We start from the raw sequence: 70,360 nt of genomic DNA, 5'->3' as shown, positions 1-70,360 counted from the left end.
GCAACGATGGAAACATGCAGAGACCCACAGTCAAACAGCAGGTGGAGCTAGGGGAGTCTTAGGCAAGTGGCTGAGGGAGCTGAAGGGATCATCTCAGACCTAAAGTAAACTAACCTGGGCCCATGGGGACTCAGAGAGACTGAACCACCAACCAGAGCATGTGTGGGCTGGACCTAGGCCCCTTACACATATGTAACAATTGCTAACAATTGCGTATCTTGGGTCTTCATGTGAATTCCCTAACAATTGGAGGGGGGATTGAGTCTTGTCTGCCCTTGGATCACTATCCCCTAGCTGGGCTGCTTTGTCCGGCCAGTGGGAGATGTGCTTAGTCCTGACTCTATGTAGCAGGGAGGGTTGGTGCTTAAGGGGGTGGGGGGCCTTCACCTTCTCTGACGTGAGAGGAAGTGAGGGTTTCAATCAGGTTATAAACTGATTAAAAACAAAAAAATGGGGGCTAGAGATAGCTCAACTGATAAGTGCACTGACTGCTCTTCTAGAGTTCAATTCCCAGCAACCACATGGTGGCTCATAACCATCTGTAATAGGATCAGATGCCCTCTTCTGGTGTGTCTGAAGACAGCTAGTGTATCCTATACATAAAAAAAATTTTTTTAAATCCAAAGCCCACAGAATAAAGCTGTTTCTCAAATGCCAGACCCCAGCTTCTCTGTTGGTGACACTGCTTCAATCAGCCATAACTGCTGGGTAATAAATGATTAGTAAGGAGCCATCTATTCAAGGATGCTTTTTTAAGGGAGGGGGGAGATTTCCCCTACTTGTAAAAACTGGAGAGAACTCGCTATTTGGCAGATCAAACTTCAAATCTTAAAAAAAAAATGTTATTCACAACTCCTACAGCAAATACTAGAGATGACTCAGAAAACTGAGGCAAAGCAGAAATGATATATATTTAAGTTCTTCCAATAAATAATGTAAATCTCTGCACTCTGGTTAAACACACGTAAGCAGCTCCCACATTTAACTGTTACAAAAATCAGAAAGTCATAAAGGTTCTACATTCTATACCAGGTTTACACACAATGTATTAATTCAAGACATCTAAATGAGGTTTCATCCCAGTCAGGGGAGAGGGTCTTCACCTGATCATAGCATAGCACATACATCAAATTTGAGTCTTGCAATCAGTCTGCTGAAGCTAGAATGCACAGTATGAGTTCCTTCCACCTTCCCCACTGTATTTAAGTCATCTACCTTCTTTGGGGAGAAAAAAACAAAACAAAACAAACACCAACAACTATGTGAAGGTATCCACCCTTCTAGGAACTTTGGTAGACTGGACCAGCAGAGCACACGGAATGGCTTGCTGTAAATACATCTGAGCAACACAGTTGTGCCGGGATCACACACCTAAGTCTCAACTAACACTATCACATCAGAGAAGCCCACCCTACTCCTCAGTGGCAGTAGCCCTAGCATTTCCTCTCCTGCACAACCTATATAAACCCCGTGGGAGAAAAAAAAGATCAGCTGCTGTAATACTGTAACAGCCTACCATGAATTTTTTGAGACAGGTCTCTCAGTCCTGGAACTTGCTCTGTAGACTAAGGTTGGGGGCAAACTCAAGAGATCCTCCTGCCTCTACCTCCTGAGACTACCACTCAATATAGGAGCCAATATTTGAAAGCAGAGGACATCTTAGAGAACCAACATTAGACATGGAAATGAAGAAATGTAGTCCATCTCAGAAAACCCTCAAGCTTCCGTCCGTCAACTGCAGTTCTAACTTCTGAAGGCCTAGGTTACAGAAATTGTCAACTGCAATCCTTAAACATCTGATGCGTACATACTTAAATCTTTAGTTTTACACAAGGTCTTCTCTTAGGTTAAACTACCTGGCTAAATGCAGGTAGGGCAGATATCATCCTAGCTGAGTCACAGACAATCTAAATGTTTATGAAGGTAGGCACAAGGAGAACATAACTGAATAGACCTCAGGTAATAGCAGAAGCATTTTAAACTATAATATGGCACAAGCTCCCTCGTGTTAGTGGCTTTAATAAGCAAGGGATGATTCACTTGTTTAGATTATTTGAAATACAACTTTATTCTGATTCTAAACGAAAAGAATGGGAATGACAGTAACAAACAAGATTTCCCCACTGGATATTGCGATGGGACTGCAGCAGTCTTATCTTTGAAATTCAGAAAGGAAACAACTCTGTTCCAAACAGCTAAATATGCAAGTCCAAAAAATGAAGGTATGTTTAACTGCCACATTCACTCGAAGCCCATTCATCTCCTTCAGCATCCCAATGAAGTACACGATCTGCTTAGCTAAATAAGGTGGCACACGCGCTGCACCGCTGACATCACAGGACAGTTGCCTATAAAACTAGACTTCTGACGCAGGGCTCCAGCTTCACTTTCTCACAGGTCATCATCCTCATCTGGGAGAGCAGTCGTCTGAGCAACCTGGAGCAACAAACAAAAACAAAACAGTGCAGATCAGAACTACCATTACCAAGTCAGGCCGAGCACCACCAGGACTGGTTAAGTGCGCACAGCCAGCTCTTCTAATGACCGGAGCTTGATTCCTAGCACCCCACATGTCTGGGCAGATCCAATGCCAACCTCTGCAGAAACTAGGCAAAGTGCACACACACACACGAAAACAAAACACTGTAAAAAAAGAACAAATACCTCTAAATCATGCTCGTACTGTGCTGCCAAAGCTGGGTCCATGACCACCTCAGGTGGGGCAAGAGCAGGCATGGCAACAAACTCCAAGTTAGGATCTCCAATGAGCTTTCTGGCAAGCCAGAGGAAAGGCTTTTCAAAGTTGTAGTTACTTTTGGCAGAAATGTCATAGTACTGTTTTAAAAGAAAAAGGAATGTATGCTTAATGATTCTATTAATAATCTCCATTCCAGGACATTCTAAACAAAGACATTTTATAATCCACATTAAAACCCTCTGACCAATTTTTAATATAGAACATATACGGGTACCTTATATACAATCTTCTCTAAGAATGAACCGAGAAATTAGAACGTACCTGAAGATTCTTCTTCCGGTGGAAGACAATAGATTTTGCCTTCACTTTCCTGTCTTTAATATCCACTTTGTTGCCACACAATACAATGGGGATGTTTTCACACACTCGTACCAGATCTCTATGCCAGTTAGGTACATTCTTGTAAGTAACTCTTGAGGTTACATCAAACATTATAATGGCACACTGGGCTGAAAAACATTGGAGACAGTAGAGTGTCTTAGTCTACTGCAGGACTCAGTCATCATCTTGGGCCTGACTCTGGATCACCCATCAACCCACTCCATTCAAAAGTCCTCCCTGTCCCCCACTAAAAAGTTAGATGGTAAAACATGGCACACTGACTCCAATTCCTCTTCAAATGAAAACTCCAAAAGTCAAGACCAATTCACTCTATCAACTACCTTCTTCTCCTCAAGGCACCTAATCACTAACTACCAACTGCTGGCCCATCAAAGTTCATCAAAGTTCAAACACCAGTCTTCTAAAATCTGAGCCCAGGTTTCTATAACCTACCCTGCAGGGATGGTGAGGATACAGTTTAAGAGGAAGCACGTGAGCATCCCCATTTTTTTGGTTAAAAAGTTAACCCCGGTTATAAACACCCCTTTGCCTTTACATGCGAAGAAGCCAAAGAACGAATTTTCTCATCATGCTAGTAAGATCACAAGGATATTCATTCGTCTTTAAACACCAACAGACTCTTTCCCCACTAAGCTTTTTCGATTACTTTCAAGGAGAAAAGTAAAAGTACAGTTTCCATGAGGCGGCAGGTTTCACGTGTGAGAGAGGGCCTGGCTCCAGGAGGGGCTAGAGGTTTAGTATCTTGGGGCAAATGCTCACTACTTATTTTAATGATGGGAATAATCACGGGTAAGCTACTGCGTGTAGCCCTTAATTCAAGTTTCGAAAACCAAAAAGTGACCCGGGAGCTTTCCCAATAGCTTAGTCTCCTACTAAGTTCTGAAGCCACACAGTTTGCCCCAAATCAATGCCTAGCATGACACAGCATATGATCAAACGACACCACGGACGATTCTTATAAAAGAAAAAAAAAATCTCCTATCCACTCCAACCAGGTCGCCTCCCTCCAAGAGATTTCTGTCCCCTCTCCTTAGTCACCCGGCAACGGCTGGCTCTCCGGCTCATACCCCAAGCACATGTCCGAGGGCCTGGGCCCACTTCCGCAAGGCCCCCCTCACCTTGGATGTAGTAGCCATCGCGCAGGCCCCCGAACTTCTCCTGGCCGGCCGTGTCCCACACGTTGAACTTGATGGGTCCTCTGTTGGTATGGAAGACGAGCGGGTGCACCTCCACGCCCAGGGTGGCTGCGGGGAACAGGGCGGCAGAAGGGGTCAGCCGTGCACTGCCCGCCGCCTTCCCCCGGAGGCCTCGCTGCCGTGAAGCACCCCCGGCCGCACCTACCTACATACTTCTTCTCAAACTCGCCCGTCAAGTGGCGCTTCACGAAGGTTGTCTTCCCGGTGCCGCCGTCGCCCACCAGGACGAGCTAGATTCAAGAGACGAGGCGGCGGCGTGAGCGGTCCCCGCCATGCCGTCCCCTCCCGACCTCCCCGCTCGCTCGCCCTCCGAGGGCCCCCGTGCGGCCGCACACGCACCTTGAACTGGACCTGCGGCTCTCCCTGGGCGGCCATCGCGGCGGATCCTGCGGGGAGAGAGAGCGGCTGCGGCACGTGCGCCCCACAAAGGCCGCGGCCGGGAAGAGCGCGCGGGAAGGCGGGGACGCGGCGTGAGACGGTGGGGGGAAGGGAAGCGGGCTGAAAAAGCCCAGGGCGCTGCCCGTCCGCCTCGCCTCGCCTCGTCGCCAGCGCCGCCCCGCGCCCACCCGAAGGACACCCAAACCCTCCGGTCACCGCCCGCGCCCGCGCCCGCACCCTCCCGGCCTCGACGCTACCTTCCAGAAGAGTCTCCGCGCCTGTCCGACTGGAGCTGGAAAGATGGCGGAAGCGCGATTCAAATGCCGGAGACGCAGCGGACGCCGGCGCGCGGAGGGGGGGAGGAGCCGGGAGAGGGCGGAGCAACGGCGCCGCGCCCAACCACGCGGCGCGCGTGCACGCGCACGTCCGCTGGAGCCGTCCGACTCGGCCGGGGGCCCTCGGAGCGCCCAGGGCGGGAGAGGGGCGGCGGGTCACGTGGGCCGGCCGAGCGGGGACGCGCACGCACGCGGACCGTGAAGGGCCCGCGGGAGCCGGCGCTGAGCGCGGGCTGCCACGCGCATGCGCTGGCTGCGGGAGGCCGCGCGTTACGCGGGCGGCGGCCTAGCCAGGGGCCTCGTGGGCGGGAAAGGCGGGTGCTGCTTCTCGGTCGCTCGCTGCCGCTCAGCGGGCACCGCCCGACCTTCGTCCCCAAGTCCTGTGTCCACAGGCACCGGGGATCTCGCGGGCGGGCGATCGCTAAGTGTGCGCGGCCGCCGTCTGCAGAATGAATGGAGGGAATGAATGAGGGTGCGCGCGCCCGAGGCCCGGCTTGCGTCAGCCATGCGTGCCCGGCATGGACACGGCCTGGCCTTCCTGGGAGGATGGGACCGGATGCAGTTAGTCCAGGCGTTCAGCATCCCAGGGCCCTTCCTCTGTTGCGTGGTCTGAGTAATCTGTCTCGCAGAAGATACCCTACCCTGGCTCCCTCCTGAGCAGCAATTGACCAGCAAATACAGATGCTGCTGGGGAAATGGAAAATGTATCTCTGATGACCAGAGCTTGGGGGCCCTGCTGTTACTTTGTACTATGCAATCTAAAAGGAGCCAGCACAGGCCTTAGGGTTCCAAGGCTAGCCTGGGCAACTTAGGTAGAAGACAGGTGGGAAAGTGTGCACAAAAACTATAACATAACGTTAACATAGTATGTTTAATGGAACGTCAGTTACATATTTATATAAATACAAAGTTACTATATTTTGGAGTATATGTAACAAGTCGGCTACAAGGGGCTATGCTGTGAGCTGTATTCAATAGAGGATATAACAGGAGGTGGAGATCAAACAGAGTTTAGGAGAAAAACGGTCAACCCGCCTAGTTCCAGTTTGGTAGATTGTTGATACAATGTAGCACCTGGTGCTGGGTGGTGACATCACCAGTGACCCTCTCCCCGAGAAAACTTATCATGAACTTACTTGTCCTGGCAACCAGCCTGCCGAACCGCATCATCTGGTGGCCTGGTTTGTGTTACTAACTGGCCCACGCTTAGAACTTACAAAGAACCTCATCCTAAGAAGCCGAGGGAAACAAGAGAATACACTCAAGCGGGCATAGGCGCAGCTCTCCCTGCAAGCACTGTCTGGACTGCCCACTGCTGCCTGGTTTACAGCATTTTCTTTGCCATCCAACGTGAACTGCAAACCTATTCTTAGCCTGAACTTTAAAACTTAACATGTATGAGTACTGGGGGTGTGGGTGTTGGTCGGGAGACAGCTATAGACAGGCTATTTGTACAGCCTTGGGGGGAAAGTTGCTGTTGCGGAAGGGATTGTAGCTTGTGATGGTTAGTCTACTGGATTTAGGGTTGTGAAGGGTGTGTCTCTTGTACTCACAGAGAGGTTTAACTGAACCTGGGCAGTACCCTAGACTGAACAAAATGGAGACCAGCATCGGTCTCTCTGCTTCCTGACTGTGGATACAATGTAACCAGCCACCTCACACTCTCACCATTATGCCTTCCATCTTCTGCAGATGTAATAAATTGTACCATTGGAATTGTGAGCCAAAAAGAAACTAGCCAAAAGTTGCTTTTTATCAAGTATTTTTGTCTAGCGATGAGAAAAATAGCTAATTGTATTTTCTTCTAAAACCCCAAATCTTTAGTATAATTTGAATTTGAGATCTCTCCTGTGTTGGATATTTCATCCCCCACCAACCATGCTGTTTTAGACTTGTGACCTAGTGAGTGACTGGGGGGTGGGGGGTGGGGTGTCAGCCTTAAAGAGTATATCCTGTAGTGTGAGCTCCCACCACCATGGAATGAGACCGAAGCCATACCATCCTACTATGATAAACTGTATCCGCCATGAACCAAGGTAAGTCCTTTCTCCACACTTGATTCTTTCCAGTATTTTTGGTCACAGGGGCAAGAGGAGTTGCTAACACGCCTGCTCTTTCATATGTCTTATTGTCCACTTTCTTCCTCTTAAGGTATACATGTATATCTGGTTGGTTAATATCTGTGGTCAACTTGATTGAAGGTAGAATTAACTAAGGGACATGCCTCTCTATAGGTCATCAGGGCATTTCCAGGAGGCCATTAAATGAGGTAGGAGGACTCTCCTCCAGGGTAGGCAACATCTTCCCTAAGTGGTCCAGATAGAGAGGTCCTAGGAGAAAGCAACCCTGCTTCCCCTTCCTTCCTGCTGCTGAGTATGTCTCTCTCATTGCTGCAGCTGTTGTACTCAGCTGGCATCAAACTCAACATCTTCAGCTTCCACCATGGACCATTGGGATTCCTAAGGCATTCAGCCTTATGGACCGAACAGTTCCTGGTTCCTCAGGCTCTCCAACATTTAGGTAACCATTGTTGGGCCACCTAACCCATATTCTGTAGTCCATTTGAAAACACACACACACACACACACACACACACACACACACACACACACACATTTTATTGGTTCTGTTCCTCTAGAGAACCCTGACTAGTGCATTGTTTTAAGCATCTGTTTATTTGCACTGCGTGAATAGGTCAGAGGACAACACTGAGATCAGTTCTCTCCTTCCATCATATGGGTCCTGAGGATTGAACTCAGGGAGTCAGGCATGGCAGTTTTACCCCCTAAGCCACCCAAAGGTCCTAATACAATGCTACACACACACACAAATAAATAAATACAAATACATACCTGTGTATTTTAAGAAATCAATTTAAGAAAATTTTTTAAGAATCAAGACCTGTTGTTTATGTATGATACTTCCTCTGTAATGTTTGAGGGTGTAGGGTACACAATGTTTGTGTGTATTTCTTTTTTTCTAAATGATTTATTTTTATTTCCTATGTACTAGTAGTTTTGCCTGAATGTCTGTATGATGGTGTTGGATCCCATGGAACTGGAATTACAGAATAGTTGTGAGCTGTCTTGTAGGTGCTGGGAATTGAACCCAGGTCCTCTGGAAGAGCAGGTAGTACTCTTAACGACCGAGTCACCTCTACAGTCCCAAATGTATTTTTTAAAACTAAGGTCATTTGGCTACACAACTTTGGAATCCTGACCAATACCTTGAGTTTAACATTTTTTATTTTGTTTCCTAATCTTTAGAACTTAATCCCATTTGTGACATCAACACCATGTCTGGGACCCATCCCAGAGTTCCCTGTTGCTTTGGTCCTCAGGTCCCCTTGTGTCTTTGAATCTAAGCAGTCCCTTGACACCTGCAGGGTATATGTTGGATCACTCATTTTGCAGGACATCCCTGCTGTTGCTTGAATATAGAGTGTCCCTCATAGGCCCTGTGTTAAAGGCTTCACCTCGGCCTGGCAATAAGGAGATGTGGTGGAGATATTAAGATACTATGTTGCCTAGAGAGGGGCTTGAGGTTGTGGGAGTTACACACTTCACAGGAACTATGGGGCCCTAGTCTCTTTCTCTTTCTCTCTTTCTCTTCCTCTTTCTCTTTCTCTTTCTCTTTCTCTTTCTCTTTCTCTTTCTCTTTCTCTTTCTCGCCATGAGCTAAGGTTTTTTTTTTTTAGTTCTGCTTGTTCTGTTTTTTGTTTGTTTGTTTGTTTGGTTGGTTGGTTTTTTTTTCTATCCTATGTTCCTGCCATGATTTGTTGCCTGCCCACAGGCCCAACGCAATGGACTAGCTAACTGACCCCAGGCTGAATCCTTTAAACCCGTGAGTGTCAAAGCTTCAAAGCTTTCTTACCACAGGGTGATATCTCCAGGCATAGGTTGGATGGCAGCCGAAAGCTGACAGAACCTCCATCTGGATGGTGTCCAATATGTCCTTGTAATTAACTTCTGGACGTGCAGCTTGAATAGTAATACCATAGGAGTACTGGTGTGACCACCATCAAAACTTCAAAGGCAGGCTGGATGGCTCAGCGGGTAAGAGCACTGACTGCTCTTCCAAAGGTCCTGAGTTCAAATCCCAGCAACCACATGGTGGCTCACAACCATCCACAGTGAGATCTGATGCCCTCTTCTGGGGTATCTGAAGACAGCTACAGTGTACTTACATATAATAAATAAATAAATAAATAAATAAATAAATAAATAAATAAAATAAAAGACTTTAAAGGCACAGGACAACCTTTATAAACCCACCCCACACCCTCCTCCAGCCATTCCTTCTCACTCTAGGTACCCTACCTCATGTCTCTCCCTCCTCCCTCCTCCCCTGTTCCTCTTCTCTCCCCGTTACTCTTTGGAGGCCTTCATGACCTTTCTGAGTCTTATTGCAGCCAAGCTTGCTCTTGTTCCAAGGCCTTTGCACTTACTCTCTGTCTAAAGGCTGCCCCCAACCCCCACCCCCTGGCCTAACAGGCTCCTCTCCTTGAATGGCCCAGCCTGAATATACTGCCCAGTTACAGTCTCACACCCAGGCTTTCCCCGATCATCAAAGCACCTACTCGTCTTCCCAAAGCACATAACTGGAAATACCGGGACCAGTCTTTCATAGTCAGCACATTGTTGCCGTGATTATTTATTTATTTATTTATTTTTATTTTGTTGGTTTTTTGAGATAGGGTTTCTCTGTGTAGCCCTAGCTGTCCTAGAACTCACTCTGTAGACTAGGCTGGCCTCGAACTCAAAAATCTGCCTGCCTCTGCCTCTCGAGTCCTGGGATTAAAGGCATGCACCACCACTGCCTGGCTTGGTGTGATTTTTTTTAAAGCTATTTTATTAGATTATTATATCTCTACCTTCTTTCTAAACTTATTACACCCTAGTCCCTCCCAACCTTCCTAACACTAGGTAGGAGAGAAAGGAGGTTAGAAGGGAAAGTGGGTATAGATATCTTTCAGCCAACAAAAAAGACTACTTCCTGCTGATTAGGAGTGATTCTTTGAGGTAAATCCAATCGTCAAACAGCAACAACAGAAACCAGGAGCAGCAGGGACCTAACAGCCTCCTCAGACCTTCCCAGGGCTCTCCCATTAAACTATCTTCAGAATTAAACTATCTGCAGCCGGCAAAAAATAAATAAATTAATTAATTAATTAAAATAAAATAAAATAAAATAAAAAAATCACTCCCCTGCAAGTGCACGAGTCAGATCATAACCACCTGCTGTGAAGCAGCCTCTTTTCTCACATCTGGGATTAAAACAAAAATATTTTCACATAACCTAACTGGATTTTTTTAAGGACCCCAAATTCTCACTGCACAGCATGGTCCACAGAGCCCTGAACACAACGCACACTCACTCAGTAGTCTTTGAACCACCAACTGTACCTTCAGCTCCTTCTGAATGTACAGTGAGCACTCAGAAATAGCAGAGCCGTGGTCTAGTAGGAAGCATGGTGATTCAAAGCTAGGAGGGTGCTTCATGGATAAGTACTTGGTCAGCATCCATGGGGATCAAAATAAAAGATGATGGTGATCTAAATGCACACACGATTGGAACTTTTACAAATCAGAGATGATATCATTACGAAGTTATCAAATGCAGGACCAGTATTTTCTGTTTGTGCAGTCTCTGTCAAATTTGTTGCCTTTGCAAAGGAGTAAGAAGCTGGGCGGTGGTGGCGCACGCCTTTAATCCCAGCACTTGGGAGGCAGAGGCAGTCGGATTTCTGAGTTCGAGGCCTGCCTGGTCTACAGAGTGAGTTCCAGGACAGCCAGGGCTATACAGAGAAACCCTGTCTCAAAAGTACTTGCTGGCCTCTAAAGACTAGATCCTCAGTTGGCCTTGATAGTACAAAACAAAAAAGCAAAGGAGTAAGAAACTGTAAGACATTTCCCATTTTATTCTCGTGGGGATGAGTATCAGTAACTTCTCAGATGCTTGGCTTTTTCTAAAGGGAAAGTGTGGCCCTACACAACACGTGACCACTTGGCCTTGTCACGAAACTTTTCCCAAAAAGCAAAACGAAGAGATATATCAGTGTACCCTGGCTTCATCTCTTCAGTGATTTAGGCTTGTGCAGAGGCAAAATGTGCCCCAAACTGTATCTAACCTGCATGCTGTGTGGCTTCAACTGTACTGGATCCCAGCTGACTTTAGACCTGAGCTAGCCCCTGATATTGTCTCTGATACTCCTTTTTACTTTTTTGAGTGGCTGTTACCTCCAAACTGGCCCTCTCTGCAGTCATGCAAGTATTAAACACTTGCTAACAGAGAGAACACTCTTTAGTGGAGCTGCCTGCAAATTGGGCAGGGAGCTCAAGGGATGGTTGTCTCAAAGTAAGCAAGCAAACAAAACCAGACCAGAAATGAACTAGATATGTAAGTAAACACAGGCCGCTATCTTCGCACAGGATGGTTTCGCATCTGTGGGTTTAGCCAACTGCATGTTGAAAGTATGAGGGGACATTGCATCCTTATTGAATGTGTACAGGGCTTCTCTTATTTCCATTTCCTAAACAGTACAGTTACTATGTAACTATTTCCATACGCTGTACCTTGTGAGAGCTATAATAAGTAACCTAAGGATTTAAAGAACTTGGGATCTGCACGGGTTATATGCAAATGTGACATTGTTTTTATTATATAAAAGCTCTAACCATCTTCAGATCTAAGTACCTATAGGATTGCAAGTGGCTCCTAGACCAAGTCCCTATGGATAAAAATTGATAGCTGTCTTAAGGATGATGGCTGCTAAATTGGAAAGGAGGAAAGACCTGGCTGGGCAGGGGGTGACTCCAAACTATCTCTGAGATAGCAAGGGAGGAACAGGACCCAGAAGGTGATGGGGGCCAGGGTGCCAAGCAGACTTAGGAAGGAAGAGATTCCAGGAAGAGGGAGTAGTGTATGAAGGCCACTGTGCAACTGAGCTGAGGAGCTAGGGAGAATCAGAGGTGGCTGAAAGAGGCTAACGGGCACAAGCTTTTTGCTTCTTTGCTTGCTTCTGGTGGTAATGCTGGGGATTAAACTCAGGACCTCATTCGAGCCAATCTGGCTTTCTGTGTCTACAGATGAGCACAGTGTGTATTGCTTATTCCCATATTGACCCCTTCCACAAGAGTGACTGGATCAAGAGGTAGGGCCTTGGAGAAGTGATGAGGTCCCAGGTAGAGCCTCACAAATAGGGAAATGGGACCACATCCTTATCAAAGTGTTCCTTGTGGGTGGGGCTATAGGTCAGTTGGTAGAGTGCTTGTCTAGCATGCAGGAAACCCAGGTTCCAATCCCAGCACCAGATCGGAAGTTCAAGGTCATCTTCGACTCCATAGGGAGTTTGAGGCCGGTTTGGGTCAGAGACTGTCTCATAAAAGAGAAGAAAAAGGTGTCCTCAGAAAGCCTGGTGTAGTGATAATCCCGACACTTTCAGGGCAGAAGCTGGAGAATTGGGGCTAGCCTCAGCTACACAGTGAGTCCCTAGCCTTCCTGAGAGTGTCTCAACAACACAAGAGTCCCTGGGGCACTCTCTTGCCCTTCCCACCACACCAGGACCCAGGAGTGGGAAGCGGCTTTCCCAGACCCCAGCTGTGGAGCACCTTGATCTCAGCCTTGTCATTGGAATGTGAGGGATGCCAGTCATACTGAGCTGGTTTCCCAGGTTAGGAGTGATGGCAGTTCCTCAGCCTAGAGGGACTTTTAAGAGCAGTGTGCTATCCGCCCACACTCTTGCAGTTTCTGGGTATTTTGACTCTGTGTTCCATGTCACTTTAGAAGAATCTGGTCTTAAGAAAGGAGAGGTAACCAGAAGAAAATCTAAAACTGTTCTAGGACTTCTTAAAGGTTGAGGTGGGCCTGGGATGCTCATAGGTAGAGATGTAAGTGTGTGTGTGTATCTGTGTGTGTGTGTGTGTGTGTGTGTGTGTGTTTGTGTATGAATCTATAGCATCCTATTATATGTTCTTTCTAGCATATGCTCAAGTGTGTATTTATCTCAAACATTTGCTTTTTTAGTTTCAAGATGTGTGACACATTTTCAATGCCTGATTTTGAAAGTGGATTCTTAATAAGCTGTGTCAACAGCCACTATGCGCAGCATAACTGTGCTATTTATATGATAATTACAAGGTGTCATTGGCTTAACAAAATACCACAAACTGGGACCCTTAATAGGACAGAAATGGATCCCCTACCCCGCCCTGGTATTAATCCGAAGGCCTCACAGTTGCTAGGCAAACGCTCCTACTGAGCTGCATCCTCCAGCCATCCATCTTGTTACACTTCGCTTGGAGACAAATATCTCATTAAATTTCCCAGAATATCCTTGTATTCACTCTGCAGCCCAGGTTGGACTGGAACCTGGGTTCCTCCTGCCTGTCTTCTGAGAACCTGGGGTGACATGCCTGCACCACCAAGCCCTGCCAGAGATGTTTCTGAAAGTCTGAAACCCAGGAGTGGGCAGGCCATGCTATCTTTGAAGGCTCCTGGGGATATGTCCCCAGCTGCCCCCCTGGGCTTTTGAGTTTCTGGTATTCGTGGCCACCCCTTGGTTTGTAGCCACCTGGCTGCAGTGACACAGTCACCACATCCTGCTGTATTATCTGTCTACATGTCTGTCTCTCACTCTCCTCCTCTAGGAACACTATTGCTGAAGTAGAGCCCTGAGTCACGACTTCATCTCACATTAAGCTGAACTGCAAATGGTCCTTTCTTCTCAAAGGTCCCATTCATAGTGAGAGGGGGTTACAATCCAACATCTCTGTCTGCGGATGTAACACAACCCTTACAAGACGGAGTTCCCACACTCCTATCCAAGCCTGTAAACCCAGAAGGATCACACATTCAAGGCCAGTGTGGGCTACAGAGAAAATTCAAGGCCAGCCTGAGCAACTGATGAGACCCTGTCTAAGAACTGAAAACTATAGAGAGAGCTGGGGGTACAGCTCAGTGGTGAAGTGTTCACCCAGCATGAATAAGGGCCAGCACTAGGGGAAAAAAAAAACCCAATAGTTTACAATATGCGTGGGTAGCATGTCTCAGATGTGAAGCCCAACTTTAAGATCACTTAGTAGTAGGGGCTGGAGAGATGGCTCAGCGGTTAAGAGCACTGACTAATCTTCCAAAGGCCCTAAGTTCAATTCCCAACAACCACATGGTGGCCCACAACCATCTGTAATGGGATCTGATGCTCTCTTCTTACCATAAGACAGCTATGATGTATTCATATATGTAAATAATATAAATAAATATATTTTTTAAAAAAAGATCACTTTGTAGTTGTTTCATTCTCTTGGTCCCCACAGTGTCTCCATGCTACCTGGATTTTTTTTTTTTTAGCATGTTTTCCCATTGAAACAATACAGAACTAGATTGTTGTTGTTGTTGTTGAAACAGGGTCTCACACTATGTAGTCTGTGTTGGCTCAATTTTGTATCATTCCTGCTTCAGCCTCCAGATCCTGTAACTACAGGTAGGAGCCACACTCAGAATAGAAATGTAACCTTCAACCTGCTTTTGTTCCCAGACATAGTATGACATGTCTGAGATCCCAGCATTTAGAAGGCTAATGCAGGAGGGTCAGAAGTTCATGTCATCCTCAGCTACATGGGGGTGGGGGGGGGGGGAGGTTTGAGGCCAGCCTGGAGACTTTGTCTCAAAGAAACAAAGCAAAACAAGACTGCCCTCACGACCTAAAGCCTTCTATCTTTAGAGTTTAAATGTTTTTTATAAATTATATACATGCTTGGCCGGGAGATGGTGGCACACACCTTTAATCCCAGCACTCAGGAGAGGTAGAAAGGTGGATCTCTGTGAGTTCAAGACCAGCCTGGTCTACAGCTCTAGTTCCAGGACAGCCAGGAATACACAAAGACAACCCTGTCTGGAAAAAGACAAATCCAAAACCAAAATAAAAGACGACAATAAAAACAAAACAGAAAACAAACAAACAAACAAAAAGTTCTCTTCTCCCTCCATCTTTCCTTCCCTCCTTCCTTCCTTTTTTCTTCTCAGATCTGCCTTGCTGCCTGAAGCATTAGTCCTAGACCGTGTCCAACTCGGTTCATATTTGGGGAACACCAACATAAGGATAGGCTCCCGTGCAAATTTGTGACACAGTACTGGTAAGTGTGCCCCATCTTGCAGAGACTTAGCTCACACGCTAAGAATGAAAGCCACCGGCCGGTGAGATGGCTCGGCAGTTAGAAGTATTTCCCACCAAGCCTGGCCTGAGTTCTGTCTCAGGAACCTACATAGTTGAAAAGAACCAAATCCTGAAAGTTGTTCTCTCATCTCTACATGTGTGCTACCCATAAGTAAATGTGTGTGTGTGTGTGTGTGCGTGTGTGTGTGTGAGAGAGAGAGAGAGAGAGAGAGAGAGAGAGAGAGAGGAAGTTGGATAGGGTAACTTTCCCTCACAGTTGGAGCCTGTCATGGTAGGAGAGTTATGTCAGCGGGTTGAGGTATCTGGTCACATGGCATCCACAGTCAGGAAGCAGAAAGTGATGGATGCTGGCACTCAGCTCACTGCCTCCTCTTTTTGAATCAGGACCCCAGAACGTGGGATGGTGCTGCCCACAGTTAAGAAGAGTTTCCCCTTGTCAATTTCCCTAATCTAGACAATCCCTCCTAAAGGAGCCCAGAGGCTTCTCTCTTTGGTGACAATCAAATTTTACCATCACTGGGGTATTGGCTCTCTAGGAGGGGCACACCTCTGGTCTTCCCCACTCTCTACCCTATGCACACCTCTGTGCTGGTGTTAGGTGTTAATCGGTCTCCTTTCCTGGGTTGTTATTTGACTGTGAAATGTCTTTGCAGACTCCTGTGTTGGAATACTTGTTTCTCAGCTGGTGGCAGGCTTTTGGGAGGTTGTGGGACTTTTAGGAAGGGTGGTCTCACTGTAGAAAGTGAGTGGCTGACAATCTACCCTCGAGGGCTCTAGCCTGGACCACACCTGTCATGTCTGCCTTGGCCTCCTGTCCCTCCAAAATGTGAAGGGTTAAGGTTAATGTCCCCTCTTCCCCCCCTCCCCCAACATTGGCGGCCATCTGCAGCCATAACTTTTCTGACACAATGAACTTTAGCCCCTGAGACCATGAGCCAATATAAATCCTTCCTCCCTTACTTAGCTTTTGATGGGTAGACTGCCACAGTGACCAGAAAAGCAACCGCTTTGCCTGATTCTCCCACCAGAACTGCATCCAGGGTGGGACCTGCAGGTTTTCTTTGAGGACCCAGGTGTGGAGCTCTCAGGGTTAGGTGATCAATCGGTGAGCCTACCTTATTCTAATTCCTTTGCTGTCAGTGTGTGCTGTAATGGTGAATTTAGAATTTTGCTTTTTCCGCTGTTGGGCTTTAAATCTAGGGCATGGTGGGCAAAGGCTAACCACTGACCTATAGCCCCAGCTCTCGAAAGTTTTAAGTAAACAAAACGAGCGAAAGTGCAGAAACCAGCAAGGATGGACAGTGTGTTAACTAGTCAAGCCACGCAGCGAGAGGACTTTAGGCCAGGCCCCGCCCCTAGATGGAACCACACCCACTTCCCCACCCCTCGCGACGACCCGCCCAGGTGCCTTGGGTCCCGCGGGAGGGGGTGGGGCAGGCGCAAGCGCAGAGAGCGCGGGCGCGGTTGCCGTGGCAGCGCCTGCCCGAGGGAGGGCGGCGGCGCGGGGCCAGGACCCCGGCAGGCAGAGGCGGCGACGCGGCCACCGGAGAGTGTGCGGCGGGGCAGCTGAGCGGCGGGTGCCCCGCCCTGCTGGCCGGTGGGGATGCGGGACCGGCTGCCCGACCTCACGGCGGTGAGCAGAAAGCCGCATAGCGGTCTGAGCCGGCGGGCGAGCTGTTGTGGGTCGGGCAAAAACCCCAGGAAGAACCTGGGGAGTTGGGGTGGAGAGACGCAAGGAGGGGAGTCCAGAAGCAAGACCTTAGGAGGAGTCTGAGTAGGGGGACGGAGGGGAGTCCAGGAGGGGAACCTGGGGAGGGAGCTCCGAGGAGGAACGCCCCTGGAGGCAACTGGGCAGCGTCTCTAGGAGGGAATCTAATAAGAGGGTTCTAGGAGCCCCGGGGCCTCCAGAGGCTTCGGTGTCTCCAGGGATGGCAGGGCGTAGTCTTCAGGAAGGATCCAGGCAGCCTCCTAGCAGGGTCCCAGGGAGCTTTCGGTTCTTCAAGAGTCACAAGATGCACAAGAGGAACCCAATCGGTGTTTCTGAGCAGAGTCTCAGGGAAAGGGCTCTGGGGTCCTTGGCGTCTTCAGGGGTGTTAGGGTGGGGCTTCAGGAGCATTCTTGGGAGGTCTCCAGGAGACCCTGGTCAGGGCTGCATGCAAGTCGATTCTTGCGACAAGGCTCCTGGTCTTCCTTGGGTTCCAAGGGTCACAGTTTGTTGGGACTCCAGGAATGGGCTGTGGGAGAGGTTCGGGGCCGGTGCTGGGAGCATCTTACAGGGCACTTCTGGGCACAGATGCTGGTAGGTGTCTGAGGTGAGTCCTCTCCGCCTGCCCTGGCACTACTCCTGTGTACCGATGTTTGGGTCGGAGTCCTCTTGGCCACCTGACAGGGTTGATTTCAGTGGGTGAGAGTGTGGCTCAGGGTTTTAGGCAAGGAGCAAGGGCTGCGCTTGGGCTGATGTTGGACTGCCTGCCTGTTTTTTTTTTTTTTTTTTTTTTTTTGCAAGGCTCTTATCACAGCCTCTCCAACTGCCTGCCCCACCCTGGATGATACCCTTTCTAACTGCTTTATTTCATGGCCTGATACAGAATGCTGTGCTGAGTCTCTCACAGACACCCCACACAAACCTGGAGCTCAGGGGCTAGGTACCTGCTTCGGTCAGCACTACCCACTGGGGGCCAGAACTGTATTTACGTTTTAACACAGGCTTTTAGTCACTAGTGAGCATTTTGAGAAGAGAAAAGCTGAGCTTTTTAACGGGGAGTGTGTATACAGTATATCTGCATTTGCAGCGGTCAGTTATTGTACCCAGTTTTGGGGTAGATGTGACATTCAGAACATATATACAGTGCAGGCCCAGTCATGGCGTTTGGCCCTACCCTTTCAGGTGTTTATCATTCTTTTGGGATGAGAACTTCAAGACCAGCCAGGCTGTGGTGGCGCACACCTTTAATCCCAGCGTTTGAGAGACAGAGGCAGGCAGATCTCTTTTGAGTTCAAGGCTAGCCTGGTTTACAGAGTGAGTTCCAAGACAACCAGGGCTACAGAGAGAGAAACCCTGTCTTAAGAAACAGAGAGACAACCTCAAGACCCTCCTCACTGGCTACTGCAGGCATCAGCCACAGCCACGCACTGCGATGCAGAACGTTGGAAGGCAGTCTTTTCCATCCAGCCGGACCCCAGAGCCACCTGTGTGCGCTGCTCACGTCCATTCTTCCCAGACCCTGTAACCAGTCTGTTCTCTGCTCCCTTGAGCACAGCAGCTTTTACATGTCTACACACGGAGCATCTGTGTTGCTGTGCTGATAGGCTTTATGACCCCCCCACTGGCCTGGGGGAGTTTGTTGGGGGGGGGAGACCCTTGGCTGGATTGAGGGGGAAACCTGGGAAGGAGAGCAGTTTGCAAACTGCCAGCGCTGGACTCTTGGCAGGTTTTGTGGACCGCCTGGAAGAGCAGCAGCAGGTGGCGCCCTGTAGTGTCACAGCTCAGGTGCTAGGAGTGGGACCCAGAGCAAGTGTCCCTGGGCAGCTCTTTGGGACTGTTCCGGTGACTAGGTGCCGGATCCTCTTCTCTGTCACCACCACTTCCTTTTTAAATAATTTATTTATTTTTCTATTTGACGTGCATTGGTGTTTTGCCGGCACGTGTGTCTGTGTGAGAGTGTTGGTTCCTGGGGTCAGAGAAAGTTAGGCACTGTCGTGTAAGTGTTGGGAATTGAGTCCTGATCCTCTGGAAGAGCAATCTTAACCACTGAGCTGTCTCTCTAGCCCCTGCTTCTCTGGCCTTTAAGCGCTTCCGTGCTGTGCGCCTCCGGCCTCAACTCTGACAGTCCTCTGCGCCTTCCTGTTACTCCCTAGAGCTGTTGATCCGTTTCCTTCTATGCAATCACTGACCCTTGTGCTGCCGCTGCTGCTGCTGCTGCTGCTGACCCTTGTCTCCAGGTTTCTCCCCTATGGCTGCTGCGACTCAATGTGCTTTCAGGCCCTCTACTCCACTGTGAGAGCTTGCTGCATCTGCCTTTCTCCACACCACCAGTCCCCTCACCACTGCGAGCGGGTGGAGCAAGACCACTTGAAAGAAGCCTGTACAGGGCACTCACCAAATGAGCTGGACAGCCTGGTTATATAGACCGGAGAAGTGCGGACCCATCACAGACCTCCTTTGCCAAGGAAAGTTTGTGTTTGCACCACCCCAACACTGCCTCTTCGGGATCCACCCACTGATTTGGGGGGGGGGAAATGGTTACAGGGTTACCACAAGTTCACAAAGGCTTGTGGTAGGAGAAAGTTGAGTGGGGACTGAAAACCCTGGTAGAGGCTGTACCCTTAGGAGCTGGGGCACTCAGCTGCTGGCATTGTATAGGTTTCTCAGAGCGTGCAATGTTGCACATGGCTGGTGCTGGCCTAGGGTAGTCCAGATGGCTGGTTGACTGCCAGTGCTGTTGCTTAAGGCAGCTGGAGAGAGACAGAGAGCCGGACAGAGAGACAATTGCCTCATCCACCAATGGCTTTCTTTGCTTGCTGACAGGAAGCTGAACACAAGAGAGAATGCGTAGGATAAAACCCTAAGAGCCTGTCATTGTCCCTAACCCTGTTTAACAGTGATTTAGCTGTGTGCGTCACAAGGAGAGGGTCCTCCTTGTTCGTCTCAACTTCATCCACCACGACCAGCTTCGAGGTCCTTCTCTACTGCTGCACACAAAGTGGCCAAACTTTGCAGGTTGACCTTTTTTTCATGCATTCCGTCTCTCTGTGAAGATGCCACTACTGTGAACGTGGTGGTCACTGTGAAACTGGAGTTGGTTCAGGCCTCCAGAATCAAGTGGACTTCTGTGTCTGGGTTTGCTTTTGCCGTGACAGACACAGCCTCTGCTCTCTGCACAGCTGTGGCCTCTGACCAGAGTGTGAGGCCCACTGCTGTAATTCCCGGGTTCTCAAACATTTCCACTAGTGATCCCTCCCTTTTTCTTACATGACCCTGCGTATATGTGTAAGAGATAATACAAGTGGAGTGTTAACTGGTGGTGACAAAGCACGGGTGTGTTTTGATACACTTCCTTGGTGCACACTTGCTTGCTGTTTATCAAGGATGACAGCAAATAAGACCGACCGATGGACTTGCTTGATTTTTACATAAAAAAATTACATCTTGGCTAAATATTTGATACCGCAGGATTCAGAGCACAGCGTTGATATTTTGGTTTTGTAATACTCGGTGCTGAGAAGGTCCCTCCATATAAATAGATGAGCAGCAGAAAATGGCAGACCTTGCCAAGGGACGCTTCAGAAGTTGTTGGGAATTCTGTCCTGATCCCAAACTGAATTCATCATTTTTTTCCCCTTTTTTTCCTAAATAAAATTCAATTCAGCAACTCAAATAGCAATTTAAAAAAATCCATAAACTTTATGTTTTTGCACAAGTGCATGCACTAGAATGCACGCATGGAGGTCAGAAGGCAACTTGTGAGAGTTGTTTCTGTCTCTCCCATTTGAGTCTCAGAGTCAAACTGAGGCTGCCAAGCTTGGTGGCACACTGACCTGCTGAGCCATCTTGCTGGCCCTAGTAAGTCATTGAGACAGGGTTTCTCTGTATAACCCTGGCTGTCCTGGAACTCACTCTGGAGACCAGGCTGACCTCGAACTCAGAAATCCGCCTGCCTCTGCCTCCCAAGCACTGGGATTAAAGGCGTGTGCCATCACCGCCCAGTGTAAGTCATTATTCCAGGATTTTGGGAAATAGGGAGAACATGTGAGCCAGGTGGGCTGGGGAGATGAGCTGATTGGTTAAGTGCCTGCCTCGCAAGCATGGGGCCAGGGGTTCAGTCCTCAAAGCATTTCAATAGGCACCATGGTACCCACTGTAATTCGAACTCTGGGGATGTGGAGATGGACAGATCCTTGGGGCTCTGGTCCAGCCAGCCTAACCTACTTGTGGAGTTTGGGGAGGTCTAAGACCCTCAGAAAACAAAGAGGGCATTGCCCAGTGCCCAAGGAGTGACAGCTGAGGTTGTCTTGTATGCAAATAGAGAGTGACAGCTGTCTTTCTGCCTCACAGAGAGGTGTGTATCTGACCCAAGAAGCTCTGGGACAGGATTCGAGGAGCAGAGTACTGTGGGCTTACACTCTTTTAAAAAAGGATTTATTTATTATATATAAGTACACAGTAGCTGACTTCAGACACCCCAGAAAAGGGCATCAGGTCTCATTACAGGTGGTTGTGAGCCACCATGTGGTTACTGGGGATTTGAACTCAGGACCTTCGGAAGGGCAGTCAGTGCTCTTAACCGCTGAGCCATCTCACCAGCCCCCGGGCTTAAACTCTTGAAACCTAGGTTCTATGTTTCCAGAAAGTTAGAGAAAGCAACTTTCCCCTTCCACCTTATCTAAATGCTGCTTTCTTGTGGATAGGATGTGGGGGTTGATCTTGGGGTTAAAATGGCTGCAGTGCCGTGACCATGGTGATTCAAGAGTTTGAAGTTTCCCAGGAAGGCTTCTCATTAGCTCTGTATGCGTCCACCTGAGACAAAGGTACTGGTGGTAGTCACCTGTGAAGGACTTAAAAAGTAGCTTGTTTGAATGACCACAGTTCCATTGTTTGGGAGGTAGAGGCAGGAAGGTCTTGAGTCTTAGGTTAGCTCTGGTGACCTAGGAAGACTTTATTGCAAAAGAAGATTAGCTGTGGGGCTGGAGAGATGGCTTAGTGGTTAAGAGCACTGACTCCTCTTTCAGAGGTCCTGAGTTCAATTCCCAGCAACCACATGGTGGCTCACAACCATCTGTAATGGGATCTGATGCTGTCTTCTGGTGTATCTGAAGAGAGCTACAGTGTACTCCTATACATAAAATAAAGAAATCTTAAAAAAAAAAAAAAAGATGAACTGTGGACAGCAGTTTGCATTTGGAGATTTTGTACGATCTGTCTTGCTGCCCAGAGGGGTGCTTCAGGCTTTGGTCCATTGCTCATTTTCACACAAAAGCTGGAGCAACTTGCCTGGGATCGCCCAGACTCTTATGTCCAGAGTGATTCTGTCTCCGACCTCTGGAACGCACAAGCACAGATAAGAGTCCCAGGCCAGAGCTAGATGCGGCCCTGGAGACAGATTTGAGTTGGCTACGTGCAGTGGTGTCCCGTGGTCGAGGGCGGAAGACTGAGGAGGAGCTATGAGTTGCCTTTTAGGACGTCAGTAAATCAGAATGGATCAGGTCATGTATAAGAGTTTGGATTTTTCCATAGACCAATTATTTCCTGTTTTTGCTCAAGATATATCTGACCTCTACTGCCTGAGAGCATCTGCCATTGCTGGACTTCCTCTCGTCCTCTTGGCTGCGGGATGAGCCTGCTTCCTGACAGCTACCCCGGGCCTCTGCAGCCCTGCAGCCCTGCGGATTGCCTCTCTCTCTGCCTCGCTCGCTCACAACTTCCCCACCAGGAAGTCTCTGTCTGGCTTCTCTCAGTGGCCCTGGCAGTGGCCACCTTCTGTCCCAGCAGCCTGCATGGAGCTGCCGTTTGTTTTCTCTCCCTGTGCCCCCTGATTCTGTCATCACCCTTTCTTGAACGTCTGCCTCAAGGCAGTGTACCCTCGAGACTCTGGGCACGTTTCAGGCCATGGCTCGTGCTCAGAGAAGATTGCCAGAAACGGAGTTCTTGAGGTGCTCACAGTCTCACCCCACCGTGACCCTCCCCTCCCCCTCCCCCCTCTCTCCTTCCTACTTTGCATTATCTTTGACTTGCTGTATATCCCAGGCTTAGAGTTTACTCTGAAGCCCAGTTTAGCCTCAAACTCGGAATCCGCCTACCTCGATGTGTTGTACAGAGTAGCTTCAAGTTTGTTTGGTTTGTGTATTTGGTTGTTTTTTGGGGCCTCTCTGTGTAGCTCTTGCTGCCCTTGAACTTGCTCTGTAGACCAGGCTGGCCTTGAACTCACAGAGATCCACCTCTCTCTGCCTCCTAAGTACTTATGGTCTAGCTTGCTGGCTTCAAACTGGAGATCCTCCTGCTCCAGTTTCCTAAGGCAATTTGAGACTTCAGGTGTGAAATCAGGGTGTCAGCATCTCTGAAAGCCTGGATTTCTCCTTGCAGCTCCTAGATTCTGAGATACCCATCTTTGACACTCCATCCCCAAGGATACAGAGCTCCCTGGGCCAACCTCTGCTTTGTTCTCAGCTGCCTGCTGTCTTCCTTGCTGACCGAGTCAGCTTGATGATTTTAGCTTGTCCTCACACACACACCATCCCCAACCCCTGGAGTGAGCCACCCTAACAAGGCATGGCAGTGCCCCTATTCCACATGTGGTTCCCTTGCTGAGGGCTGTTGGGACAGCCTGTAATTCTTCAGCACTGCCCGTCATTCCAGGCATCTGGAGAGCAGCGGGTAGGCTTCTTGGGGGAAGTCACACAGAAGGGGCATCCCTGTGTGTGTGTGTGTGTGTGTGTGTGCGCGCACGCTGCGCTATGCTTCATGAATATAGAAGATAACCTTTTAGGTGATACCCATTTTTCATTAAGCTGGTCGTGGCTGTGTTATGTCCCTGGTGACAAAGGTTGCTCTCACACTCCTGTGTGTGTTTTAGAGCAGCACTCCAGCTGTAACTAACCAGCTGTCTTATCCAAATAATCAGCACTAGAGGAGAGGGGATATGGTTTGGGAAGAGCTGATTGGGCCTTAGTGAGGGTCCTGTGTGGAACCAGTGGCTTTTTATTTTTTCTTCTTCTTGGCACAGTCTTTCTGTTGTGTAACTCTGACTGGCCTGGAACTCACTATGTAGATCATGCTGACCTCGAACTCACAGTGATTCCCCAGCTTCTGTATCCTGAGTGCTAGGAATTAAAAAAAAAAAAAAGTGAATGAATGAATGAGTAAATAAGTAAGTAAATATGCACCACACTCCAACTTTGACCATGCTTCTTAAATTTGCAGATTTTTCTTAGCTGAGAACTGCAGTGATATCTTGTCTGCAAGGTTTCCTGGGTAGTAGTGGGCAGTAAAGGAACACCTCTGTGTGTCAGGCCTGCAGGGTAAAGGCTGGTAAAGGCCCCCAAGCAATGGAGGTTCCTAAGATGCCTTGCTGGGCTTGGCTGCCGGAAAGGAGGCCTGATCGTGCTGACTCATGGCGCTGGCTGCCCTGGAGGATAGAGCTCAGCAGGTCCCTCCCCTGCGCCTCCTGGCAGGCAGGGCTCAGCAATAGGACTTAGATAGAGACCATCTTCGAGGGGCCACGTATAGCTGTCCACAAAAACTGCTTCTGGCTAACTGAGACTTGTCTGTGCTGCCAGAGGCTTGGGCAGCCCGGAAGAGAGGCTGCCCAGTCAGGACCAGCATCCCTCCTGCATCCTGTGCTCTCAAGGTTCCAGGCAGGCCTCAGAGGCAGCAGCTGGGCAACTCTCCTGACCCAAGGCCATGCAGGGAGCTTCGGAAGTGCCTACTCCTGTTGTCTTGGATCCCGCCTTAGGCTGTTTCGAACAAGTAGCCCCATTCTAGCCCTTGTCTGAAATGCCTTCTTCTCCCCCACTGTTATTGATTCTGTCTTCCTCAACCCCTCTCTCCTTGTCAGGGTGTTTATTATTATTAAACACAGTGCGCGGTGGTCATCGCCCTCTTAGAAAGTATGCATGCGCCGACATATCTTGGAAGTTACCATGCACTCAAAGTTTTTGTTTGTTTTTGGATAAGGTCTCCTGTTTCCCAAGCTGGCCTTGAACTCACTCTGTAATGGAGCTGATCTGGAACTTCTAACCATTCTGCCTCTGTCTCCTAAGGGCTGGGATTACAGGGGCGGGCCACCAAACCTGGTAGCAGCTTATTATTTTCATGTGTTATTTTTTAAAAATTTGTTTTATTTTTCCTGCATGTATGCTGCACACCAGAAGAGGGTATCAGGTCCCATGAGGCTAGAGTTTTAGAAGTTAAGAGCCACCCTGTGGGTGCAGGGAACTACATTTAGGACCACTGGAAGAGCAGCCGGCGCCCTTACCACTGAGCCATCTCTCCAGCCTCTACCCCCAGTAGCATTTTTAATCTTTACAGAAAGTATAAACATTACAGGGATAGTGATGTAGCCCAGTGTTCAGAGAAGATACCGAGCATGCTCAGAGCCCTGCGTCAGTCCCCAGGATGACTCTGTGTGTGTGTGTGTGTGTGTGTGTGTGTGTGTGTGTGTGTGTGTAGTAATCTCTTCATGGAGAACAATCTGTTTCGAATGGCCCTGACTCTGGTGTAGATGGCAGCACCTGCCGTGGGGATCTGGCCTTCATTGACTCCCCCGGCTGCCCCCTTTTTTCCAGCCCATGTTTCTGTCACCAGGTAGAAGCTGCACTATTGGATGGTTGCAGGCTGTGGAGCATGGCTCCTCCCCTGCACTTGGTGTCCCGTGAGCTGAGGAGCTGGGGCCCTGAGTCGCTCTTCGGCCTTTGTGACACCTGGGAAATGTTTTCTGTTCCAGTGTAGGACAAACGACGATGGAGACACTGCTGTCGTCATTGTGGAGAAGGATCATTTCATGGACGGTTTCTTCCATCAGGTGGGTATTTAATGACGCATGGCCTCAGACTTTACCTCTGGCCACAGTTACCTCACAAGTTTATAGTCACATGTAGAGCAGCACACTTGTGTACCCTGAGACTGCGTTTTGTCTAATGGCATACCCTGTGATCTGACTGTGATCCCGTGTGGCACTAGTGCCGTCAAAGCCATCTGGGAAGTCCCCCCGCCACCCGTTTCTCCTTGTATCCCTATCGTGACTGACTTGTGACTGACTGTATTTTTGCTTGCCTTAATTTTGGAGTTTCCGGATGACGTCTCATGGTGTGTGGCCCAGGTTAGCTTTAACCTTGCCATCCTCCTGCCTCAGCCTCCTGAGCATGGCTGTGTTTAAAGTTATTTGAAGTATGTAAGTTCTTGGGGACTTTCAGCATCGTCACAATAGTAGTTAATATTGAGACAGCCTCAAGTGACTGCGTGCAGACAGCCTGGGAGGAAGGGTGGAGGCATTGCAGAGTGGAGGGCCAGTGTACTGGGGTCGTGGATCGGGCCCTGTGCTTGTGCTCTCCCTATGACTTGGATCTGTAAGATCTCAAGCAGTACTTCCTCCCTTGGGAAGCCAGCCACATCCCTGGAGTGGCTTTTTAAAGGATCGCACCTTGAGCCTTGTGACATCTCAGGAACCCAGGCTTCCTAGTCCCTTGGAGGCAGGAATTCTGGCATCTAGCTCAGTGCCTGGGGCCACATTTGCTGTTGCTGTTGGTCACCTGTGAAGCAGGTTGCTGGTGTTCTGAAGCCGTTGACTGCGGTTGTTTTTAATCCAGATTCCCCCAAGAGCATGAGCTGCATTTGCTACAGACTTCATTTCATAGTTTCTCCTGTGGACTGAGGTCTTAGAGAAGGAAACAAACAAGGCTTGTTAATGTAAGGCCATGGGGAGGAAAGGCCCCCAGGCCATACCCATCACACAGAATGCTGCAGAAGACAGACTTCGCTCCTGACCAGAGAGAGTTTGGTTAAAGACCAATAAAGCAAGGCCCTGTGTGGAGAGAACTTTTCTGAGAAGATAGTTAGAAGGGGCAGAGGAGACCCTGTGTGGGCAGCTTGTAGTCTCAGGCTAGACCAGCACCAATACCACCACCATGCACTCTTCTCCCATGGAACCTCCTACCAGGGTACTGTGGCCCACACCTGCCTTTCCTGGGAGAACCAATCTGACTTCAACTGCTGTGAGGGCAGGGGTGAGTAGCGATTCTAGGAGCTGGGCTGTCTCCTTGCTTTCTGACAGGAGGCCATCAATGTTGCTTTGAAAGTGGCACTTTCAAATGAAATTGAAATGCCATCTGTGCACTGGAACCAGCACTGTGCCTGGATTTCAGCCTCCATAGCAACACAGCCAAGATGTTCAAATAATCTATTTTTTATTAAATTTTTAAAATGTTGGATGTTTTGACCACATGTATGTATGTCTGTGCATCACACTCATGCAGTGCCCTCAGAGGCCAGAAGAAGGGGTTGGGTTACCCAGAATTACAGTTATAAATGGCTGTGTGCTACTATGTTGGTGCTGGGAATTGAACCCAAGTCCTCTAGAAGGGCAACCAGTGGTCTAACTACTGAGTCATCTCTCCAGTCCTGAGGACCAACTTTTGTTGTGGTGTTTCCATGGTTGATGTGACTACACTCCTGAGTGTGTGATGTCTGTGCACTCTGGTAGCAGTGGTAAGGGAGATTGCCTTGCCTCATCCCAGCATGAAGGAACCACTGCTCTGCCCTGCAACCGTGGAGTTCCATGTTGGATTTCGTCAAGTTTCTTTAGCTGTGAAGAGACACTATGACCACAGCAATTCTTACAAAAGAATACATTTCACTGGGGCTGGCTTACAGTGTCAGAGGTTTAGTGCAATATTGTCAGGTTGGGAAGCATGGTGGCATGCAGGCAGACATGGTGATGCAAAGGTAGTTGAGAGTTCTACATCTGGATCCACAGGCAGCAGGGACACAGCCCTGGCTTGAGCTTCTGACACCTCAGAGCCCACCCCCAGTGACACTTTTCCTCCAACAAGGCCACAAGTTCTAATAGCGCCACTCCCTATGAGCCTGTGGGGGTCATTTTCATTCAAACCACAGCACACCCAGGATAGCTTCCCAGCTCAAGTCTTAGGCCTGTGAAGACCTTGTTTGCCATGGAAGGCACTATCAGGATGTGGACAGTATATGGTGGCTATAATTACATAATCATTTTAAAGGAAGGGAGGAAGAGGTGGTGGTCCTCCTGTCTCAGCTGCCACATGACATCTCTGTAGCCAGGTTATATCTAGGTCCATCCTGGATAACCCCTGAGCTTCCTCATCTCATATCCCCAGTTGAATCTGTATAGGGTCCTTTGCTATAGAATGTAACAATCACAAGGACCAGGACACTGGCAGTTGAGTGACCATAGAGTTTTAGAGACAAAAGTCCACCTGAATGAGTCTTGCAGTGAGTTGCTCACACCATGCAGGGATTCAGGAGGATGCCTGAAGGGCCGTCCACCTGGATGGTGAGGGCTTCCTCATGGGTGGGGGGGTGCTCCCTTGGCCTCCGCGGGCTCGGAGTGTCACTGCTGACGGCGCTGTGTGGTATGGAGTTGCATGCTTTAGCTTCGCACTGCCTCTGCTGGTACTTGGGCTCCAGTGTAGAGATTTTTACAGCATATAGTTTTTGCTGACAAATGTTGTTTTAGACCTAAGAGTAGGGACTTTGGTAGATTTCTATTTTTACCTCATTTTAATTGCGTATATGTGCACATGTTGTGTATGTGTATGTACACACATGTGTGCACACTCATGTTTATGCTACAGTGTGCAAGTGGAAGTCAGGGCAGCTTATAGGAGTAAGCTTTCTCCTTCCACCAGATGGGACTCAGGTTGTCTGGTTTGGTGGCAAGCACCTTCAGCCATCTTGCTGGTGCCGGGTCCCCCCACCCCCCCCAACGGAAGAGATGCTCATCCTTTCTGTGGGATCACGAGTCACTCACTCCGGCCTCTCCCCGGAGGAGATGGACAGCGGAGGTGGCTTTGGCCTTATCACAGTGTCTCCCTCCTAGGTAGAGGAGATTCGAAGCAGCATAGCCAGGATTGCTCAGCATGTAGAAGACGTGAAGAAGAACCACAGCATCATCCTGTCTGCTCCAAACCCAGAAGGAAGTAAGTCTGTCAACTGTCCGTCTGTCCTCCAGCTTCTCCTTAGATGGTGCAGTGTGCTCACGTAGGTGATCGCACCTAGGCCCCCTTGGCATCTCAGGAATTTTGTTTTGTTTTGTTTTGTTTTGTTTGTTTCTCAAGAAACAAAGCCCTGGCTGTCGTGGAACTCACTCTGTAGACCAGGCTGGCCTCGAACTCAGGGATCCACCTGCCTCTGCCTCTGCCTCTGTCTCTGCCTCTGCCTCCCAAGCTCTGGGATTAAAGGAATGCGCCACCACGGCCTGGCTCCAGGGTGTCTCATAGTGTTTGAAGGCTCCTAAATTGCCCAGTGTTCAGCTGGGGAAAGACCATCAGCTAGGCAGGATCCAAAGGATAATGAGTGTGCCCCATGGGACTCTGGCTTAGCCGCAGCTCTACCCTAAGCCCACAGTTGAGGGGTAGTGGATCTTGTGTTTGAGGACATTAACAACAGGCTGATTGGGAAAGTAGTGGTTGCTTGATGGAGTTGGGCTAGCGATGGAGGTGAGTGAGTCTGGAGGCCAGTTGTGTGCCGCATACTAACAGAGGAGTAAGCACCAGCTAGATTTTCATTTCCTTAGGATATCTTTCTAAATCTCAGCTCTTTTTAGAAATGTTAAATGCCTTTGTTTAGAAACTTTGAATGTTGGCTGCCACTTACATTAAAAAAAAAAAAAAAAAAAACCTGGAAACTAAGACAGTGTCTGGTCACTCCCACACATCAGTTACTGTGGAGCAGCTTGCTCACCTGTGCTCACTCCACTGCCCTCAAGGAGCTAATCTGCCTGTCTGCTGGCTGCATATTCTGCTTCCTCCTGGGGAGTCTCATAGGGTCTCTGAGATCACACTGTTTCTGGTCACACTGGGGTTTTGTAAGGCCTCCCTTACATCTGCCAGGTTCCAGTTTGCTTCACCTCATTGGGTGTTTTAATGACATCACATCAGATGGCAAGAAAGACTCTGGGTGGAGTCCCCCAGAATCTCCATAGATGCCATAGAGGTATAGACATGGCAGTGGACTGCTGCTGTCAGTTAGCTGCAGCCAGTGACCTTTTACCCCGAGAATGGCTGGGGCACCAAAGTTGGCTCTGAAGGTCTAGAGCCAGGTCTCCAGGAGGGTGACATGCGTGGTATGTCTGATGGAGCAACAGGGACCAGGAAGACAGCGACAGCAGAAGGGACTTCTGGCAGCTTCTTCCTGGGTGTGGTTGCATGTACTCTGTGTCCCAGTGAAGGTTAGCATCAGAGATCTGATTGGGGTGAGCCTGCAGTGCTGGCTCACCCCAGCTGTGTCTGGTAACACAGTTCGGGGTCTACCAGGAGCTGGCCCGGACACGGCACTGGTGGCTGGGGAGGTGAACTTGGACAGGCACTGAGAAAAGAAGGCTGGTTGCTCCTTCTCTGTGCTTGGCCTGCATGCCTGTATCTGTAGTGTAAAGTGGTCCATCTCACATGCTTCATTTCCCCCTTTTAAAGAAATAAAAGAAGAGCTGGAGGACCTGAACAAAGAGATCAAGAAAACTGCTAACAGGATCCGGGGCAAGCTGAAGTGTAAGTTTGCCTTCTTGGGTGCTGGTGGGGTGTGGAAGTTGGTACCTTTTTCCTTAGAGTTTTATTATTATATTTCCCAAAATGAAAATTGAGACTGCTTCTAAGTAGGTTGGTTATCTGTAATCCCGTGCTATATCTCATTGTGACTCAGTAGGTGACATTGGGCAGGTGTTTGAGAAAGTGGGGATAGCTTTCCTAGTGACTCGCCAAGCTCTCAGGCGGGCCTCTTAGCTAGAATGTTCTTTCCAGCCCCTAGAAGCTCAGCTGAGATCATGGTCCTCTGTGTTCAGGATGACGCCTTGGCTGGGTTGAGGGTTGTGGCTTTTTGCACAGTGCTTAAACAGAAGTTGCTTTCCTTGATCTGTGAGGAAGACATATGTTTAACTTTTTTATTTTTTTCTGAGACAGGGTTTCTCTGTGTAGCCCTGGCTGTCCTAGAACTCACTTTGTAGACCAAGTTGGCCTCGAACTCAGAAATCCGCCTGCCTCTGCCTCCCGAGTGCTGGGATTAAAGGCATGCTCCACCACTGCCCAGCTGACATGTGTTTTAACTTACAGAGACACATCAAAAGGAATAAATCTCATCTCCGCACATACCCTCTCCTCAGGAACAGTGACTCCCAGGTAGCAGGCACTCTGCCCAGATCCTAGTAGGCTCCTGGCACTCCTCACTGGGCTCAAGGCAGACCTTAGAGAGTGTGCACCTTAAAAACAGCGTTGTTCCCAAGAGCGCAACCACTTTATGTCTGAGTCAGACTCATTACAGTGATTGGGTGATTAAAAATACCCGGCACACCCCATCTGTACACACAATATACTTACACAAGTGCACACACATGCAAATGAACCAGAGCAACATAGAGACATGTGGTTACACACACACACACACAAACTCAGCATATGAATCCATAAAAACAAACACGTAAGGCCCATGTTCAGTCACATACCTATATGCATATTTGTGCATGATTTTGTTTTTGTGTGTTTTTCTGTATGCATGTGCCTATGATTTTGGTATGCATGTACACATAAAACATGTTTGTGATTGTCCATCCACCTGTCTGTCATTGTCCACAAGTGCGGACAGTGTCATAAGCATTCCTTATGATGGCTGGACTTTAGAGGACAATTTCCAGAGGTCACCTATTCTTTAGTTTTGTGGGGAAAGTTGAGGCCATCCCTGAGACCAATGTCGTATCTTGGTGACTCTGTCCTGCTTCCTTCCAGCTATTGAGCAGAGCTGTGATCAGGACGAGAATGGGAACCGAACTTCAGTGGATCTGCGGATACGAAGGACCCAGGTTGGCCTTCCAGGCTCAGTTAAAGCGATGTGGAAGAGCAGCATTATGCTTTGTCCAGACTCAGAGCAATTTCAGTTTTTATTTTTTTATTGTGCTGGAAGTTGAGGCCAGTATCCTGCACATGCTCAGCAAGGGCTCTGTCACCAAGCCACAGCCGAGCATCACATCTGCCCTTATGTAATGTCTGTCTGCAGGGGGTGGGGGTGGGGCTGGGGGGCTGCATCTCTTCCATGTGAAGAGATGACTCAGCGACTCGGCTACCTATATGCTCTGTGCCTCAGAGTAGAGGACTAGCCAGACCACCTAGATGGTAGTGGTTTGGTTTTAATCAGTTTTTTTTTTTAAAGATTTATTTATTTATTTTATGTATATGTGTACACGGTCGCTGTCTTCAGACACACCAAAAGAGGGCATCAGATCCCATTACAGATGGTTGTGAGCCACCATGTGGTTTGCTGGGAATTGAACTCAGGTCCTCTGGAACAGCAGTCCATGCTCTTAACCACTGAGCCATCTCTCTAGCTGGGTTTTCAACCTTCCTAATGCTGTGACCCTTTAATATATAGTTTCTCATGTTGTAATGACCCCAATCATAATATTATCTTCATTGCTACTTTATAACTGTAACTTTGCTTGTTATGAATTGTAATATAAATGTCTGACATGCAGGATATCTGCTATTTGACCCCAAAGTGGTTGTTACCAAAAGCCTTAACTATTAGCCTTAACTATTCAGGGTTTATGGTTGAAACTGGGATGCTCAACCCTGTTTGACCAAGCCTGCCAGCTTAGGGCAGGCAGTCCACGTGCCTGCCAGCTGGATTCAACCTGTGATAACGCCCTCCCTCTAGAGGTCAGCTGGCTGCTCCGGGCTCCAACTTATTTGTTGTTGTTATTGGTGATGGTGGTATTTTGTTTTGTTGAGCCAGAATCTTACTCTGTATCCCTGGCTGGCCTGGAGTGAGCTTGTTACATAGACCAGGTCGACCTTGAACTCACAGAGATTTATTTCCCTCTCCCTCTGTATTGGAATTGAAGGCATGCGCCACCGTCCTGGTGGCCCAGGTCATGCACCTCCCATTGCCGCTCTTTCTCTTACTTTCTTCTGGGATGGAGTCATGGTTGGGGCTTCTTAGTCGTCAGTTTTACCTCTTTCAAAGGAAGGGGTTGCCCCCACATAGTAACACGGTATTCTCCGTGTTCTAGCACTCGGTGCTGTCACGGAAGTTTGTGGACGTCATGACAGAATACAATGAAGCGCAGATCCTGTTCCGGGAGCGAAGCAAAGGCCGCATCCAGCGCCAGCTGGAGATCAGTGAGTAGGGCGCATGCGGGAGACGTGCTTCAGGACCCATCAGATGGCAAGCGCCCCACTTCTAACTGCAGAGTAAACCGAAAGGCCCTTTGCTGCAGCCTGTGCCTAGAGTCAGGCAGATGTGTTATGTGTCGTAAGCTTCAGAGTTCTGAGTGCGGGGCTGTAGTGGCTTGCGATTGCTGGTGCTGCTATTTCACGCATCCCGAAATCTTGTGGTCCTGATTTCTTAAGGCATTTTCGTGTCCTGCAGCTGCTCCTACCTGGCTGGGAGAGGATCATCCTCATGTGCCTCCTTCAGCTTAACTCCCTCTGGCTAGAAGCCCTGTGGGACCCGAGCATAGCTGCTCCTCTGTAACACCAGGGTAGGGTTGTGACACATTGCATCACATTTCTGCCACATTACTGTGTCCAGGAAAGTATTTTAGAAAGGGCAGGGAAACCCTGTTGTTGGCAATGTTAATGGCTCAGTTAAGGCTTAGTGAAGCCCCGACTTAGCTAGGGTTTTATTGATGTGAAGAGACACCATGACCAAGGCAATTCTCATAAAGGAAAACACTTAATAGGGGCTGGCTTACAGTTTGGAGATTCAGTCCATTATTGTCCTGACGGAAGCATTGCAGCACGCAGGCAGACACAGTGCTGCAGAGGTAGCTGAGAGTTCTACATCTGGATTGTCAGGCATCAGGAAGAGAGAGTGACACTGGGCCTGGCTTAAACATCCAAGACCTCAGACCCCACTGCCAAAGAAGGAACTTCCTCTAACAAGTCCACACCTCCTAATAGTGCTGCTCCCGATTGAGCCTGTGGGGGCCACTGTCATGCTCACTCCCACACACCCACAGTTGAGCAGCCCTGGCTGCTGTGTCAGGCTGCGTCCTCATTGCAGTTCCCGTTGTCTCTCAGCTGGGAGGACCACCACTGACGACGAGCTGGAAGAGATGCTGGAGAGCGGGAAGCCGTCCATCTTCATCTCGGATGTGAGTGCCCTGGCGTGAATGCACATGCTTACCTACATGGTAAGCCTTTAACTTACCAGCCAGTCTGAAGTTAGTAATGCTTTCCTTTTTATCTTCCAAAGATTATATCAGATTCACAAATCACTAGGCAAGCTCTCAATGAGATCGAGTCCCGCCACAAAGACATCATGAAGCTGGAGACCAGCATCCGAGAGCTGCACGAGATGTTCATGGATATGGCCATGTTTGTCGAGACTCAGGTAACGAGACATCTCCCAGACAGAGCCCGGGTGCGGAGAGTCTTAGATGCAGCCTGCTCTGGCCAAGAAAGCCCTGGCTTGGTATTCAGTCTCAAAATTCAGGAGTTGATTGCAGTGTTAATGCTGAGTTGAAAACTCGAGTATGTACTTGCTCATAGGATATTGGGTAGTTATAGGAGCCAGGGGACAGTCACATACAGGCCAGCTACTTAGATAGACAGCCTCAGGCAACAAACATTGGGCGCTTGTTCATTGAGAATAATGAGATCTTCAAACATCTGTGGTGGATTTTACAGTAAAATAAAAGGACATACAGAAACCTTACTTTAGCCATGTAAGTGTAAGTATATGTGACCTCAGCTACATATAACAGTGCTCCCAGACAAAGGAGATGGCCAAGCCAAGCATCCTGAAGACAGCAGGACGGTGGGGGCATTGGTCTTCCTCTCTTAGGGCTCTATCCCACAGGAGTGACTAAACAAGGATTGGGGCCATGGCTAAACAGGAAACTGACCAGAGCTCACTCTCATTCTGTGGTGTTCTTGCCTGCCCTGCTGCTCAGGCAGGGAGGACCAGAGAGTGCATGCAAGTATAAAGACATTAGGAAAAATTCAGCAATTACTGGGAAGAGAGGCCCATTGGACACGCAAACTTTATATGCCCCAGTACAGGAGAACGCCAGGGCCAAAAAGTGGGAGTGGGTGGGTAGGGGAGTGGTGGGGAGGGTATGGGGGACTTTTGGGATAGCATTGGAAATGTAAATGAGGAAAATACCTAATAAAAAAATATTTAAAAAAAAGACATCAGGGTGTGTATGCACGTGTGATGTGTTTGTACTGACTCAGTAGCAGTGGGAACCCGCAGAGACTGGACTAGTCTTCCCAGGGTTTTCAGACCCCTCGGGAAAGTCTGGGGCAGGCTAAAGTGCAGGTGGCCTCCAGGTTCCTTGCCCCCTTTGTGAGTCAGCTGTCAGGGTGCTTTGCTCATAGCCAGTGATGTTCTGTGGTTACCTGGATACAGAAAGTGCCCGTCCCTGCGTGCCCTGCCAGCCTTGTGAAGAATGGTGTTTATTTGGGTGAACCTTATCATAAAACTTTGAAAATCTCAAGTACCACACACCTGTGGAAGACACCTAGCACTTAACAATTGTGTGGAGGTGAAGATAGGCCCTGAGGGGTTGGAATTGGGTACCAATGGGCAGGGATGGGCACTGATGGCAGGGGTGGACTTGTGTGGTTTTCTTTGAGATGGCGTGGACCAGTTGCCTCTTGGTCTAAGAACTGAGGAGTGAGGTATCTGGCAAGTTTGCAGATGTTCAGAGGGAAAGCAAGAAGAACGGCGAATTGATTTTGGAGACGCGAAGCTTTGTAATAGCTCAGGCTTTATTACACCACGCCCCACAGTTACACACGCCACTGTTTGTGGCCTCGCTTCCCTGTTAGAAGCCTGTCACTGTGTTACATCCATAGTCCAGAGACGGACTTACTAGTGCATTTGTTTGTGAATGATAAGTCACCTGTCCATCCTTCTCCAATGCTTTGCTATTGGCTGCCACAGACTCTGTCTCCTCCTGGACGGGACCCAGGTAATATGCCCCTCCCCAGGTAACGTCGTGTCTCCTCCATTTTCATCCTTGACTGTCAGTTCATCATCACCTCGGGGTTGTACCTATAGTTTGTTGATATTGTCGAGATAAACACTGACGATTTTCTGTGTCAGAAGAGACGTCATCCTTAGCGCGTGGAATGTTTTCTGCCCTGAGTTCGTGGCCCTCCCTTTACCTCATGTCCGAGAAGAGCACACCTGTCAGGTCACATCTCATTTGTGGACGGTCTTCACCTGTCTCCATTGCTGCCACCCCCTTTTCTGCTGCTTCTAAAACATGAATGGAATTGGATTGCTTTTGCTGGCCCTTCCACACCAGCCTAGCCCTTCTGCCTGACCGTGAGGGAGCCTGTCTCTATCCCTCTCATGCTGGGCTTACATGGGAGCCATCTCAGGAGATGTGGCAGAGCCATTTGAAGTTTGCTGAATTGCAACCTTGTTTTCAGGGTGAAATGGTCAACAACATCGAGAGAAATGTGGTGAACTCTGTAGATTACGTGGAACATGCCAAGGAAGAGACGAAGAAAGCCATCAAATACCAGAGCAAGGCCAGGCGGGTGAGTCGCTCTACTGAAGATGCAGCCCTGGGTGCTTTGTCCTCTCTTGGCCTCTAGCTGAGGAAGGAGCAAAATGCCTTAAATATACATTTTTATTTTAAAATCAAAAATAATTTTTTTCATTAAAATTTCCTAGGTCAATTGGCTTATTTGTATATTAGCGATCTAGTGGGAGGAACAAACTGATAGGATTTGGGTTTTCCCTGAAAAATCACTGGTGGCACATGGTCTGTTAGAGCTGTTTGCTCTGCTGGGTAACCGGCTGGCAGTGGCTGTAGGTGGGCCTGGTACTTGAGTAGGAGCCCTGGGAGGCAGTCTCAAAGGAAGCCGTCCCTTTGCCTAGGCTCTGTCCTGCACCCAGACTGTCCCAAGGCAATTCTGGAGCAGTGGATGTTGCAGGTGCAGAATTCTGGAGGTATCCTGCTAACTTGAGTATCTCCCGCAACATCTCTGGAGTTTGGGTTTGAGTTCCATGCCACTGCCTGCAGAGGTGCCAAGGATGATGCCTGCTTGGCAATGAGTTGTAACACCTTTGTCCAAATCTTCAGATTTAGATACATGGGCATGTGAGTTCTTCTGGGACAGCTGAGGGCCTGCAAAGGGCATCACTGTCTGATGTGGGTGGGAGGCCTAAGCAGGCTAGGTTTCCCAGTCAGAGCTCTGACTTCCAGGCCTCCTAGGAAAGTGTCCTGTGTTCCAGTCCGGCAAAAACTGGTGTGAGTCTGTTATGTGCCCAGGCGAAAGCTAGTGTTACCGGGTTACATAGCAGGCTGACTCTAGGAGGCCTGACGCCATACATCAAGACCCTCTGGGAAGTGAAGACTGCTCTAGGTCTCAGGCCTGCCCATAACTTAGATTTCAACATGAGTTCTGGCAGTCGCTTCGCTCCAGTGAAGGATACCCTTGACGGTGGCAGTGTGCAATCAATATGGTGTAATCAGCCTGCTTTCCTTTGACAGAAAAAGTGGATAATTGCTGCTGTGGCGGTGGCTGTCATTGCCGTCCTGGCTCTAATCATTGGCTTGTCGGTTGGCAAATGATTGCGTAGATGGCGCTGGGTGCTTGCCTCTCCCTCAGGGTGGCAGTAAGTGACTAATCAACTAATTTACTTATTAACCTTCTCAATCAGCCAGTAGTGTTGTTTCCCCAGTGTTACTATGCTCAAAATTCTTGGGGGCTTGCCCATTGAGCACTTTGCTTCAGGCGTTAGTGGCCTCTGCTTACTGAGGCGACACAGGCGGCACAAGGTGGCAGCTCCCTTGCCGGCTCCCTGGAAAACTAAATGCTGCAGTTCTTACATTGTTATGTTGCAGTTCGTGTTACGTTGTAACTTTCTGGATAATGGCAGCAACTGCTAAGAACTGTGAAATACTCTTAACTGCTCAGTTCACAGTGGGACTGAGAGAATGGAACCGAGCTCTGTACAACAGCAACAGACCAAACTCTTCCTGGGTCCCTGCCTGGCAGCATCTGTTCATTGGCAAGCAAACCCTGATATTTAATTAGCCGCCTGCTAGTTCCTGCAGGACCCTGAGTGTCCTGCGCTGTCTGGAAGGGCTCCTTTCGTTGGTCCTGAGCCTTACTGTAACCCCTGGGTCCTAGTGCTGCACTGGGTCATCCTTGTGGACACAGGACAGCCGGTGCTACTTCTTTCTTAACAGTGGTTTTCCACAGTGGCAGAAAGGAGGCTCCTCCGAGCTGCAGTCCTTACTGCCTTGCCACCTGCGAGACTTCTCTTGATTCCAGCACCTGGGTTGCAGAGAGAGCTCTCATCCTGGGACAAGAAAGACCTGCAGCCCCTTCTCTGTTGCCCCAGAGGTTCATACATCTTTCCTGATGTTGTCCTCCTAGTCTGCTGAAAAAGATGACAGATTGATTTTTTTTTTCTTCTACAAAATGGGACTTTTCAACATTTTCATTACTTTGTAAAACCATGTGTTTTGTTTTCCTGTAGCACCATGAGGTCAGTTGTGCTGTGAAAATGGTCACAGAGGTACAATGGTGGCACTCAGCATGACCAGTGAAGCACCTGCTTTTTGTGGGTGCCCATATGCTCTTCTTGCTAGGACCCAGGAGAGCAGGTCTGAGCCTCTGCCTTGGGTCAGCTGGCCATTTGCTGGAGTGCTTGTATATAAAACACACGCATGCACTCACACACACATGCACGCACAAATGCAGAATAATACACATTCTTTCCTTCCCTCATGAAACTAGAGGAGACAGCTGGGCCCTGTCTCCAGACGTGGTTTTCTGTTCCCTCCTGTCTCCTAAAGATGGACAAAAGTCACAGCCTGCCGAGTTACAGTGGGGCATCATGGGAACGGTGCTTGCTTTCTCTCTGCACTGCAGACTCCTGTCTCTTTTCTTGCAGAAGGTGATGTTCGTCCTCATTTGTGTAGTCACTTTGCTTGTGATCCTTGGAATTATTCTCGCAACAGCATTGTCATAGCAACCGTACCCCAAGAGCTCTTTGTCCTCGGTGACTCCGACCATACCTGCAGCTTAGTCAGCATCCTGTCCTTCCACGAGTGAACCTCAGACTCCAGGGCTAGCGCCGAGCACTGAGGTTTTTATTGGTGATGAAGAAGAAAGCACCGCAGAGGTTTCGTACCATGAAACACCGCGAGCCCAGTGGATGCGACATGCCAGCCCAGAGAGCCTGGGTCTCTCTCAAGGACACCACAGAGATTTCACAACAGTGGCCTTGCCTTGGTAGCTTTGAAATAGGAATGATTGAAAAAGCCTAATTTTTAAAGACAATGTCAGTGTTAAAAATGTATGTTGTGTGTAATTAGGGTGTGCTCTGCGCTCAGCTGGCAGTGCTGACGAAGAGACTTCGTGCCAGGCCTGATCTCTGTTCATGTCTTGTTTGCAGAATCATCACAGAACTGTTTTGTAAGGCATCTGTAAGTTAAGTTCCTTAATCTATTAACATCTAAACTCCCTTTCTAAGCTAGACACTGCCTTGTGAAGGACAATGGGCCAGCCCCGGGCAAGCATGAACACTGCCTTACAGCCCCTCAGGGCCCTTCTATAGTGCCTTCTGGTGACCCTGACTAGGAAGTGTGAGGGTCTGAAGAGCCTTGAACGTTAGCTCACGGAGGGGACAAGCAGTCACATGCCGCACTCATGTTACTCTTCCTTGTTCATGTGAGCTGATGGAGTCTCAAGGCAAGGCGACAGTGACGATGGAGCAAACTTGGTGCTCACTAAACTCAAGAGAATGGTCCCGGGTACATAGCCACTCCTGGATGGCACCTGAAGGACCAGGTCCTCAGCCCAACACCCACGAGTGCCCAGAGTTCCTAAGAAACCATGAAGTGTGGGATAAAGCTGTGCACTGGTTTACACTTGTGAATAGATGGCCCAGCGACCAAGTATGTGAAGGATACCATGACTAGTGAACTCTGCCAACTGCTGACTGTGATGAGTGCTCACTCTACCCCAGCCTCACTTGGTGGGATATGATGTAGCCATGCCGGGTCAGAACACCAAGTGTGAGCAAGTGCTACTGAACTATCTAAAAACCATGATCCTTTCAGTGGTGAGTGTGCCACACTGTCACCTCCTCACACCTCCTGGTCTGACACCCCATGTGCCGAGAGCTACTGCAGCAGGCTGGGCTGTGGGTCCTGGTCTAGAGTTAGCCTGTAGTGCAGCCACTCCTGGCTGATAGCTCACCCTTCCTAACTGGGAGCTCACCCTTCCTGCCTGGAAGCTCACACTTCCTGTCTGGGAGCTCACCCTTCTTGCCTGGGAGCTCACACTTCCTGTCTGGGAGCTCACACTTCCTTCCTGGGAGCTCACACTTCCTGCCTGGGAGCTCACCCTTCCTGCCTGGGAGCTCACACTTCCTGCCTGGGAGCTCTGAAGATGAACCTGGGCCTTTGCAGCTCACCCTCTCTGCATCAGTCAGTGCCATCGGATTTAGCTGCAGAGACCATGCGTACCACCCAGGCTCCCACCACCCACAGCCAGGTGTCCCTCCAGTCCAGCCTGAGCCCTTGGCCTGCAGTGTGCTCGCAGAGCGCTCAGGAGACCTCTCGACCAGGCAGGCAGCTGAATCTGGATTTCCAGTGAATCAGGGGTGTGTGGGTGACTGAGTCAGCACTCCAGATACATCTCTCTGCTGACTTCATAGCCTATTTAAAAATATATTTACAGATTCCCTTGTTACCTTTTCCAAGCATTTCTTCAAATATTTTGTGTTTACATTAAAAAGTTCTCAGAGATGCAAACAAGAAATCGTTTGTGCCTCCTCATTGTAGCAGGGAATTTGGGGAGATCACGGTTGCGTAAGAGCCCATTGTGTGACACTTTCTGAGGGGACATGAACGAATATCTACCCACTCCAGATAGGTAACCAGCCACAGACCACAGTAAGTCTAAACACATCTTCCATGCAGGCATGTCTTCCAGGCAGGAGATGTCAGTTGTCATCCCGAGAGGAGCAGCTGACGTGATCACCTCTGCCAATGAGCCCTGTTAGCTTGGAGGGCTGGGCACGGGCTGACGGGAGACTGGGGCTCTGTAGTAGTGGAACTGCCTTCGCGTTGCCCCAGGGCTGCTATGTGGTGCAACTTGTCCTGAGTTTTTATGCAACAGGCTGCGTGCTCAAGAGTGATACACATTAGTGAGCATGGTAAATTCACTATTTCACCAAGGGCATTTGAATGGGATCCTCTCTTGGGTTGCTCAGTGGCCCTCTACCAGAGGTCAGTAGACATTTATTTCCCCTAGAATAGACCCTGACTGGAGGGTATATGTCATGGGTGAGAGGCCAGGAGTCTCACCCTCAGCCTGGTCACTGGAGGAGAACCACACAAGTTTAGGGCCTAGATACAGGCACAGTGAAGTCTAGATCCCTCTGTGTGCTGGGGACCTGGAGTTAAGTCACAGTGACCTTACCCCACCTTTCTGTTTTATCAAAATGCTCCTTAGCTTGGCCCCAGACCCTCTGCAGGGGCATGTCCTCTCTCGGGCCAGGCATAGAAAGAAGGGAACGGTGCGAGCTCAGCACTCTGTTTCATAGACCAGAGTTTTCTGTCCCCTTCCACCTAGACAGGTGTGACAGACTTGGCTTCCTCACTAAGGCACCACTGACTTCAGTGTGCTGTGTAATACACACACACACACACACACACACACACACACACAACAACGCTCTACTCTGAAGACAAGCACAGGTCTCCCTTCCCCCTTTCGTGAAGCAAGCAGCTCTTGCTCCCCAAATACCCACACAGCAGCAACTGTGAGCCTGGCAGGCCCACCATGCTGGGGAGCAGAAGAAACCACCCAAGTTAGGGCACCGTGGGGTCCAGAGGAGGGCCGGGAGCCACAGATCTCAGAGGTGTTGGTATGTTGAATTTGGACTGTTCAGAGAAGAAAGGAAATGGGTGAAGGGGTGTGGTGCTGTGGGTTTCTGGGGTGGGGTGCCACAGGCTAAGGCAGCATGGGGAAAGGTGGGGACATGCCTGACGGGGGCTCAGTCACACGGGAGAAGGCTGTGTCAGTGTTGGGCAGCAGAGGTCAGGAGAGAGACACCTTGAATGTGTTCGGTGGAAGATGAGGGGTCCAGGGGCTGGCTATCGCTTCGGACTCCCATTGGTTCGTTCACCGTTAAAAGACATTGATTGCCCCGACTATGATGTTGGGCAGTGTGATTGCTGAAGAGGAACAGAGAGGACCCCTTGTGAGCTTCCTGAGTATGCCAGTGACAACTATGAACAGGACAGAGGGTGCTGGACACTTAGTCTCTGCTTCCTGCCCTACACTGCTTCCTGGTCTTTCCTTCCCATTCTACCTTGCTTCCTGGTCTTTCTTTACTTCCTGCTCTGGTTCCACTTTACTTCCTGCCCTGCTTAACTTCCCACCCTGCACCATTTCCGGTCTTGTCTAACTTCCACTTCCCACTTGGCTTCCTTTGTTAGCTTCAATTCTCTCTTCTCTTCCTGCTTCAGTGTAGTTGACCCCAGTGACTGGCTTTAGAAGCAATTGGTTTAGTGATGCTGGCTTTACAATCACGGATGCCCAACACCTTCCTAGCCACCAGCCTTGCAGCCTGTGGGATAGTTCAGCAGAGCCTCCCCCCCAAACCCTGAGGCCAAGGTCCAGCGCCAGGGACCCATTCCTGAGTGTCTCGGGACCTCACCCCTCTGCCCTCCCACCCAGCTGTGCCTTCTGTGCCCTGCAGAAGTTTCCCAGTAACCGCTCACAGTCGACTGCATTGACTTCTCTGGTCAACTTAACCCTACAACCAGAGCCAAAAGTAGAGCCACAGAAGAGCAGAGAGGTCAAGATGAAGGCAGATGCTAAACCAGGCAGGAGCCTCCGGCTATGACATCAGGTCTGTGGTCCCGCCCAAGCTACCTACATCAGTAGCATCCTTTCCCACTGGAGAGTCATCCGAGCCCCATATGGAATCCTGCTGGGACATAACTTTTTTTAAACTTTATTTTGTATGTACGAGTGTTTCGTCTGCATGTATGTCTGTGTCGCATCTGCATGCAGTGCTTGAAGAGGTCAGAAGAGCCTCACAACCAGTGGAGCTGGAGTTACCTCAGCCTTTGTGTGGGCGCTGGGAGTAGAACCTGGGTCCTCTGGAGGAGCAGCCAGTGCTCTTACTGCCGAAGAGTGGATCTCTCCAGTTTGGGGACAGACATTATTTTTGAAGGCCATGTGTGACATGGGCAAAGCCTCGGTCACATCTCCCAGGCCGAGTAGCTGTCATACCCTGGGTTTCCAGAGGCTGTAATTGGTGCTGGAAGATGATTTGCTTTGAATGTCTTTGGCCGGATTTAAGCTCCGGGATGGAATTCTCTCCCCGAGACACCCACGTGGCTCACTCCCACACTAGTCTGGGGCCTTAGCCTTAAGGCCACCTGCTCAGAGAGGCCTAACATGGCCTGTACTCTCATAGACACCCCTCCCCGCACCTCACCCCTACCCCCACACACCGTTTTCCATTTCTTCCTAGGGCTGTCTCTGCCCTCCACACCGGAGTCACTCATGTACTATCCGTTCTGACCAGCAGGTGGCAGCATTGCTCACCGTGCCCTCTGTGCTATATAGGGCACACTGTCCGATACATAAAAATGATTAAGGCTCAGAATAGGAGCCACCATCTCCAGTACCTGCTCATGTCCTTGCCGTTAAATGCTACCGCTGATTTAATGCAATGACTCAACTGCTTCGTTCAAGTGTGGGCAAGTATAGAGGTACCGTTTAAGCAGGACTCTGGCATCTAAATCCGGGAAAAGCCAATGAAATGAGCTCTGTTCAGAAGAGGGGTGTGTTAAAGGGATTTTTTTTTTCCTTTTTAAAATACATGGAGAACAACCGAGGAAGGGTTTATTTTGGCTTCCAGTTTCTGAGGTTTTGGCACTATTGGCCTGGCTCCATCGCTTTGGGACAGAGGTAACTAGAAAGTGTGACAGTCAGAAAGCAGAGAGATATGGAAAAGGACCAGGGATAGAATAACCCTACAGAGACACCCCACTCCCCACACCCACCCCACACGGGACCTTGTGCTAGCTAGTTTTTTTTTTTGTTGTTGTTGTTTTTGTTTTTTGTTTTTGTTGTTGTTTTTTTTTTTTTTAAACTTGACACAAGCTAGAATCATCTGAGAGGAAGGAAACCTAATGGAGAAAATGCCTCCATAAGATTAACCTGTGTGTAAACCTGTGGTCGGTTTCTTGACTGCTGATTGATGCGGGGAGGGCTCCGCCCACTGTGGGCGGAGCCATCTCCGTGCTAGTGGTCCTGAGTGCTATAAGCAAGCAGGGGAGCAAGCCAGTAAGCAGCATCCCTCTGCTTCAGTTTGTGCCTCCAGGTTCCTGCCTTGAGTTCCTGGCTTGGCTCAGTGGTGGACTTCGAGCTGTAAGTTGAATAAACCCTTTCCTCCTCTCATTGCTTGTGGCCGTGGTGTTTCTCACAGCAATAGAAAAGGAACCAAGGGAGGCCCGCTTCCTCCCAGTAGCCCACAGATAAAGCTAACATTCTTGTGCTCACCTCACTGTTGAGACCAAGCCTTCCACACATGAGACCTTTGGGGAATGCTTCATCTCAGAACCACAATAAGGTAGAAGGTAAGAGCTTTTTGGAGAAGTGGGGAAGACATGGGAGGCCTGACTCCATCAGTGGGAAGTTTTCCAGGGTGGGAATTGCAGAAAACAGCTCGGTGAGTCCTTAAAAAGTCAGGCCAAGCAGCAGGGAGAAATGGTTCAGTGGTTAGGAGCACTGGCTCCTCTTCCAGAGGACCTGGATTCAGTTCCCAGCACCCACACTGCATTCACAGCCATCTGTAACTCCTGTTCCAGGGGGTCCAATTCTGGCCTTCATGGACATCAGACATCCATGTGACATAGTCACGTATGTGTAGGTAAACACTCATACACATCAAATAAAAATGAAAGCTTTTAAAAAGAAGCCAAGTTGTCTTCTAACCCAGAAAATTTACACTCAGGTTGTCCAAGAGAACAACAAAAACAAAAAACCATTTACACCAGCAGTTCTTAGCATGACCTATTTGAGGGTCGAATAACCTTTTCACGTGTATCCCCTAAGACCTTTAAAAAACACATACATTTACATTGCAGTTCATATCAGTAGCAAAATGACAGTTATGAAGTAACAAAAATAATTTTATGGTCATGGTGGGGGGGGTCTCCACAGCATGAGGAGCTGCATTAAAGGGTTGCAGCATTCGGATGGTTGAGAACCACCGATTTATGAGAACATGGCTCCAGCAGCATCCCTCAGATAAGAAAAAGCAACTGTGACAAACATGGTAGACAGAAGATACAATAGACCCCAGGGTGAGGTCCTCCCAGCAGTGTGAGGCAGTGGGCCACTGCTTCACTCCACCGTGCAGTGAACCTCCAAGCCCTGACAGAAGACAGACACCAAGGACAGCCTGAAGTCATCTATGTGGAGTCCCTGACAGGGGAGGAAGGAAGCAGGCCGGGATCTGACTGCAGGAGGGCAGGATGTGACCTGGGTTCTGGGGATGGCTCAGTGGTTACTGCACCAAACCATCAACTCTGCCCCGAGATGGGTCCACTCTGCAGCAGGCTCACTGCAACTTTACAGTTGCACCTAGAAAATTAAAGTTGATACGATGCTTGCTGAACATGGTTTTAATTTTTTTTATGTGCATCTGTGTTTTGTCTACGTGTATGTTTGTGTACTGTGTTTGTGCCTGGTGCCCATAGAAACCAGAAGAGGGCGTTGGGACCTCTGGGTCTGGAGTTATGGGAGATTGTGACCACCATGTGGAAGAGTACCCAGTGCTTTTAACCACCGAGCTCCTTGCTCTATATACTTAAGAGATGACAGATGATGATGATAGTTTATGTATACAGTGTGACCCGATCAGACCAGGGCCATTGTCATCTTCTGTTAAACATATGTAAGGTGTTCGATCAACATGTATTAACTATTTATGGAGTACTATGAGATATTTTAGCACATGGGGTACAACAGGCACTGACTGGGTCAGTGCGATTGATGTTTCCACCTTTTAAAAATATGTTCTCGTTCTCTCTCTCTCTCTCTCTCTCTCTCTCTCTCTCTCTGTGTGTGTGTGTGTGTGTGTGTGTGTGTGTGTATGTGCGCGCGCAGTACCCACAGAGGCCAGAAGAGGGCAGCAGCTCCCCTGGAGGTGGAGTTACAGCAGGTTATACTGGGAACTAAACTTGGGTTTTCCGTAAGAACAGTACCTGCAATTAACCACGGAGCCATGTTTCTAGTCCCTTCATTTCTGTTGTCTGAAAATTTTAGTTTAATTATACTTGCCTACATGCATCATTTCCATGCAAGCATATATAAGGTTCTGGAGTGTATACTTCTTACCCCCGTCTCCCCTCCCCTCCCCCCTCCCATAAGCCCCTTTGTTCGAGACAGCTTCCCTTTGAATGTCCATGTCATCTGTACACCACAAGATTTTATGTATTTATGTAAGACCAAGGGCCCATCAGTGAGAGAGAATATGTGATATTTGTCTTTCTTTAAAAAAAAAAAAACTTATGTGTATGAGTGTGATGCCTACGTGTACGTTTGTGCACTACATGTATGCAGTGCCTGCATATACCAGGAGATGGTGTTGGAGCCCCCGGGACTGGAGTTGCAGGTGGTTGTGAACTATCATGTGGGTCCTGGCAATCAAACCTGGCTCCTCTGCAGGAGCAGCCAGTGCTCCTGAGCCACCTCCCCAGCCCCAGCTCCCATACTGATCTTTCTGAGTCGGACTCAATTTTCTTAACATGATTATCACCAGTTGTGTCCATGTCCTGCAAATGATGGAACTAGACTTTTCTTTTTTCTTTTTCTTTAAAGATTTATTTATTTTATGTATGTGAGTACACTGTAGCTGTACAGATGGTTGTGAGCCTTCATGTGGTTGTTGGCAATTGAATTTTTAGGACCTCTGCTCTCTCTGGTCAACTCTGCTCGCTCAGTCCCTGCTTGCTCCGGCCCAAAGATTTATTTATTATATGTAAGTTCACTGCAGCTGACTTCAGATGCACCAGAAGAGGGCGCCAGATCTCATTATGGGTGGTTGTGAGCCACCATGTGGTTGCTGGTATTTGAACTCAGGACCTTCAGAAGAGCAGTCAGTGTTCTTACCCTCTGAGCCATCTCTTCAGCCCTAGACTTTCCTTTATAGCTGAAAATCCCATTCTGTATGTATTATGTATGTATGTATGTATGTATGTATGTGTGTATGTATGTGTGTGTATGTGTGTATGATGTATGTATGTATGATGTATGTATGTATGATATGTGTATGTATGATGTATGTATGTATGTATGTATGTATGTATGATGTGTGTATGTATGAACTCCTCCCCAGGCTCACTCAGAGCTTCTAAGTATTATGGGAGACTTCCCTATTCTATTTTTAAAGTCTAGCTGGGCAGTGGTGGTGCACACTTTTAATCCCAGTACTCGGGAGGCAGAGACATGCAGGATCTCTATGAATTCAAGACCAACTTGATCTACACAGTGAGTTCCAGGACAGCCAGGGCTACACACAGAGAAACCCTGTCTCAAAAACCAAAACCAAAACCAAAACCAAAACCAAAACCAAAACCAAAACCAAAACCAAAACCAAAACCAAAACCAAAACCAAAACCAAAACCAAAATGAGAGAGAGAGAGAGAGAGAGAGAGAGAGAGAGACTCAGAGAGGCAGAGATAGAGACAGAAGGAAAGAGAGACAGATAAACAGAGACAGAGAGAGAGAGAGACTCAGACAGAGAGAGGGAGAGGGAGAGAGAGAGAGTAAGGGAAGGAGGAAGGAAGGAAGGAAGGAAGGAAGGAAGGATAAAAGCCCAGGCCAGTGCTTCATTCTTACTGCTGATCAAACAGACCCCTTTACCCATTGATGTACCTCATGGGTATCCATTGTCTGGCTCTCATATATATATGATATATATGAATACATATATATATATGATCATATATTAATATAACTCATATACTATACATGTATATGAATATATGTATCACCCATTTTCCTTACCCAGTCCTCTGTTGATGGATACTATGACCATTACTACAGTGAACATGGACATGCCCGTGTCTGTGATGTGCTGACTTGAGGGTCCTTTGGGAAAATAGAGAGTGTTGTCCCTGGGCCACACAGTAGGTCTGTTTTCAGTTTTCATCTTATCATCATGTTGGGGACCTTTGAACTCCCCCTCATTATATATAAAACATATAATGGATGTTGAATGTCTTTGCTTTCTGTTGCTGGGGTCAAACACTGACCAAAAGCAACTTGGGGGATTTTATCTTACCTTACAGTTTAGAGTCCCTCATCTAGGGAAGCCAAGGAAAGGAGCTTAACGTAGAATCCATAGACCATCTCTGCTTTCTGCCCTGCTTGAGGGCTGTCAGCTAACCTTTCTTACCCGATGCAGACTCCACCTGCCTAGGGATGATATTGCCCACAGTGGGCTGGGCCCTCCCACATCAATTAGTAATCAAGGAAAATGTCCCACCCACACAGCTACAGGCTAACCTGTTGGAAGCATCCCTCTTCCTGGATGTGCCAAGTTGACAAAAGCAAGAATAGCCGTCACAATGAGCTATCTTGCCATTTGAAGCCGTTTCCGAAACTGCATTGGTCTTTCTCCGTGCAGGAGCTGGGAATGTGTGCTGTCTCCCTGGATAGTGGGTGGGTCTACAGGCAAACTGCGCCTTACCTCTCTGCCCTGTGTCCCTGTTTCTGGTCATTTGCTCTCACAGCCTGCAGGTCATCCTGAGGGCAGCAGAGGGCGCCTGCTCACAGCATGCCAGTCCAGACCTTGGGCCAGCTGTGGAATGTGGTTTCTTGTACTCCTTGGCATTAGGATCCGTGCCAATCAAATCCTGTTTTCCCTGTGACCTGTGTGACCCATTAAGAGCTGCTTATTGTTGCTTCTGAAGACTCCTTCCAACTGCAGGCCTCAGAGCCAGAACACAAATGACCCACAAACAATGACCACCTGGGGGACTTGGCTCCCTCAAGACCCCCTGCTGTGAATACTTTTGTCCATAGGGGCCATGGGCCCCTGTGAGGGACCTCAGGGTGGCAGGGTCAGACTATGGGAACCCACGGGGGACCTCGGGGGGTGGGGTGGGGGAGGGAGTTCTATCTGATCAATAGCAGAATGAAGCACGGGCCCAAGCTTTAATAATAGAGTGGGGGAGTCTCCCACAGTGCTTAACGGCTCCAACTGAAGAGTGACTATATTGGTGACCCCAAGGAAATGGCCCAACAACACTGTGAGCAATGAGCCACTTTGGCTCTGGTTGGACAGTTTTGTTTTTTAAATTGAGGTGTCAAGGGGTCCCAGCTGTTGTGTGTTTTGGGGGGTTTTATTTATTATGTGTCTGCGCATACGCATAATGCATGCCATTACAAAGGTGGAGAGGTCAGAGGGAATCAGTTTCTCCTTCCAGTCAGGCCATTAGGCTTGGCAGCAAGCACCTTTAACCTGCTGAGCCATCTCACCAGCCCAAGGCTGGAATGGTTTTGCTTTCAAGGCTTTTCATTCTGTTTTTGCATTTTGAGGCTGGCTCTTGCTATGGAGCCAAGGCTAGCCACTAGCTTGAAATCCTCTAGCCTCAGCCTCTAAGTGTTTGGAATTTCAGGCCTGAGGCCCCTGACCCTGGCTCTCTGGGACATTTGATTTCCTAAGAGTGAATTAATTGGTGCTTGCTTGCAGCACAGCCTTGGTACTCGGTGGGAATCAGCAACTGACTTGATGAGATTAAGACTGGCCGTGTGTGTGTGTGTGTGTGTGTGTGTCTGTCTGTCTGTCTGTCTGTCTGTCTGTCTGTCTCTTCTGGAGGATGGTTCAGGTTGAGTCTTGGTGGTGTGACTAGAGACAAGAAGAGCCATTTCCCCTCCTGTCACACAGGGAAGGTGAGCCAGGGGCTGCCCTTAGTTCAGTGTGCAGAGGGCAGTGTGCAGAGGGCAGTGTGCAGAGGGCAGTGTGCAGAGGGCAGGGTGCAGAGGGCAGGGTGCAGAGGGCAGTGTGCAGAGGGCAGTGTGCAGAGGGCAGGGTGCAGAGGGCAGGGTGCAGAGGGCAGGGTGCAGAGGGCAGTGTGCAGAGGGCAGTGTGCAGAGGGCAGGGTGCAGAGGGCAGTGTGCAGAGGGCAGTGTGCAGAGGGCAGGGTGATGCTGGGCTTGGGTGACTTGGGAGCACTTAGCTTTTGCATTTTTAAAAGCGTGTGCACACCTGCACGCACACGCCTGTCCTGGTGCCTAAGGAGGCCGGAAGAGGGCGTCCCCTGGAGCTGGAGTGACAGCTGGTTGTGAGTCACCTGACAATGAGTGCCGGGGACTTACCTCTGAGCCTGTGATGTGCTGCTCTTAACCATGGAACCATCTCTCCAGCCCCCAGACTTGTGGTCGATGAGATGGACCATTGGCTTTGAGCTGCTAACCCTTAGGCGCGGGTAGGCTGTGGGGAATGCTCTGCTCCATGTATGCATGGTACCACTGAAGGCTGAACACTGTGGCCAGAGAGGCCTGGCCAGGACAGAAGTCGATGAAGACACTGCCCCGCCCCCACACTCCCAGAATTGCTTTGGTCTCCTGGAAGATGCCAAGCTGAAGAGATCGTCATCATGTAGTAACAATCGAAAATCTGTCAAGGGCAACAGATCACAAGGAAAAAAACAAATATTGATGTGGTTAGGGTGGGAAATGAAACTGTGGCTAAAAACAATTATTTTTTGTTTTGTCTTTTGAGATAAGATCTTGCTCTGTACCTCAGGCTGGCCTCAAAATCTCAGCAATCCTTCTGCCTCAGCCTTCTGAGTATTGGGATTAAGAGCAGCGTGCCACCACATCTGACCAATGATATTTTTAATTAACTGATATATTTGTAATACTTCGAGTTGACACAGCATAATTGCATATGGTGTTCAGTGTGTCCATAGTGTGAAGTGGTCACACCAAGGTAATACATGACCGCATCCTTAAATATCTGTCACTGCTTTGTGTAGGGAACTTTGAGCCCCTCTCTTCTGGATCATTCCTGAATGGCTAGCTGTTGCTATGAGGTGTTCTCTGTGCTCTGGGTCACCTTTCTGACGACATGGGACACCACACTCACTATCTCTCCTCTACTTCTCCCTGCCACAGCGGCCTGACTGTACTCTTTTCTTTTTCCTTTGTGCGACTGACATATTTTACCTCCTATATATGCAAATATGTGATGCCCGTCTTTCTGTGGAGGGCTGATGTCTTGTAACGCAACATCCCCCAGCCATGGCCCTGCTGCTGATTTTCATGGCAATTTCCAAACTGAAAAGAAAAAGAAAGGTGCACAGTGGATGTGCACTCTAGGATTCTGCATTTAGTGTTGACATCTGTTTTACCTTGTGCTCATCCATCTCTCCTGGTACCTACATGGCCATCTTCCTTCTTTCCTTCCTTCCTCCCTCCCTCTCTTCCTCTCTTCCCCATTCATTTACTCATTCATTCATCTTAATTCTAAAATGCTGTGCACCAAGTGTTGCCAGCTCACACCAGCCCCCTGACATCTTTCCCATCAGATCGTCATCATGGCGCTGTCATGGGAACCAATACAGCTCACAGATCAACACTGTCAACTCAAGAGTGCCACCGTGCCCTGTCCACTAGAGAACATGGCAGAAGAACGTGTTTAGTGTATTGCCAAGGGACATGGGAACAGCGGGGATGGTGCCACCCTGCCTGTGAGTGTAGCCCACCATAGCCCTTTCTGCACCCTAACTCAGTCCAGGCATGGACACTCTTCTCACACCCTGTGTACTGAGAAACAGCCATGGTAGGCTGAGGTGACTCTCGCCAAGCCCTGCTGGCATGTGGCCATATGGGGTGTGTGCAGTGGCAGGTGGCAAGCCCCAACATTTGGGCCCCAACAGGGCTATACATCAGAATACCATCTCAGCTGGGCAATGGTGGCACACGCCTTTAATCCCAGCACTCGGGAGGCAGAGGCAGGCAGATTTCTGAGTTGGAGGCCAGCCTGGTCTACAGTGTGAATTCCAGGACAGCCAGGGCTACACAGAGAAACCCTGACTTGGAAAACCAAAAACCAAAACCAAAATACCATCTCCTTCCTTCCTTCCTTCCTTCCTTCCTTCCTTCCTTCCTTCCTTCCTTCCTTCCTTCCTTCCCTCCCTCCCTCCCTCCCTCCCTCCTTTCCTCCCTCCCTCCCTTCTTTCTCTCTCTCTCTTTCTTGCTTGCTTGCTTGCTTGCCTTTGTTTCTGATCCAGGGTTTCATGCAATCTTCTCCCTCCCTCCCTCCCTCCCTCCCTCCCTCCCTCCCTCCCTCCCTGCCTCCCTCCCTCCTTTCCTCCCTCCCTCCCTTCTTTCTCTCTCTTTCTTGCTTGCTTGCTTGCCTTTGTTTCTGATCCAGGGTTTCATGCAATCTTCTCCCTCCCTCCCTCCCTCCCTCCCTCCCTCCCTCCCTCCCTCCCTCCCTCCCTTCTTCCCTCCCTCCCTCCCTCCCTTCTTTCTCTCTCTTTCTTGCTTGCTTGCTTCCTTGCTTGCTTGCCTTTGTTTCTGATCCAGGGTTTCATGCAATCTTCTAACTTGCTATGTAGCCAAGGGTGACCTTGAACTTGTGATCCTCCTGCCTCTACCTCCCCAGTGCAGGGATGACAAGTGTGCCGCATCGTGCCTGGTTTATTCAGTGCGGGAATCAACCCCAGGACTTTGTGTATGCCCTGTAAGCGCTCTACCAACCCAGTGGTAAGGCAACCCTAGAGACGCCATTTCTAACATGCCAAGCAGGCAGCGCCTCCCACACCTCTGCAGTTGGCAGGAGTAGGAAGGAGCCACTTCTCATGGCTGGACAGACAGACAGACAGACCCAGAAGGCAGTGTGCAGCCTGGGTTGTCGGCTCTAGACCTCTGCCCCTGGGTACAAGCAGCATCCAGGGACGACCACAGGTAAAGTACCACACAGCAGAAGATGAGAGTCACATAGGTCCAGAATGTTCCAGGTGTTTCAAATGTCACTACTTACAACAAGAACAGTTGATGTTACAGGAAAGGTTTTTTTGTTTTTTTTGTTTTTTTGTTTTTTTGTTTTGTTTTGTTTTTCCAGCACAACAAATCAATTGCAAGATAGAGTTTAGGAAAACAAGAAAAAAAATATCAATGACCTTCCCCCAGTGCAGAAAACACAACAGATGTGATCTTATACAGTTGCGTAATAGACAGAGGGCTCAAAACCCCAGCTGTGGTCCCTCAGGAAGGGGGCACAAGGACAGAGCTTGCCTTCTGCCTCAGGAGTTGGAGTGGCTCTCCCTTCATGGCCACAATGAGTATGGGAGAGATCACCCTGGGCAGGTGGGTGGCTCAACAGACAACGGCACTTAAAAAAAAAAAAAAAAACTAAACTAAAAAATAAGCTCTCACTTGGTAGCCCCAGCTGACCTTGAATTTGAAATATAGACCAGGCTGGCCTTGAACTCAGAGAGCAACCCCTGCCTTTGCCTACCTACTGCTGGGATTAAAGGCGTTTGCCACCGTACTTGGCCTTAACAGCTTTTCTTGTTGCCAAGCCTGGTGTCCGGAGTGCGCGTGCACGCGCACACACACACACACACACACACACACACGCACGCACGCACACACACACACACGCACACACCACCACCACCATCACCACCACCAACAACAAAATAAATGTAATTAAAAAGAAAGACCTTGCTCGTCCTCTTGTCTTCACTTTTTGTCTTATTTTGAGTTCGGCGAAGGAGCCTCTAGGTGGCACCAGAGAGCAGTGGATTTTTCTGGGTGAGCCAGCCAGTTCCGGGACTACTCACAGTGGATGGCTGGGGCGCTTGTGGGGCGCCTGTGAGAGACTGACAAATCACTGCTGAGGGTTGAAGGTTCACTTTGAGTCTGAAAGAGTACCCAGAGCCAGGATGACGACCATTCCCTAAAGAGTCATTATCGGGTCACACACGGCTGCTGCTTCTCATGCTAAGCCCCTGGAGCCACGCTTTGAGCCTTTTCTCTCTCTTATCCCGGCTGCAGTCAAAATGGTTTTGGATTGGGTACTTCTTTGATGCCGTATAAGGACCCCCAGGCAAGGTTTCTTGGTCCACATCAATGTTTTCAGCTCTGGAGAGCCCCACCTTAGTGACTCTCTGAGTGTATTTCTTACTGAGCTCCTGCAGGCCTGCTACATACAGGACAGGATGGAAAGCCACAGCAGGTGAGTTGGCGCGAGCTGCCGACCACACCCGGGACAGGCAGAGGGCGCAATGCAGCCTTCTCTAACCAATGTCGTGGGAACGATCTATATATAGTGTATCAGTGACTGGACAGAAGCGAGAAGTGTACAGTTTGAGGAAGGAATACAGTCATGTGCACAGCCGAGGACCCTACCCAGGTCCAGTTATGCCTGGATCAGGGTCTAGGGTTGATCCATTTTATTATTATTGCTATTAGATCCAAACCTGCTCCTTGGCGACCCAAACAAGACATGTTTGCTCTTGGGATATCTGTCGAAGAACCCAAGTTTGTGTGTCCTAAAGTGAAGAAATGGACGGTGGACATGGGCTTAGTGTGGTGGTTTGAAAATGCTTGGTTCAGGGAGTGGCACTATTTGGAGGAGTGGCCTTGTTGGAGGAAGTGTGTCACTGTGAGAGTGGCCTTTGAGATCCTTCTAGCTGCCTGAAAGACAGTCCTCTTCTGGCTGCCTTTGGATCAAGATGTAGAACTCTCAACACTTCTGCCTGGATGCTGTCTTGTTTCCTGCCATGATAATAATGGACTGACCCTCTGAACCTGTAAGTCAGCCCCAATTAAATGTTGTTCTTAGAAGAGTTGCCTTGGAGCCGGGCGTGGTGGCGCATACTTTTAATCCCAGCACTCGGGAGGCAGAGGCAGGCAGATTTCTGAGTTCGAGGCCAGCCTGGTCTACAGAATGAGTTCCAGGACAGCCGGGGCTACACAGAGAAACCCTGTCTCGAAAAAAACAAAAAACAAAACAAAAGCAAAAATAAAAAAAGAGTTGCCTTGTTCATGGTGTCTCTTCACAGCAGTAAAACCCAAACTAAGACACTTAGTGATACAAATAATGGGCTAGTGATGGAGGGAAAAGTCCCCAAAGTGCCAGGCTTCACTCTCAGGTCATGTGGTGCTTTATAAGACATTTTCACAGTGCTGGTCCCCTCATGTCTCAAGGTTTTGTTCTGTTTCTACTTAGATTAAGTTGAGGTAGGTAAAGGTTTCCACTGTTTCCCTGCTGACTGGTTCATTTGTTAATCTTTAAAATTTTGTTTTGTTTTGTTTTGTTTTGTTTTTTCAAGACAGGGTTTCTCTGTATAGCCCTGGCTGTCCTGGAACTCACTTTGTAGACCAGGCTGGCCTCGAACTCAGAAATCCACCTGCCTCTGCCTCCCAAGTGCTGGGATTAAAGGTGTGCGCCACCATGCCCGGCTAAAATTTTTATTTTTAATTAGTTAATTAATTTATTTATTTTGATATTTTGAGATAGGATTTCTCTGTGTAGCCCTGGCTGTCCTAGAACTTGCTCTGTAAACCAGGCTACCCTTGAGCTCAGAGATCTTCCTGCCCCTGCCTCATAAATGCTGGGATTAAAAACAAGTGCCACTACCATCTGCTAGACTGATTTCTTTCATTTTCTGTGTATGAGTGTTTTTCCTGCACATATGCTGTTCACTACGTGCGGGTCTTGTGCCCGAGGAGGTTAGAAGAAGATATCAGATCCCCTGAAACTGGAGTTACAGATGGTTGTGAGTCCTCACATAGGTGCTGGGAATTGAACTGAGTCTTCTGCAAGAGCAACAAGTATTTTTACATGCCAAGCCTTTTGTTAACTTTTAATCTCTATTGATCTTATTTTATACATATATATGTGCACAACTGTGTGTGTGTGTGTGTGTGTGTGTGTGTGTGTGTGTGTGTGTGTATGCAGTACCTGAGGAGGCCAGAAGAGGGCACCAGATCTCCTGGAACTGGAGTTACCGTGTGGGTGCTGGGGAGCAAACCTGGTCCTTTGCAAGAGCAGCTAATGCTCTTTACACTGAGCTACCTTTCCCGGCCCTCTCCTATGTCAATGCTGCTATCTGAGGTCTATGCTCTCCTGCCACCACAAGAGCTCCACCATGAGACGTGGGGAAGTTCCAATTCCCTGGGGTCAAGCATCTCAACATCTGAGGCAAAGGGAGGGGCACAGCGAGTCTGCATCTTCATTAAGGCCAGGGGAATGTCTGGAAGAAGTTCTAAGCCCATATGTTGTTGTAGATGTAAGCTAAGATAGAAAAGGGGGGAAAAACCCAAACCAAAAACCCCAGAAAACTGCTGTGTGTGTTTAAAACGAGCTGCACAGGAGGATGACATACAGCCAGCAGCTACCTCAATAGAGCTTTAGTTTCCTCCAATGAAAGGAGGTGTGGCCAGGCGGTCATGGCACAAGCCTTTAATCCCAGCACTTCGGAGGCAGAGGCAGGTGGATTTTTGAGTTCGAGGCCAGCCTGGTCTACAAAGTGAGTTCCAGGACAGCCAGGGCTATACAGGAAAACCCTGTCCTAACAACAACAAACAACAACAACAACAACACCCCAAAACAAACAAAAAAAAACAAACAAACAAAAAAGGAAACGGGGGGAAAAAAGAAAGGAGGTGTGAATGCAGGCGTTTGCTGCCTGTGAGTTAGGCTTGAGTATGCCCGTGGTCGGCCACACCCACCACTTTTTTTAGCCTCTTAGTCACAGTTGCAATGTGGCTGCCAGAGGTCTCTGGCTCTCACATCTGTATTTAGGACAGGAAAATGAAGGATAGGGTTCACCTCACCCGCTCCTCCTTACAAGGGAAAGCAAAATCTAGCTGCCGTTTTCCCTGCTCACTGACTGACAGCGCTGCTTGAGTCCCATCAGAACCTGAGTGCATGGCTACCCTGGGGTAGCTGGTGTCCTGCTTGCAGGAGAAAGAGATGGCTGGTACTGGGCACTAGCCTAGTAAGCTTCCCTTAGTGTTAGGGAGCAGTGCCTCCTCCTCGGACAAGAGGATGATACTTTCCATGGGAGTGTAGGAAAAGCCACAGACGTCCTGCCCCCCCCCCCAACCCCCCAGCAGGTACCCTGGATTCCAGGCTGCTTGAAAGTGGGAACATTGGGGAGAGAGGAACCTGGTGCCCAGCCTAGGGGTTTGGGGTGAATTTCCTGAGCCAGAAGAGTGTGTGTTCTTCCAGCAATGACAGAAAGGAACACCCCGTCTTTAGGGTGGCTTGTGGATTTTGCACAGTGTTGGAAAAAGTCTTTCTGTTTTGATATAATTCAATATAAACAGACAAGAAGGGACTCACTGGATACTTAAGCCCTATTCCAGATTCACTGCTCACATGGTACCCCAATTTAATTAATTAATTAAATGTATATGAGTTTACTGTCGATGTCTTCAGACACACCAGAAGAGGGCATCGGATCCCATTCTAAATAGCTGTGAGCCACCATGTGGTCATCGGGATTTGAACTCAGGACCTCTGGAAGAGCAGTCAATGTTCTTAACAGCTGAGCTATCTCTCCAGCCCCCTCTCACCCCAAATTCTTTATACTTTCTTTGCTTTATATAAAAATGTCTACTGCCCGTAACCTGGTGGTGGTGTACACCTTTAATCCTGCCACTCCGGAGGCAGAGGCAGGAGGATCTGCCAGGGTGGTGGGGTAGCTCCAGGCTGTGTCCTCTCTGTAGCTAAAAAGTAGGGTTGCTTTTTAAAACAACATTCTCCTATCTTGACTCTAAGTTACTCTGAGACCGGAAGCTGCAGGCCTCTAGATCTACTGACTCTTGTTGCTAAGAGCTGGGTGATTAGGTAAAGGATTTATTGCATAGATCTTTGGCCAGGCAACCAGAAGCCCTTCACTGGCCTGACTGGTTAACTCTTTGTGAACCAAAGAGGAAAGAAAAAGAATTAAGATGTTATACAGTTAAATATTCACAGACACATATACAATCATACACACATTTACATTTTCATTCACAGTCTCATTTACACATTAACACACTCACATTTTTGTTGGGCCCAACCACTGGTCTCAGACCCTCCACAAGTATTCATGCATGCTTACATACATACACATATACCTATATACCATATATACACATACATACAGACAGACATATACATTTGGGTGGATGGATGCATGGATATGGGGCAAGAGCTCCCCAAACCAAACCATGCAACCAACAACTTTATATCTTTCCTCTGGCCTTTTTATACCTTCTTAGACAAAAAAAATTCTTAGAAAATTACCCCGGAGATAAAATGTTACATAAAATGGGAGTTTCAGAAGGATGTTAGTTGATGTTAAGTTCAAAGCAGTGCTTCATTTGAATATGGTCATTATAAGTTCAAAGCAACAGTTTTTACATGGCCTTGCTTTATCAGAGTGCACTCCTGTGACTTTGTTCTTGAACCTAAATGTTTTTCCTTGGACACAAATGTGTCCCAAGTCTATTTCTCTTTTTAGTGTAATTATGAAAATTCATTGTATTTCTTACTATGCATCCTTTACTTACTATACGAGGAATGGGCATATTCTATTCTTTTTTTAAATATTTATTTATTTATTATATGTAAGTACACTGCAGCTGTCTTCAAACACACCAGTCAGATCTCTTTAAGGATGGTTGTGAGCCACCATGTGGTTGCTGGGACTTAAACTCAGGACCTTCAGAAGAGCAGTCGGGTGCTCTTACCCGCTGAGCCATCTCACCAGCCCGGCATATTCTATTCTTGATTCCAACTTTATTACATCTTTCTAGCAAAGCAACTAAGACCAGCTCTTAAAACTTTTCCTAGAATTATTTGAATCAAATCAGGAATTCTGTAGACTCATCCATTCATCTAAACAGCATCAATTCATAACAGTTCATCTTTATGTTGATCTGCAGGAAATCTGATCAATAGGGTGGGTTAATGCCCAGGGATCATTATACTAATTTAATGATTACAGGAAAGGCATATCAGCTACAAGAAGCGATCCTGAAGTGAAGTCTCTTTGGAACCTTGCCGTCGAGATCATCCATCGCAGACCATGCAGAAATGGTGGGCCACCTCCAGGAATGCCACCTGCTAGCCTTACCCTATTCTAGATGGCTCCTGACAAGAGGTCTCTGAGTTCGAGGCCAATCTGGTCTGCAGAGCAAGGTCCAGAACAGCAAGGGCTACACAGAGAAGCCATGTTTTGAAAAACAAAAATAAAACAAACAAAAAAGTCCACCTCCCACCTATTTATATACTTATCATCTACTTATCACTCATCTGTCCATCACACTATCCATCTATCTGTCCATTACATTATCCATCTATCTGTCACCTACCTTCTACCTACCAACCATTTATCATCTATCCATCCATCATCTATTGTTGATGTATCTCTGATCCATCATCTTCATCTATCAGTCATCCAGCGGGTGTATATTACCTATTTAATTGCCTACCAATCATTTATCATCTGTTCCTATCAATCACCTACCACCCATATCTCTCTCATCGTCTATGCGTGAGTTTATCATCTGTCTACCTATCAATTATCTGTCATCTTGCGCTCTGTGTCTCTGTGACTCTGTTACCTGTCCAAGCTGTCTCTTATCTGTCCCATCTGGATCTGTCTATCCAGAGAGAGAAAGGAAGGTGGCAGAGCTGTGGAAGGAGGAAGCTCCAGGACTTTATCCTCAGTGCTTAGATTAGCCCCCTCCCCCAAAGAAGCCCCACCCCCACCCCACCCATGTGGCATGTGGAGGGTGTGGCTACAACTCAGCTCCTCCTAAGCTCTGAGGGTCTGCAGAGCAGGCACTATGACTTGGGTCGCAGGGCCAGTTCAGAGCAGACACGGCATCTGGAGCCATCCGTGGGCAGCACAGGGTCCCAGGAGCCTGGTCCCATGCTTCTGAGGCTAAGTCCCTGACAGTCACCAGAGTAGGGGAGTGCATGCTGGTACCATCTGGAAGGGCGAGCACAGCGTTGGCTGGGACAATCTGCTGTTTTATTTGATAAAAGACACAGTTGTAGAAGAGTCTACTGCAGGACTTCATGGAGACAACCGTCACCCATGGGGACGGCATCGGGTGGCATTGGTTAAGACTGGCCCTGACTCCTACTAGTGGTGGTCAGTACTTCTCCTGGAAGATGATAGGGAACTTGGGAATGGGAGAGACAAGAGATGGATGGACAGAGATAGGCCTCCAGATGACTCTCCGGTGTGACCTTCCTTCCTTTCCAAGCAACTTTGAAATTTATACATGTGTAGGCAAACACTATCCACATAAAATAATAAACTAAAAAGAGTTGAAGCAGAGGCCGGGCAGTGGTGGCGCACGCCTTTAATTCCAGTACTTGGGAGGCAGAGGCAGGCGGATTTCTGAGTTCGAGGCCAGCCTGGTCTACAGAGTGAGTTCCAGGACAGCTAGGGCTACGCAGAGAAACCCTGTCTCGAAATCTGCCTCCCGCCCCCGGCCCCCCCCCCCCCAAAAAAAAGAACTGAAGCAGATATTTCTCTTCTTTCTCTGTTTTGTTTCCCTTTGGTTTTTGTTTGTTTTGTTTTGTTTCAAGCTGGCTTTTAGTCTGAAGACCAAGCTGGGCTTAAACTAATGGTAATCCTACTTTAGCCTCCCAAGGGCTGGGATTGCAGCCCTGAGCTCCGGGTGCAGCCCTGAGCTCTGGGTGCCCAGCCTTTGAATGACTTTGTTTACATCCTGATGAGAGTTCTTGAACATGCCAGGTGAGGGCGCTATTGCTCAGTCACACCCCCAGCTTCACCAGGCTCCTGTCCTCAAGCATAACATTTAGGTGAATCCAGGTGAAGCGCCAGCCCATCCAGGCCCCCCTTGCCTCATATGAAGGGTGCACGGGGAGCCATCTGCAAGTGGAGATGCTTAGCCTTGCCCTCCTCAAGAGACTAGCCTTTGGGACTCTTAGATGGACACCAGCTTCTCTGCCTCAGCTCAGACTGTCACCTCATGTTGCTCACATCCAGCTGTCACGTGCAGCCTGCCACACCGTGATACCCACTCAGGGACTGTGTGAGGTGGGAGGTCTTAACTTTTTTTTTTTCTTTTAAATGAGTTGGTTTCATTCAAAGTGGTACAGAATTCAGAGTACAATGAGGATAGGACAGCAGGCTCTGGCGGGATTCCAGACTGGGTTCACTTTAGATTCACAGCCTAGGTAGGAATTGCTGAACAATAGAGGCATGGAGCCATTGCTCTATTTACTTTATTCATTTTTTTGTTTGTTTGTTTGTTTTTTAAAAAGTTTATTACAGTGTACAACCAACAGGCTCCAGGATAACACTTCATTCTAGTTATCAGGTGGCAAAGATGTTATGACAGGCAATCCAGATGTTTGACAGGTTACAGAATAACACTTCATTCTAGCTGTAGTGGCAAAGATGTTGGGGCAGGGAATCCAGATGTGTAAATAGGAATGGAAGAGGAGGGTCACCATCACCTCAGATGTGAGGAACAGCTTGCTTTTTTCCCCCCCCAGATTTTGTAATTGCACCTGTAGCCAGGGGTCTTCCCCTTGGCTTAGCTCCCTGAGTTTCTTTTGTTCCTCCTTTCGTTTCTGCGTGAAAGCCGTATCTTCCTCGTCCATCCCCTCCGCCTGCTTCTTGGGCTGTTTCGGGGCTTCTTTTTGCCACCCTCATGGCCTGACATGGTGACTCCAGCCCCTTCATCTTACCACTTCTACAGGTCCAGCCTGAAGCAGTCAGGATCCACACTGGTTGTAGCCTCTGTAGGGTACAGTTCAGACACCTGTTTTCTCCAGTGATGCCTTCTGTTTCTGCTTTACCTGATGTTCATAGGGTTTATGCCAGCGGCTCTCAACCTTGCTAAAGCTGTGACCTTTTATGTTGTGGTGACCCCCCCCCAACCATGACATTATTCTCATTGTTACTTTGTAACTGTAACTTTGCCTCTGTTATAAAATGTAATATAAATATTTTTGGAGACAGGGGTTTGCCAATGGGGTTGGCACCCACAGGACGGTTTATGTAGATGGGGCTCTATGTAGTCAGCCTTGGTAACCCTCTGTGGGCCACCTTTGTCTTCTTAACCCACAGAGGTGCACTGGGACCCACCTATAGGATAAATGGAGAGACTCCATCACCCTACATCTGTGGGGAGCCGCCCTCACATTCGCCATTACAAGATGGCGCTGACATCCTGTGTTCTAAGTGGTAAACAAATAATCTGCGCATGTGCCAAGGGTAGTTCTCCACTCCATGTGCTCTGCCTTCCCCGTGATGACAACTCGGCCAATGGGCTACAGCCAATCAGGGAGCAACACGTCCTAGGCGGAGGATAATTCTCCTTAAAAGGGACGGGGTTTCGCCATTCTCTTGCTCCTGAAGATGTAAGCAATAAAGCTTTTGCCGCAGAAGATTCCGGTTTGTTGCGTCTTTCCTGGCCGGTCACGAACGCGTGTAAGATACATCCCCTAACACTCCATCACCTAACATGGCCAGTTGTAGGGCTGCCTGCCCCACCATGTGGGCTGAGGCGCATCCTTCAAACCTGCAAACGGAAACTCCAGCCAGTAGCACCTGAGAATGCCAAAGCCACGTGGCTGCTGGATCTTCAAAGACATGTTATGTTGAAACCAATTCCCACAGTGTGATTACATCTTTCTTGCCATTACAGTTTTTTTCCTTCTTCCTTCCTTTCCTTCCTTCCTTCCTCCCTCCCTCCCCTTCTTTCTTTCTTTCTTTCTTTCTTTCTTTCTTTCTTTCTTTCTTTCTTTCTTTCTTTCTTTCTTTCTCTCTCTCTCTCTCTCTCTCTCTCTCTCTCTCTCTCTCTCCCCCTCTCTCTCTCTCTCTTTCTTTCTTTCTTTTCAAGACAGGGTTTTTCTGTGGAGCCCTGGCTGTCCTGGAACTCACTCTGTAGATCAGGCTGGCTTAGAACTCAGAAATCCGCCTGCCTCTTCCACCCAAGTGCTGGGATTAAAGGTGAGCACCACTACTGCCTGGCGAGTTACAGGCAGTTGTGAGCCACCAGACATAGCTTCTGAGAGCTTAGCCTGGAACTTTTGGAAGAGCAGCGTAGTGCTCTTAACTGCTGAGCCATCTCTCCAGCCCTCAACTACTGGTGTGTGTGTGTGTGTGTGTGTGTGTGTGTGTGTGTGTGTTGGGAGGGGGAATGGGGAACACATGAGTGCAGTGCACTTGGATTCTCTAGAGTTGAGTTAGAGGTAGTGGTGAGCCACCCAGTGTTGGTGCTGGGAACTGAACTCAGGTCTTCCGCAAGGACACCACATGCACTTAACCTCTGAGTCATTGCTCAACTCCCACACTTCTGACAGATTTTTTTTAAAAAATCAAGAATTGATGACAGCAGTTCACCAAACTCAAGCATATGATGGTGTTACCCTAAAGCACTGGGTTTTGCCATCCATTTCCACCGAGTTCTTGATGTTGTCATAGCAACAGAAAGCTCAGTGGCATGAATTTTTTCAAAATGAGCACTTATAATTTTTTTTTTAAAAAGATGCATTTCTTTATTTTAATTTCTTGTATATGAGTGTCTTGTCTGTAGACCTGTTCACCATATGTATGCCTTGTGCTCTTGGAGGACAGTTGAGGGCATCAGATCCCCTGGAGCCGGAGTCACAGATGGTTGTGAGCTGCCACATAGGTGCTGGCAATCAAAAACCTAGGTTCTCCAAGAGCAACAAGTGTTCTTAACCCCTGAGCCATCTCTCCAGCGCCAGGGCTGATTTTGAGATTTTTTTTCTCCATTTCTAGCACCTACATTGAGATGCCTATGGGTTCTTCAGCCAGGATTAATTTTGAGAAGTTTCTGAAATTGATCTGCTAAAAAACATAACCATTGAACCTTTCCCCCAAACCCACAAACAGGGTTTTGTAGACACAAACAGGCTAAAAATGAGCACAACCAAATAACGTTACAGTTCAGTAAATACCCGTTGGGTTGTTAGTTCACCTTATATGTAAGCCCTAGATCTACTTGGGCCAGATGTCATATAGAAGATTTTTTTTTTAAAGACAAAGTCTCTGTTTCCCTGGAACTTGCTATGTAGGCTTTGGTCTCACTGAGATCCACACACCTTTACCTCCCAATACTAAAGTTAAACTACATACCACCATGCACTGCGAATTTTTTCCTCCGTCATTATCCAGTTTCCTGAACATTCATTGAGTAAACTGTCTTTGTTTTGCAGTACTGAGGATGGAGCCCACAATCTCATGCATGCTAGGCAAACACTACCCAGAAACTCCACCCAGCCCATCTCTCCTTAGAAGTGTCCCTTGGTCTTAACCGATCTTTAATTAATTTGATCATTCTGCTGTTTTATCAGCCTCTCTGTCTATGCACCAGGACCAGACTGCTTATCTCTTGTGTGTCGAGGGTGGTGGTGGTGGTATATGTGTGTGAAGGTGTGGGCATAGAGAACTGAGGAGAGTGTCACATATATATCTCTGTCACTTTCTATGTTATTCTCTTGAGACAGGGTCCCTCAGCTGGTGGACAGAGAGCATCAGTAAGAGAAAATCTTAAACAGAAAATCAGGTGGAGGGCAATCAGGCGCTTACACATAACATGAAATGATGACCCATCTGCGCCATCTGCTGGAGTTCAACTACCCTAGCCTGTGGGGGACATTCTCGTCCAAACCACCACAATATGGGTACAATGATGCAAAGTCGGGAGGTTTTAGATCTTTGAAAGCTGGACTTGATCTTTGTACGAAAATCTGAACACGTCTCCAGTGCTCTCTCCAGCACTGGGGTTATAGGAGACCATGCCTGGATCTTTATATGGATTCTTAGGATTTGAACTCAGCTTCTCATGCTTGCACATACCTGCCTTTTACCTGCTAAGACATCTTCCCAGACTCTTTCTTTTCTCTTCATGCTGTATTTCAACATCTGCTCAAGCTGCCACCTTCTCCTGGCTGTTGTTGTCTTAAGAAGAGACTTTTCAGGTTGAACTTTGAGGCCCGATTTTCATACAAAGCTCAAGTCCAGCTTTCAAAGATCTAAAACCTCCCGTCTTTGCATCATTGTACCCATATTGTGGTGGTTTGAACGAGAATGTCCCCCACAGGCTAGGGTAGTTGGACACCTGTTCTCCAGCAGGTGGCACTCTTAGGAAGGTGAACCTTTTAGAGGAAGGATGTCCCTTGGGGGAGGGCTTTGAGGGTTTATAGCGCCACCCACATCCTGTTCTCTCTTCCTCTCTGCTTTATATTTGCATTCAAAGATGTGAACTCTGTTTCCCATGTCTATTGCTTGCTGTCATGGTTCCCTCCAGGATGGACCCTTATGTCTTTGGAACCCTAAGCCCAAACAAACTCTTTCTTCTATAAGTTGCCTTTGTCATGATGTCTTATCACAGCAAAAGAAAAAGTAGCTAAGACACAATAAAGGATACAGTTGGCTTAGGGAGAAATATATATATGTATATATATATATATATATATATAAAATCTAAGTATCCTCCAAGTCCCACTTCACATCTCTGTTGCTGTGATAAAAACACTGACCAAGGGCTAGAGAGATGACTCAGTGGTTAGAGCACTGGCTGTTCCTCTAGAGGACCCAGGTTCAATTCCTAGCACTCATATGGCAGCTCACAACTGTCTGTAACTCCAGCCCCAGGGGATCCATGGCACTGGGCATGCATGTAGTGCATGTATATATCCATGTAGACAACATAGTCATACACATAAAATACAATAAATAAATCTTAAAAATAAAAACCAACAAAAAAACAAACCACTGACCAAAAGCAACTTAGGGGAAAGGGTTTATTTGGTTACAAGTTGTAGTTCACCATAGAGGGAAGCAATGACAGAAACTCCTGCAGGAACCCAGAGGCAGGAGCTGAAGCCGAGGGCATGGAGGAGTGCTGCTTACTGGTTGCTTCTGCTGATTTTCTTAGCCTTTCTTCTTACCCAGCGCAGGATAACTTCCTCAGGGGTGGCACCACCCACAGTGGGCAGAGCCTCCCACATCCACCCTTAATCAAGAAAATGCCCTTCAGACTTTCCCACAGGTCAGTCTAGTGGAGGTAGAATTCCTCAGCTTAGGTTTCTTCTTCCTGGGTGTAGACAACAAGTCGGCAACAAGATGAACACAATACGCCAACCCTGTCTCCTTGTTTTTATTCAACCTCCCCATTCTAGTCCTCAGTCTTTCTGGCGGGAGTCATGCATACTTAAGGTCTTTTGTGCTTGGGGCCAGGGGAGTGGTGCTAATCTGAGTAGGATCATCCTTCTCTTCTCCTTCTTTGTGGGTAGTTTCTTCTACATAGGAGAGTGGCTGCCCTTCAAATTTCTCTTTTTCTTACATTAATGTGCAGATATTATGTGCATAAATTAGTTATCAAAAATAATTATTGTATTTTAACTTAGGATATATGTAAGGATCTTCTGTTCATTCTTCTCCCACCCCACCACTCCTCACCCCATTCCCCCATCCCATCCCCACCCCATCCCCCATCCCATCCCCCATCCCATCCCCACCCCATCCTCCATCCCATCCCCCATCCCATCCCTCCTCATCCCATCCCCCATCCCATCCCCCACCCCATCCCCCATCCCATCCCCCACCCCATCCCCCATCCCATCCCCCACCCCATCCCCCATCCCATCCCCCACCCCATCCCCCATCCCCCACCCCATCCCCCACCCCATCCCCCACCCCATCCCCCATCCCAACCCCCATCTACACCATCCATCCTATCTCAAATCATCTGTCTTAGGGGTTTCTTGCTATGAAGAGACACCATAACCAAAGCAACTTTTGTGAAGAACAACATTTAATTGGGGCTGGCTGACAGCTTCAGAGGTTCAGTCCATTATCATCATGGTGGGAGGTACGGCAGGGAGACATGGTGCTGGAGAAGGGGCTGAGACTTTCTATATTCTTGATCCAAAGGCACCCAGGAAGAGACTGTCTCTCACAGGCAGTCAGAAGGGGACTCTTTCTCTTTGGATGTATATGATATGCACACCAGATGGTGCCATCAGATCCCATTTCAGATGGTTGTGAGCCACCATGTGGTTTGCTGGGAATTGAACTCAGGACCTCTGGAAGAGCAGTCAGTTCTCTTAACCACTGAGCCATCTCTCCAGCCCCATTCCAATTCTTAGTAGCAACCACTTGTTTCCATGTTCTCCTAAGGTTTCCGGTAGGTCCCAGCACATCTTTCAGCATCCCAGCTTTCCAGACTTTCCTTCCTAGCCCACAGGGAATTGTGTAGGTTTTTCTATGAACAAACCCTTAGCACAGTGCCGAGCTTTTATCAATACCTGACTTCAAAATACTGAGTCGAGGACTTAGCCTCACTTTCTGCCCACTTTGGAGCTGGCTAGATGCGGAGCTGGCTGTGCTTTGTGACAGCCTGCTGGGGTGCTGACGTGCGGCATTAGCAGAGACCTATAATTAGGTACATTTCAGACAATGTACGTACATAGATCCTGTTCAATGCTGAGAGCCCTCAGAACTCCTCTGTGACCAGTACGCCTGTGTCTGCTGGCAGCAGAACCCCACCGAGGCAGCTGTGCGTCTCCACCAGGCAAGGGCTGGGACACAGAGGAAGGGGTATTCATGACACAGCTCTGCTTCTGAACCTTTCATGACATCCTCCGTGCGTGCTATTCCAGGATGGGACAAACTCTTGGTGGTGTGTTATTGATCATAGTCTGTGGCAGTCCAGTGACCCAGGAGTGAATGGTCTGGGACTAGCATGGACTGGTGGTTGCTTTTGTCTTAACTTTCAGACTTGGCAGTTCCTCCTGATGGGCTGGCCCTGCCTTCATCCATCCTGGAGTAGGGTGGCCTCATTGATTGCCTTGTCTCAAGAGATGTGGCCACAAAGCCTTGAGTCTAGCAACCATTTCTAGTATTTTATGCATATGCTTCCTTCCTTCCTCCCTCCCTCCTTTCTTTTCCTTTCCTTTCCTTTCCTCGCCTCGCCTCGCCTCTCCTCTCCTCTCCTCTCTTTCCCTTCCTTCCTTCCTTCCTCCTCCCTCCTTTCTTTTCCTTTCCTTTCCTTGCCTTGCCTCGCCTCTCTCCTCTCCTCTCCTCTCCTCTCCTCTCCTCTCCTCTCCTCTCCTCTCCTCTCCTTTCTTTCCCTTCCTTCCTTCCTTCCTTCCTTCCTTCCTTCCTTCCTTCCTTCCTTCCTTCCTTCCTTCCTTCCTTCCTTCCTTCCTCCCTCCCTTCCTTCCTTCCTTCCTCTCTGCTCCTCTCCTCTCCTCTCCTCTCCTCTCCTCTCCTCTTCTTCCTTCCTTCTTTCTTTCTTTCTTTCTTTCTTTCTTTCTTTCTTTCTTTCCTCCTTTCTTTCTTGTGAGTTTAGAAAATGACACTAAGAAATAGTGTGCCCTGAGCTTCACACTGCACCACATATCAGGCTTCATCCTGTCCCTTGGGAATTCCCAGGATGGCATCAAGGACAGCAGCTCCACCTCAATTTCCATCTCGTTTTTTGACCACCGTGAGAGACGCCATCAGGGACAGACAGAGATACTGAGCCTTGAACTCGGAGCCTAGTGGATGTGTGGGAATTCTTTGAAAATGATCTCCTCTCTGCTAGGGAAGTAGGGGGTCAAAAGCCACTGGATTTTAATATCTTCCTTACTTAGAAAGGTTTTATTATTTAATTTGACTTGATTTGATTTATGTGTGTTGTGCCTTCATGTATGTCTGTGCACCATGTGTGTGCAGTGCCCACCAGAAAAGGGCGTTGGGTCCCCTGGAACTGGAGTTGCAGAGGGTTGTGAGCCCCATGTGAGAGCTGGGAATTGAACTTGGGTCCAATGGAAAAGCAGTCAGTGTGTTCACCGTTGAGCCATCTCTCCAGTCCTGAATTTTTGTTTTCTGTGGTGAGGGATGGAGCCCGGGGTGCCCTGCTACTGAGCTGCAGCCCCATCCATATAGCGATTGTATCTGGCCCTGTAGCCCAGGCTATGGCCTTGAACTTACAGCAATCCTCCTGCCTCAGTTTCCCAGAGTGTTGGGACTTCAGATATGCACTTTGTTCTGGCTCAGAATGAGCCCTTTAAAGCAGCAGTGCATTTATTTTCTTCTGTCAGATATTTTTGTCCCCCACAAAAGCCCCATGAAATTGGGGTGATATTTCAAACAGATGGTGATTCTGGAGATGCAAGGCAGGTTGACCTGTTCCAGGCCACATGGAAAGTCAGGATCAACCCTGGTCCAGTGTGACCAACCCCCAGATTAAATGACACACTTTGGCTGTTGTAAAAGTGTGTAGTTTAGTGGTCTGTGAAATGTCCATGGTGTGTGCAGCCATTTCTCCGCTGGTCTCATGATCTATAGCCCCAGGATAAACCTCATGCGCATTCAACAATGACTTTCAATCTTTATTATCACCAATCTGCCTTTTATTTCTGTAGAATCATTTATCCTAGGCATTTCATTAAAAAGTACTCAGCAAAATATTTTTAAACATTTCTATAGCATAGTGGAAATTAGTCCTTCATGCTTTTTCATGGCTGAATACTATTCTATTGAATGGACATACCCCATTCTGTAGGTTAATCATTGGTTTCTGAAAACAGAGCTGTTTTCCCCAGTGGATACTATGACAGTACTGATTTGAGGAAGAGCATGTCAGTGGGTGAGTAGGTTCTGGATCTTTCCACGGCCTTAGGATATTGGCAGTTGCCAAGACCTAACGGCTCTGGGGCCCAGGGCGTGGCAGGCATTTTACTCCCTGCCTCCAGACTTCAGTTCGGACTGTGTTTAGGGAACATATGCTTGAATGAAGCCTCCCTTCCTAAGGGCAAGTTCAGAGGCATATTCAGAATGTAGAATGAGTCCTCATTTAAAACCTTTTTGCAGGGCAGTGGTGGCGCATGCCTTTAATCCCAGCACTTGGGAGGCAGAAGCAGGCAGATTTTCTGAGTTCAAGGCAAGCCTGGTCTACAGAGTGAGTTCCAGGACAGCCAGGGCTACACAGAGAAACCCTGTCTCAAAAAACAAAACAAAACAAACAAACAAACAAAAACAAAAAACCCAAACAAACAAACAAAACCAACCCCTTTTCAAGGGCTGGAGAGATGGCTCAACGGTTAAGAGCACTGGCTGCTTGCTTTGTCCTGAGTTCAATTCTCAACAACCACGTGGTGGCTCACAACCATCTGTAATGGGATCCGATGTCTTCTTCTGGTGAACTCATATAAATGAAATAACTAAATTAAAAAATTTTTTTTCAAAAGATTTTTAGAATTTATTGTATGTGCGTGTGCGTGCAGTTACCCACTGAAGTCCCCAGAGTGGTGTTTTAGGCATCTGTGAGCTGCCTGATGTGGGTTCTGAAAATTTTGATAAACACATTTTGGTGGGTAGGGACTACATCATCTTGTGGGACAGGGGCATCAACCCCTTGCTTGGCCTTTTAGTTTTAGTTGTTGTGGTTCATTCAGGATCCACAA

General features: G+C 48.4%; 2 protein-coding genes across 11 annotated transcripts; one reads left to right on the top strand and one right to left on the bottom strand.

Annotated features, from left to right (window-relative positions):
• Positions 1-887: 887 nt before the first annotated feature.
• Ran (RAN, member RAS oncogene family) lies at positions 888-5,054 on the bottom strand. 2 transcript variants are annotated; one of them, XM_006504280.4, is made up of 7 exons: positions 4,932-5,018; positions 4,636-4,701; positions 4,442-4,526; positions 4,219-4,344; positions 3,020-3,207; positions 2,665-2,835; positions 888-2,436 (listed from the first exon to the last, which is right to left on the bottom strand). In XM_006504280.4, exons 2-7 carry the CDS (start codon positions 4,669-4,671, stop codon positions 2,392-2,394), a joined length of 651 nt encoding a protein of 216 aa, XP_006504343.1. In that variant the 5' UTR covers positions 4,672-4,701; positions 4,932-5,018; the 3' UTR covers positions 888-2,391. The 2 variants fall into 2 exon arrangements, with proteins under 2 accessions (XP_006504343.1, NP_033417.1); NM_009391.3 differs by having other exon boundaries at positions 889-2,436; positions 4,636-4,682; positions 4,932-5,054.
• Positions 5,055-16,609: 11,555 nt separating this feature from the next.
• Positions 16,610-40,653, top strand: Stx2 (syntaxin 2). Of its 9 annotated transcripts, NR_152615.1 has the most exons (12): positions 16,638-16,816; positions 25,623-25,700; positions 28,749-28,848; positions 30,340-30,414; positions 31,642-31,715; positions 32,922-33,030; positions 33,934-34,007; positions 34,109-34,246; positions 35,804-35,831; positions 36,298-36,408; positions 37,368-37,492; positions 38,780-40,653. NR_152615.1 is itself a non-coding variant. In NM_007941.3 (11 exons), exons 1-10 carry the CDS (start codon positions 16,787-16,789, stop codon positions 37,446-37,448), a joined length of 870 nt encoding a protein of 289 aa, NP_031967.2. In that variant the 5' UTR covers positions 16,638-16,786; the 3' UTR covers positions 37,449-37,492; positions 38,780-40,653. The 9 variants fall into 9 exon arrangements, 5 of the variants coding, with proteins under 5 accessions (XP_006504339.1, NP_031967.2, NP_001272963.1 ...); XR_003955580.1 differs by having other exon boundaries at positions 16,610-16,816; positions 34,109-35,831; XR_377049.3 differs by lacking the exon at positions 35,804-35,831 and having other exon boundaries at positions 16,611-16,816; positions 33,917-34,007.
• Positions 40,654-70,360: the final 29,707 nt, after the last annotated feature.

This window comes from Mus musculus, chromosome 5 (genome assembly GCF_000001635.26).
Source record: "Mus musculus strain C57BL/6J chromosome 5, GRCm38.p6 C57BL/6J".
NCBI classification, from domain to species: domain Eukaryota; kingdom Metazoa; phylum Chordata; class Mammalia; order Rodentia; family Muridae; genus Mus; species Mus musculus.
Note: the sequence above shows the minus strand (reverse complement) of the source record. Positions and strands in the feature narration are given on the sequence as shown.

Coding starts and splice junctions, on each gene's coding strand:
- Ran (NM_009391.3), bottom strand. CDS start 4,671: ATGGCCGCCCAGGGAGAGCCGCAGGTCCAGTTCAAG. Junction 4,345..4,441: donor GTTTGAGAAGAAGTATGTAG/GTAGGTGCGGCC, acceptor TGTTCCCCGCAG/CCACCCTGGGCGTGGAGGTG. Junction 2,836..3,019: donor ACCGGAAGAAGAATCTTCAG/GTACGTTCTAAT, acceptor CTTTTAAAACAG/TACTATGACATTTCTGCCAA.
- Stx2 (NM_007941.3), top strand. CDS start 16,787: ATGCGGGACCGGCTGCCCGACCTCACGGCG. Junction 30,415..31,641: donor GATCCGGGGCAAGCTGAAGT/GTAAGTTTGCCT, acceptor GCTTCCTTCCAG/CTATTGAGCAGAGCTGTGAT. Junction 34,008..34,108: donor CGTCCATCTTCATCTCGGAT/GTGAGTGCCCTG, acceptor TATCTTCCAAAG/ATTATATCAGATTCACAAAT.